This window comes from Trachypithecus francoisi, unplaced genomic scaffold, assembly GCF_009764315.1.
Source record: "Trachypithecus francoisi isolate TF-2019V2 unplaced genomic scaffold, Tfra_2.0 Lachesis_group10, whole genome shotgun sequence".
Taxonomy (NCBI): Eukaryota; Metazoa; Chordata; class Mammalia; order Primates; family Cercopithecidae; genus Trachypithecus; species Trachypithecus francoisi.
The window spans coordinates 75,725,468-75,793,675 of NW_022681455.1; the positions used below are offsets into that span (position 1 = coordinate 75,725,468).

General features: G+C 46.1%; 1 protein-coding gene across 2 annotated transcripts; it reads right to left on the reverse strand.

Moving 5' to 3' along the window:
• Positions 1–25,464: 25,464 nt before the first annotated feature.
• SCNN1G (sodium channel epithelial 1 subunit gamma) lies at positions 25,465–59,075 on the reverse strand. Of its 2 annotated transcripts, none has more exons than XM_033217757.1 (13): positions 58,966–59,075; positions 55,202–55,548; positions 52,127–52,427; positions 48,915–49,105; positions 47,177–47,280; positions 43,982–44,145; positions 32,687–32,785; positions 30,394–30,511; positions 29,778–29,856; positions 29,640–29,697; positions 29,371–29,432; positions 27,741–27,816; positions 25,465–27,285 (listed from the first exon to the last, which is right to left on the reverse strand). In XM_033217757.1, exons 1-13 carry the CDS (start codon positions 59,020–59,022, stop codon positions 26,905–26,907), a joined length of 2,037 nt encoding a protein of 678 aa, XP_033073648.1. In that variant the 5' UTR covers positions 59,023–59,075; the 3' UTR covers positions 25,465–26,904. The 2 variants fall into 2 exon arrangements, with proteins under 2 accessions (XP_033073648.1, XP_033073649.1); XM_033217758.1 differs by having other exon boundaries at positions 58,638–59,037.
• Positions 59,076–68,208: the final 9,133 nt, after the last annotated feature.

Sequence of the window (68,208 nt, forward strand, 5' to 3'; positions counted from 1 at the left end):
AGAGGATGTGGGGAAATAGGTAATCTAAAATAGTGAAGACACACACCCTTTGGTCTGGTAATTCTCCTTTCAGGAATCTATTGGACAGATATACCTACACATGCATAGAGAGCGGTTCGCACAAGGATATTCTCTACAGCATTATTTGTTGTGGCAAAGGGTTGGAAAGAATTTAAATGTCTGTCAATAGTGAACTTGCCAAATAAGTTACGATAAGGAAGAAGACCACTACTACTCCTGCTGCCCTCCTCCCCACACCTTGCCTAGTTCACAAGACAAAAGAGAAAAAGCAAAAAATTAAAAAGAAACAAAAGTAAGATAAATAGCCAGACAACCTTGGCACCACCACCCGGTCCTAGGAGTCAAAAAAAGTGATAATAATAACGTCAACCCCTAACCTAAACTACTTGTGTTATCTGTAAGTTCCAGACACTGTGTGAAAAAAGCATTGAAAAACTTTTTGTTCTGTTAGCTGATGCATGTAACCCCCAGTCACGTTTCCCACGCTTGCTTGATTTATCACGACCCTTTCACATGGACCCTTTAAAGTTGTAAGCCTTTTAAAAGGCCAAGTATTTCTTTTTCAGAGAGCTCGGCTCTTAAGATGCGAGTCTGCCAATGCTCCCGGTTGAATAAAGAACCTCTTCCTTCTTTAATCCGGTGTCTGAGGAGTTTTGTCTGTGGTTCGTCCTGCTACATTTATTGGTTCCCTGACCGGGAGGCGAGGTGATTAACGGAGGGCCGGACTGTCGAGGCAGCCCTTTAGGCAGCTTATGCCTGCCCTGTGGAGCATCCCCACGGAGGACTCTGGCTAGCTTGAGTGATGCAGATCATGAGAGCGCTCCTGGGTAGGCATTTGCCCCTGTGGAATGCCTCGTCAGAGCAGTGCACAGCAGGTCCCCATGGAGGATCAACACAGTGGCTGAACACTGGGAAGGAACTGGCACTTTCAGTCTGGACATCTGAAACTTGGTAAGACTGGTCTTTGGAACTTTCCCACTCCACTTGAGTGGAAGTGTGGCCTGATCACCCATGGCGTGCCTGTACCAGCATTTTGGTTTTTGTTTTTGACTTGACTTGAATTAATTGTTTGATACTTTGGTTTAGTTTTGTTTTTGACTTGAATTGCTTGATAAACAGGCTTGCCTTTATTGGCACTTTGGTTTTGGTTCTGATTTTGACTTGGCTTAAGTTGCTTGACGAACAGGTGTGCCTTTAACAATGCTTTGGTTTTAGTTTTGATTTTGATTTAGTGTAAATTAGATGAGTGAGTGATCTTTTACCCTTTCCTTCTTATAGTGTGAATGTTGTTTTGTCTCAAGAGAAAAATAGGTCAGACACAAAGTAAGCCCACTCTGTTAGGAACTGTCAAAAAGAAAAGTAAAAAAAGGAAAGTCATCAAATCATCAAAACTTGCTCTATTAAAATACATGTTACAGAACCTTGCTAAAGGTTTTGCAGATTATATTAAGTTAACCCTCAGAGGTTAAGATCTCTGTGTGAATTAGAACTGCCCTCTTTTGGTGTTGGATGGCCCACCGAAGGAATTATAGACAAGGAACAATTGGCCATGTATTTAAGGTGGTGACGGGGTCAGAGGACAGCCAGTGTACATAGATCAAGTTCCTTTATATTGAATCATGGTTAAATATAATATAGACAAAACCAGCATAAATTTAGCCATTTAACAGCTTATTGCAAGAAAAGCCAAAAGTAAAAGTAAGAGCAGCTTCGCCAGCAGACACAGAGTTAAAAAAGGGAGTCCCAGAAACAGCAAGAGAAGCCAGTTTCGCAGGAGCTGCCAGAGATAATAGAAATTCTTTCTCCGTATGTCCTAGCCTACCCCGCTTTACCGAGGCCAACAGCCCCCTCAGAAACTCGATTCAGGAGCTAACACGCCCCAGGTCTCACCTCGAAGGGGAGGATGGGAGCCTCGAGAGACCAAGGAAGGAAGTCGAGATAGTCAAGGGGGCCATCCCACATCTCGTCTTGCTCGAGCTGTGAAAATGCCTCCCAGGGAGATACGAGGACCTGTCTATTATAATGACCAGGCCCACATTGGGGGGTGGGGAACAGACTTTCATCTATCAGCCCTTTTCGATCATTGATTTATTAAACTGGAAACACCCTGAACCCGCCACCTTGCTCTCAGCAGCTAGAGCCCTGTCGAGCATGACTGTGTAGAGGTGTCGGACTCAAGTTTACTCTAGCAGACCTGACCTCTGGGACCAGCCTTGGGCATCAGTAGACTAGGAGCTATACATGGACGGGAGCAGTTTCATCAACCCACAAGGAGAGAGATGTGCAGAATACGCGGTGGTAACCCTGGACACTGTCATTAAGCTGAGCTGATTGCTTTAATTCGGGCCTTAGAACTCAGTGAAGGTAAGACTGTAAACATTTACACTGACTGTCGGTATGCCTGTTTAACCCTCCAAGTGCATGGAGAATTATACATAAAAAAGAGCCTGTTAAACTCTAAAAAATAAAGGGAAAAAAAGACCCAGAGAATGTAACTCAGCTTCGGCGTTTGCAGAGGTACTGAGAAGCACTTCTGCAGAGGCTAAGAGTTGGTAGAAAAAAACAAGTAATATAAAAAAATTTCAGAAATGCTTCAAGGAGCTGACAAAAGCCTAAGTCAGTTTTATAAGAGAGTCTATAAAGCATTCTGGCTTTACACCCCATTTAACCCTGAGGCTGCTGAAAATCAGTAGTGAATACTTCATTTGTAAAGTAAGCCCAGAGTAACATCAAGCAGAAGCTGCAGGCATGAATACCACCTAGTCTACAAAAGTGGCCACCAAGGTGTATGTTAACTATAACCAAGGAACAAAACTGGGAAAGAGCAAAAGAGAAAGAAAGACTAAGAGTAAGTGTAAAAAAAGAAAAATTAGCAATGTGAGAGGATGTGGACATGGATGTAAATGTGAAAGAAGTCAAGTTAGGCAAGGATTCAAGAGCCGGACAAGGCTAGAGAGAGATTAATGTGCGAGATGCAAAAAGAAAGGACACTAGAAGGATAAATGTTCAAAAGGCAATAAAGGAAATCGCCAAAGCCACAAGACAAAGAGGCCATCGGTCAAGGGCTGCCGCGCCTTGGAGGAACCAAATACTGATCTGATCAGACTGACAGGAGCTGAAGAATGTAAAGACTAGGCACCTTCTCATTAGGCTCCCAGGAGCCCATGGTCACATTAGAAGTTAAAAGCAGCAAGATTCTGCCGTATCTGGATTCCAATTTCTCACTGAAGGCTAAGCCACTAAATAGAGTTACAAAGTGGGGGTGGGGAGAAAAACCCCTCCTCTACGAAACTTAAACAGTAAAAAGAGCCATACCTTGTGAAAACTTGCTTATAGACTTTACAGAACTGCCCCATGCTGGAGACTATCGGTACATGCTAGTGCTTGTTTGCTCATTTAAGATAAAATCAGGTGTTTGCCTATGGTCCTCCTCCGAGTCAGGTGCACCCCCACCAAACAAACTAGGTATTTGCCTTATAAGATTTTGTTTGGTCGGCCATCCCCAAATCATAAGTTAAATTAAAGGTGACCTCCAGAAACTAAAGGAATTAACCTTAAAAAAGCAAATGGAGGCTTTAAAAATAGCCATACAAAGTGTTCATAATTAAATAAATGAAAATGCCTATAAGCCTGACACCCTTTTAAATCTAGTGACTCTATTTAAAGTAAAATCTAATTTTTCTAGGACCCCTATAGGATGGGCTCTATACTGTTAAAGTTGCAGGTGTTGTGTCTTGGATCCACCACAGTCAGCTAACACTGGCAGCTCAGGATAAGTGGACCAGCTAGCAGGACACAGATCATCCAACCCGGCTGATCCTGAGACGAGACCAAGCTGCTGCTGAGGACGACAGGCCTGCTCTGGTCACTCCGGAGGCTGACCAGTCTACTCACGGCTGAAGCTTGAGGAGACAACAGCCCTGTTCTAGTCACACACACCGGCAGCTGACTAGTCTACGCACGGCCGAAGCTTGAGGACTCGTCAAGCAAGTAAATGTAGTTAAAAATCTTAAGACTAATAGTTTTCCTGTAATACTATTTTCCTATCGTTCTGTCGCTGTTTTCAACCTTTTTCCCAGGTAAGGACCTCTTTTGACCTTGCTGGATATGAATATGCTATACATTGTTTTGTTGTTGTTACCTCCCATAACCATGCTAGAAGAAACACCTATATGAGGTGTCCTCACTGTACACATACTATTTAGGAAACCCAGACCTGTCCAGCCCAGCAACAATTCTGAGTCTTGCAGTCATTCTTTAAACATACAAACCAGAAGTTACCAGAACCTCTTCCTTTAGCAAAAACAGAAAAAACCTATTTGCTCAGTTGGCTGAAAACATTACTGGCAGCCTGGAAGTTTCTTCATGTTATGTTTATAAAAAGGCTAACATAAGAAACTAATGGCCTTGAGAAGCAAAAGAGTTAATGCCTCAAGATAACTTTACTAACTAACTTTTTCCCCAAACAGATGCCACAAGTTCAAGCATCTGACTCTTAAAAACTTCTGTTATTAAAAAATACTGTGTTACTCGCTAGGCAAAAGGTTTTAAGACCCAGTAAAAAACTAACCTGCTTAGGACATGACAAAGTTGATACATGTGCCTGTACAGGTTTAACACAGGTTTGATCCTAGGTCTTCATTCAGAAAATAGTTTGCAGCTATACAAATTTAAAACCCTCATTACAAATGCGTTACTGGTAATAGAAAGTTGCTTGCTGCTTCCCTGTGTATTACACTTGTTCCTTCAAATGATAAAAGGTTTTGTAGCTACCGTGGTTCATCAGAAAACTTCAGCACAAGTGTATTACACAAAACACTATTGCTCTGTCTCACAAAGAGACTCAGAAAGTAAAAATAAAAGTGAGAACTCTCACTAACTAGTGAAAATTCTCAAAGCAGGGGATAAGGAAGGAGACCACTACTACTCCTGCTGCCCTCCTCCCCACACCTTGCCTAGTTCACAAGACAAAAGAGAAAAAGCAAAAAGTTAGAAAGAAACATAAGTAAGATAAATAGCCAGACAACCTTGGCACCACCACCCGGCCCTAGGAGTCAAAAAAAGTAATAATAATAACGTCAACCCCTGACCTAAACTACTTGTGTTATCTGTAAATTCCAGACACTGTGTGAAAAAAGCATTGTAAAACTTTTTGTTCTGTTAGCTGATGCATGTAGCCCCCAGTCACGTTTCCCACGCTTGCTTGATTTATCACGACCCTTTCACCTGGACCCCTTAAAGTTGTAAGCCTTTAAAAAGGCCAAGCATCTTTTTCAGAGAGCTCGGCTCTTAAAATGCGAGTCTGCCCACGCTCCTGGCCGAATAAAGAACCTCTTCCTTCTTTAATCCGGTGTCTGAGGAGTTTTGTTTGAGGCTCGTCCTGCTACAATGGCACATCATTTCAGTGGTTGTCATATGGGGTTGTCAAAACAAATAAGGTCAATCAATAAGAACTGATATGGAACAATACCTAAGATTTTTGTTGTTGTTGTTGTTGTTGAGATAGAGTCTTACTCTGTCACCCAGGCTGGAGTACAGTGGTGCAATATCAGCTCATTGCAGCCTCAACCTCCCGGGTTCAAGCCATCCTCCCATTTCCACCTCCCTAGTAGCTATGATTACAGGTGTGTGGCACCATGCCTGGCTAATATTTTTGTATTTGTAGAGATGAGGTCTTGCTATGTTGCTCAGGCTGGTCTCAAACTCCTGAGCTCAAGTGATCCCTCCACCTCAGCCTCCCAAAGTGCTGAGATTATAGCCACTGCCAGGCCAATGCCTAAGACATTTGAAGTGAAAAAGTCAGTAACAGGATGGAACATGGTGTGCTACCATTTATGTAAAAATAGATAAGTGTCTTACCCATTTTTTGAAGCCAGACTGCCTTGGCTTAAATCCCAGCTCCACCACTTTCTAGCTATGCAACCTGGGAAAAGTTGCCTGTGCCTCAGTTTCCTCAGCTGTCACCCTCATAGGGTTATCAAGGAAAGGAAGGAGTTTACTTCTCCCTCTTGTATTTTTGAACCATGGGACTATGTTAACCTATTTTTTCTTTTCTTTTCTTTCTTTCTTTTTTTTTTTTTTTTTGAGACAAGGTCTCTGTCACCCAGGCTGGAGCGCAGTGGCATGAAGATAGCTCACTGCAGCCTCCATCTCCTGGTCTCAAGCAATCCTCCCACCTCCTGAGTAGCTGGGACTACAGGCACCTGTCGTCATGCCTAGCTGATTTTTAATTTCTTGTAGAGACGGGGTTTTGTTATGTCACCCAGGCTGGTCACAAACTCCTGGGCTCAAGCAAATCCTCCTGCCTTGGCCTCCCAAAGTGCTGGGATTACAGGCATGAGCCACAGCCCCCGGCCTACCTAACTTTTTTTAGTTGAGATGAGATTTTGCTACATTGCCCAGGCTGGTCACAAAATCCTGGCCTCAAGCAATCCTCCTACCTCGGCCTCCCAAACTGCTGGGATTATAGGTATAAGCCACTGCACCTGGCCTACCTCTTTTAATTAAAAATTATAATCAAAGAATATACACAAGTAGCAAATAAACATGTGGAAAAGACGCTCAACATCATCATTAGGGAAATGCACATTCAGGCCACAATGAGATACCACCTCATACTTATTCATGTGGCTAAAATGATAAAGGCTGACAATACCAAGTGCTGGTGAAGATGTGGGCAGCTGGAATTTTCATGTGCTGCTGGTGGAAATGTAAAATGGTACAGCCACTCTGGAAAACAAGATGGCAGTTTCTTATTAAGTGAAACATGCACACACTGCACCTTCACAGTGACCTGCAATTTCAGTCCTAGGAATTGACTCAAGTGGAATAAAAACCTAGGTACATGAATGAATGTTCTTGACAGCTTCCTTCAAAATAGCCCAAAACTTGAAACCACCCTAAAGTTCATCAACCTGGAAATGGATAACCAAACTGGTATATCCATACAATGGTATAAAAATAAATGAACTACTGATACTCGGAACAACACTGATGAATTACGCTAAATGAAAACATTAACATTATACTAAGTGAAAGAATCCAGAAACAAAAACCTTGGCTGGGCACGGTGGCTCACTCCTGTAATCTCAGCACTTTGGGAGGCTGAGGTGGGTGAATCACTTGAGGTCAGGTGTTCGAGAGCAGTCTGGCTAACATGGCAAAACCCTGTCTCTACTAAAAACACAAAAAATTAGCCAGGCGTGATGGCACGCACCTGTAATCCCAGCTACTTGGAAGGCTGAAGTAGGAGAATCGCTTGAACCCAGGAGGTGGAGGTTGCAGTGTCCTGCCACTGCACTCCAGCCTGGGCAACAGAGTGAGACCCTGTCTCAAAAAACAAAACAAACAAAATAAAACAAAACAAAAAACCTCACAACACCCAAATACTGTATGGTTCTGTTAGAGTAGGTAGGCAGACATGAGCAGGGCAGGAGGCTCCCCCTGATCCACAGACCAGGACTGTCAGGCGACCATCAGGTGACAGTCAGGCAGCTGTTAAGCTGTTCTTTAAAATAATAATTGGTCACAGTCAGTGCCAGGGAAAAAGTCTACTAATAGATAGAAAAACCTGAAACTAGTGAAGAGCAGCTTCCCAATAAGCTCTTGGGAGTTGAGTGAGTGGGCTCAAGCATGCTCATTAACAGGCAAAATGGCAGAGTTTAACTGATATATGGCCTTCCAGGAATATTCAGCTGGTAAGGGAAGAATGCCTCAAGTAGGCATGCGTACAACTCTAGTAAACACATTATGCATGCAGCCCCTCCCAAGCACTGGCAGGTCACTGTGCATGCAGACAGCCCACCCCAAGAGAAGAATTAAGGAACAGATACAAGACCCTGGAAGTATGCCAACATATAAAACCCTAAGTCAAAAGGTCCAACCATGCACTGGACCTCTCTCAAGTCACCTGCTTGACCCTCTTCCAAGTGTACCTTCCTTCCTTTTGTTCCTGCTCTAAAGCTTGGTCATAAACTTTCCCTCCTGCTCTAAAACTTGCCTTGGTCTCTCACTCTGCCTTATGTCCCTTGGATGAATTATTTCTTCTGAGGAGGCAAGAATTGAGGTTGTTGTAGACTCGTACAGATTAGCGACTACTACAGTTCCATTTATAGAAAATTCTAGAAAAGGCAAAATCCATAGTGATAAGAAGTAGATTAGTGGTTGCCAGGGAGTAGGAGTAGGGAGGGCTTGAGAGCAAAGAGGCGCAAGGGAACTTTAGGGGGACTGAAATATTCTGTATTATGGTAATGGTGGTGGTTCCATGACTGTATATTGTCAAAACTCAAATTGGATTAAAGAAATTGTGAATTTGGGCCACACACAGTGGTGCATGTCTGTAATCCTAGCACTCTGGGAGGCCTAGGCGGGTGGATCACCTGAGGTCAGGAGTTCGAGACCAGCCTGGCCAACATGGCAAAACCCTGACTCTACTATGAATACAAAAATTAGCCAGGTGTGGTACCACGCGCCTGTAATCCCAGCTACTTGGGAGGTTGAGGCAGGAGAATCGCTTGAATCTGGGAGGTGGAGGTTGCAGTGAGCTGAGATCACACCACTGCACACCAGCCTGGGTGACAGAGTTAGACTCCATCTCAAAACAAAACAAAACAGCAGGCTTCATCTAACAACTATACTTTTTTTTTTTTAGAAGGATGACCTGGCCTAAAAGGCTCCGGGGCAGAGGCATGGCCTGGTCTCTAATGTTTGGTGGCAGAGAAATTAAACAGGATGAGGCTGGGAAGGGCCCATTTGGTTGGATGCTTTTGTAGCCCTTTTGCTGGGGCATCTTGGTCGGGGAGGGACAAAGTGGATCCCAAACTGTAAGGAGTAAAAGAGTCAATGTGGGGTGAATAAGGGGAGGTAGCCATCTGAGATCAACTTCCAGGAAATTCGTCTGTTCATAGATAATGAAATAAACATGACCCAACCTCTCTGGTTACAAAAGAAATGCAGATAAAAAGGACAACATTGTGACTTATCTGCTTGGTACAGTCTGATGGCTGGGTGTAGGAAAGCGGTGTGTAATCTTTGTACAAAGCAATTTGAAATAAAAGGACTCTCTCTTCTCAAAGTGTAAGCTGTAGGCCGGGCGCAGTAGCTTACGCCTGTAATCCCGGTACTTTGGGAGGCCAAGGTGGGAGGATCACTTGAGGCCAGGAGTTCAAGACCAGCCTGGGCAACATGGTGAAACTCATCTCTACTAAAAATACAAAAATTAGTTGGGTGTGGTGTCACATGTCTGTAATCCCAGCTACTCGGGAGGCTGAGGCACGAGAATCACTTGAACCCGGGAGGCAGAGGTTGCAGTGAGCCGAGATCGCCCCACTGCATTCCAGCCTGTACAGCAGAGTGAGACCCTATCTCCAAAAAAAAAAAAAGTGTAAAAGTGTAAACTCTTTGACCTGGCTGCTTCAGTAGGAATTTATCCTAAGGAAATAGTTTGGCAAAGGCAGTGGTAAATCAAAGTGTCATTTATAATGTAAACCTATAGAAACAATCTATGTATCCAGTAATAGAGAATTGGCTGAGTGAAATAATGGTCTATTCATCCCAGAATTTGCTGTCAGCTTTAACCTGTTTTGATCCACACAATCATGTGGTGGAGGAAAGGATTGGGTGAGTGGGAAATGGGGATGGGAGGGAGATTTTTGCTAAATATTCTTTTCCACCTTTTGTATGTTGAACCATGTGAGTCTGTTACCTATCAAAAAGTTAAAATAAAAACGTTAATGTGATAAAAATGATGATCTTGAGCTATAATTGCCAACATGAAAGGCCATTTATGATACACAATTTAGTGGAAAAAGCAGATTGTAGGACCGGGTGAGCATATTTTTGTGAAAAAAGAAAAAAAATATATATATATATATTTACTTGGGTAAACACTACAAGAGAAAAGCAAAATGTCACCTATAGTTGTGTCTGTATCGTGGTTTTTGGTGATTGTGGGTTTTTTCTCTCTTTTTATATTTGTATTTTCTAATTTTTAAAAGAATGATGAATGAAGGTATTGTATAATTTAAAACACACACTTTTTGGACATTAGTGGGAAAACTGGTGAAACTGAATAAAGTCTGTAATTCAGTTCAAAGTTTTGTACCAGCATTCATTTCTTAGTTTTGACAAACATCCCATGACTCTTTAAGCCACAGTAACATTAGGAGAAACTGGGTAAAGGGTGTACAGAAACTGTCCATACTATTTTTGCAAGTCATCCATAGAGCTAAACTGATTTAAAGCAAAAAGCCTTTTTTGTTTGTTTGTTTTAAGGAAATTAGGTCTTGTTCTGTCTTCCAGGCTGGAGTGCAGTAACACAATCACCACTGATTGTAGCTTCAACTTCCCAGACCAAGTGATCCTCCCACCTCAGCCTCCCAAGTAGCTGGGACTACAGGTACACGTCACCACGCCCAGCTAATTTTCGTATTTTTTTGTAGAGACGGGGTCTTGCTACATTGCCAGGCTGGCCTCAAGCTCCTGGGCACAAGCCATCCTCCTGATTCGGTCTCCCAAAGTGTTGAGATTACAAGTGTGAGCCACTGAGCCTGGCCCAAAAAGCCTTTTAAGAAAAGTTTTTAGCTGGGCACAGTGGCTCACACCTGTGATCCCAGCACTTTGGGAGGCTGAGGCAGGCAGGTCACTTGAGGTCAGGAGTTCGAGACCAGCCTGGCCAACATAGTGAAACCCTGTCTCTACTAATAAAAATACAAAATTAACCGGGCGTGGTGGTGCACATTTGTAATCCCAGCTATTCAGGAGGCCAAGGCAGGAGACGGAGGTTACATTGAGCTGAGATCACACCATAGCACTCCAGCTTGGGTGACAAGAGCGAAACTCCATCTCCCCCCCCCCCAAAAAAAGAAGTTTTTAAAAAAATAAGTTTACTTAACTGGGTGTGGTGGCACACACTTGTAGTGCCAGCTACTCTGGAGGCTGAGGTGGGAGGATCGCTTCAGCCCGGGAGTTCAAGACTGCAGTGAGCCAAGGTCACACGACTGCATTCCAGCCTGGGCGACAGAACAAGATCCCATCTCTTAAAAAAATAAAAAAATAAAAAAATAAAGTTTAGGACAAAAAAATGTCTCACAGGCAGGCTGGGTTTGGTTGCCCATGCCTGTAATCTCAGCACTTTGGGAGGGTGAGGCGGGTGGATCACCTGAGTTCAGGAGATCTGAGACTAGCCTGGCCAACATGGTGAAACCCAGTCTCTACTAAAAATACAAAAATTAGCTGGGTGTGGTGGTGCACACCTGTAATTCCAGCTACTCGGAAGGCTGAGGTGGGAGAACCGCTTGAACCCAGGAGGTGGAGGTTGCAGTTAGCCGAGGTTGCGCCACTGCACTCCAACCTGGGCAACAAGAGTGAGACTCCCTCTAAAAAGAGAAAGAAAGAAAGAAAGAAAGAAAGAAAGAAGAAAGAAAGAAAGAAAGAAAGAAAGAAAGAAAGAAAGAAAGAAAGAAAGAAAGAAAGAATAGAGGGGAATTGTGGGAGAACAAGGAGGATGAACGGCGGAGGGGAACAGGCTAGGGTAGAGAAGGCACCTCCTTCTCCAACGTTGGAGGGAAAAGAACAAAGGGGATATAAGTGAAGCTTCATTTATGCCAACACACCTTAGTTGTCTCTGGAAGGTCAGGGCCAGCTCACCCGCTGAGGCTTATGGGGATGAGTAAAGGGTCGGGATTGTGAATGGCAGAGAAGGTCTGGAATCCAAAATGAGATATGCAAATCAAATTACATGAAAGAACACTGTTTTCCAATTATCCCAGGTGATAAGTCACTTCAAATTGTTAAAATTAAGAAGACCTTTCGGCCTCCAATCCCTACATATTGAGTCAGAAATTCCATGGAAGAGACCTGATACCTTCATATTTAACAAGCACCCCGGGTTCTTGAGGAATGTCTGAGGGACACTAAAGTAAAGGAGTGCTGAACCCTGACCGCTGAAAGTGTGCTCTGAGGACCAGTAGCTTCTTTTTTTATTTTGTTTTGATTTGCTTGAGATGGAGTTTCACCCTTGTCACCCAGGCTGGAGTACAATGTTGGGATCTCGACTCACTGCAACTTCTGTCTCCAGGGTTCAAGCAATTCTCCTGCCTCAACCTCCGAAGTAGCTGGGATTACAGGTGTCCACCATCACGACCAGCTATTTGTATTGCTAGTAGAGAGGGGGTTTCGCCATGTTGGCCAGGCTGGTCTCGAACTCCTGACCTCAGGTGATTCGCCTCCCTCGGCCTCCCGAAGTGCTGGGATTACAGGAGTGAGTCACCACAACCCAGCCGATGACCAGTAGCTTCTGCCTCACCTGGAAGCCAGTTAGAACTGTACACCTCATTCCAGAGTATGCATTTTAACTCTAACAGATCAGAGTCTGCATTTTAAATTGGATCCCTAATGGTTCATATGAAGATCAAAGTTTGAGAAGCATTATGCTAAGTAACTGCCGTGACCATAAATGTGTAACTGATCAATTGGTATAATTACACAATTTTCCCCAGCTGGGCTAATGAGCCCACCAGCCGAAAGACAGAAACTCTCATTTGCACTGTTCCAGGGTTGCAAGGGTGAAAAGGTAGGGAGGTGTTGAATGCGTGGCTAAAGTGTTTGACTACCAGGTCTCCTCCAGAAAGATGAGGGAGAGGATGGATGAGTTATGAGTTTAGCGAAGGTTGAGGGGGTCTGGAAATTCCAATTGGGTCAAGAAATAGGGTAGAGAACAAGAGTAGGAAAAGTGGAGGGGGCCGGGCGCGGTGGCTCACGCCTGTAATCCCAGCACTTTGGGAGGCCGAGGCGGGTGGATCACTTGAGGTCAGGAGTTCGAGACCAGCCTGACCAACATGGTGAACCCCGTCTCTACTAAAAATACAAAAAAATTAGTTGGGCGTGGTAGAGGGAGCCTGTAATCCCAGCTACTCGGGAGGCTGAGTCAGGAGAATCCCTTGAACCCCGGAGGTGGAGGTTGTGGTGAGCCGAGATCTACGCCACTGCACTCCAGTCTGGGTGACAGGGCGAACTGCCTCTCAAAAAGTAAAAAAAAAAAAAAAAAGTGGGGGGGGAGGGATGGGAAGTATTTCATACCAAAGGTATAGCTTTGGGAATGTGTGGCTACCAAAGACTGAAGAGGAAAGTTATTGGAGTTGAGGAACTCAAAGAATTGTGAGGTCTCCTGATTGAGTGGGTCATTCAGAGTTCAAGTACAATCTGCTCAAGCTGAAGACTTAGGCTTGTTTGCTGGGTCACTGTTCTTTCAGAAATCCACGTGGTGTGGGTGGCACTCACCTTGATCCAGGACGGACACGTGACTCAGACGTGGCCAATGAGGGTGTCATCCTCTGACCACTGTGATTGGTTCAGAGCTGGGCATGTGACCCAAACAGGACCAATCAGAATCCCTTGCTGGGTTTGATCTATGAATGCAGGCTGAAGGAGGATCTCGTTTTCTTTGATATGAATGAGCTAGAAAAACAGTAGAGGCTTAGCGGGGTGAGTGGTTGTCAGGGGTGAGTGGTTGTCAGAGACCATCTTCGCACCCTATGGAGAGACGTGATCTCAGAAGAAAGTCAAGGAGATCAGGGGAATGGAGGAGGGCGATGGATGGGGCCCTAATGACTGAACATTGGGTCTATCTGCTCTTAAAGCTAGATGCATCTAGACAGTTCATTTAAGTGAGTCACAATAACCCCCTCCCCCACTGTTTACCAAAGCCAGTGTGAGCTGGGGTGTCTGCCACACCTGAAAAAGCAGAAATAAGACTGGGTGCCATGGCTCAGGTCCATAATCCCAGAGCTTTGGGAGGCCAAGGCGGGAGGATCACTTGAGGTCAGGAGTTCAAGACCAGCCTGGCAACACAGTGAGAACCCATTTCTACAAAAAATTAAAAAAAAATTTTTTTTTTCTTTTAATGAGCCGGGCATGGCGGTCCATGCCTGTAGCCCCAGCTACTCAGAAGGCTGAGGCAGGAGAATAACTTGAGCCCAAGGAGTTGGGGCTGCAGTGAGCTATGATGGTGCCACTGCACTCCAGCCTGTGTCACAGAGCAAGACTCCATCTCTTCAATTAAAAAAAAAAAAAATTTTTTTTTGCATAAATGCAAGGAGCAAACAGGGCAGCAGAGGCTGAAGTCTTCAGGGGATGTAAACGGTCCTGGATGATGGTGGGTGGTGTTGGCAAGGGTGAGAGAGGTGGTATGTTGGTGCCAGGGTCTTCAAAGGAGGAAGGCTGTAAATAGTGCAGTGGAAGGGAAGTGGCAGAGACAGCCTGGGAAAATGTCAAGGTCACCTTGAGGAAGCCTGTGGACAAGGAAGCAGCCAGTAGCCTCCACCCAAAGCCTGACAGTGAGGCAGGACCATCAGGACCAGAGACCTGTACATGAACTGAGCCTGGCCCTTGTTCGGGTTTAACCCTGATCCTGACCACAGATTGACCCCTGATCCTGACTGCGCTGGGCTCTCCTCTGGCCGTTGGCTCACCCTCTACTCAGGCCCCATGCCAAGCTCTGATCCTGTCCTTTTTCTCTCCCTCCTTTCATACTCAGTGTAAAGCCCCTGGTGTATGCTAGCTGGCCCATGGCCATCATAGTCTCTCCTTATTTCATGAGGGGCATCCATTACTCGCCAAGGCCAAGAATATTATTCTCAGATCTCAAGCCATGGCCCAGAAAGCCGTATCCAGTTTTCCACCTAAAGAAGCAGCTAGTGACCTCCTAAATCCTCCTCTCTTTTTCAATGTCTCTGCCCCAAGGGAGGATGTGATGAGGACACCCCCTTGACTCCCAAGATATTCTGTAAGGCCATCAATTTCCATAAACTGTCCATTGAGGGTGGGCTGGCATTTGCCTGCCCCACTCCCCAGATCTGCATGAATGTGGGGGCTCCATAGATGTCCAGTTTGATCATTTTTCAGGTGCCCAGCCTTAAGCCAGAAAGTTTAAGTCAATAATAGCAGATCCCAGACAACTCCCTTGAGGATCTTCAGGAGTTGCAAAGCCTGAGTTGCATTTATTATTATTATTTTAAAGTTCAAGATATAGCAGATTTAAAAACCAGAAGATCCCAGAGGACAATTCCCTGTGGTCCTAAAAGTTCTTTACAGCATCTGCCTCTAGGGCAGCAAAGGAAAAAAATTGTAGTTAGCAGTGCTTATCCAACCTTAGCCCATTCAGTTGCCTGTAGGTGGCCTTACTAATGTCTGATGCATGGTAAATACCTAATGTTATAAGAACAACAACACAAACCCAACACTAGAAAATTCTGCTGTGGATCTTTCATGAGCCAGGCCCTCTGCCAAGCGCTCAGAATCAACCTTATCTCATTTTACTCTCAAAATAAGCTTAGGTAGTAAAAACTGTCATTACCCACCCCTGCCTCCACCTGCATTTACAGATGAGAAAACTGGGGCAGACACTGGTTAAGAAACTAGCCCAGAGTCATACAGCTAGTAAGTGTTGGGACTTGGATTTGAACCAGGTAGTCTGACTTCAGGGCTTAAAAAAGAATTATGGATCGCTTCTTGGCCTTTTGGCTAAGATCAAGTGTAAAAAATAATTATAGGATAGGTGTGTAGTAGAATGGATGGATGGATATGTGAATGGATGGATGGATGAATGGATGGATGAACTGATATGTGAAAGGATGGATGGATGAATGAATGGATATGTGAATGGATGGATGGATGGATGGATGGATACGGGAATGGATGAGTGAGTGGATGAATGAATGGATGGATGAGTGGATGGATGGACAGATGTGTGAATGGATGAGTGAGTAGATGAATGGATGGATGGATGGATATGTGAATGGATGGATGGATGAATGATGCACTGATATGTGAATGGATGGATGGATGAGTGGATGGATGAACAGATATGTGAATGGATGAGTGAGTGGATGGATGGATGGATGAATGGATGGGCGGATATGTGAATGGAAGAGTGAGTGGATGAATGGATGAATGGATGGATATGTGAATGGATGGATAATGGATGAACAAGTTAATGTCAGATGATTCAGAGGCTGGAGGTATTCAGGAGGCAGAAGTGTGTTCTGAGGCTGGCAGGGATCTGGGGACTGACTGGCTGCAGAAGGTTGGCAGGCAACCACAGATAGCCAGCCTCACTATCTTGCCAAAACTCCCTTTGCTTTTCTTCTTTTTCTCATGTTTGTACTGGAATCTATTTCATGTTGCTGGGTTGGAAAATCCTCTGAGCTGGCTTGAGTTCCCTCATGTAAGAAAAGAGAGCCCAGATGGTATCTCCTGGAAGCCTGTCATTGTGGAGTAATGGCTGGTCTTTATTTTCTTCTTTGTGCTTTTCTGGAAATGCTCAATTTTCTATAGTGCGGAATGGGATATCTATTGCTGCACTAAACCTTGGTGGCTCTTGGGCAATCATTCCTTACCCTCCACTTTTAATATGACTTTTAGGGGGAGGGCTGCTCTCCCAATTCAGAAGTACACACAAAATCCAGGTCTGGCAAACTACAATGTTTTCATTCATTTGGCCACAGTGATTGGTTCAAGAAAAGCCCCATGACCTAAGGATGTCCAATGCAAGCCCATTCAATAATTTGGGGGTTTGAAATAGTTATAAGACAGAAGTTCTCTTTCTTTGGATGAGGAGAGTGCTAAGAGATAGTACACATGTCTAGGGTTTCTAGCATCCATCTTAACACTGTATGATGAGTATGTCTGAGAATAGAGCTAACATAAGGGAAGACAAATGAGAGAGAGAACTTAGAGTTCAGATTTCATCTTCTGAATTCCTGGATCCAGCCGTACCTGAAGCAGAGACCCATGAACTTTTCAATTATGTGAGCCTTTATGTATTTACTTTTTCTTAATCAAATGTAATTTAGGCTTTTACCACTGACAGACAAGATTCCAAACACAATACTTACTACTTTTCTATAACTACAAATAAAAATGTATTTTTAATAATGTTATTACCAGTCATGGAGGCTCATGCCTGTAATTCCAGCACTTTGGGAGGCTGAGGCAGGTGAAGCCCAGGAGTTCAAGACCAGCCTAGACAACATGGTAAGACTCCATCTTTGCAAAAAATACAAATATTAGCCAGGTGTGGCTACTGACTATATACTTGGGAGGCTGAGGTGGGAGGATTGAGCCTGGGAGGTTGGGGCTGCAGTAAACTATGATGGTGACATTTCACTCCAGCCTGGGTGACAGAGTGAGACCCTGTCTCAAATAATAATAATAATAATAATAATATTGTTATTAAAAAAGAACAAAAGACAACTGTCAGATCCCTGAGTTCATGCAATCATTTAACAAAGAGAGCTGTTGAACAACAGTTTGTCAGACAAACACCTGCCCATCTGGCCAGAGGTATGAGCAGACGAGGCTGGGAAGATTCCACTGGGAATGTTCCTGGAGGAGGGTGAAGGAGCGTTTTAACAATCAGTTCTGTTTCACCTCCTCCTGCTGCTCCTTCCAGCTTCCAGCTGGGCACAATGGGGCCCCTTCAGTCTGTAGCCTGCAATTAGAGCACATGTCTCAGGAATCCTGCTGATCCAGACCCCTTCTCCACCCTGGGCCGGTCCTACCTTGGGAGAGAAGGAACTAGAACAGTTTATCCGTTTCCTAGGAGGTAGTGGTGGCTGCATGAGCCAGAGGTGGGTCTGGAGGGGACATTCCCAGGGCAGCCACCCTGGGGAATGTGTGGCCAGTCATTTCTTGGGGATGCCTCTGTGGAGGGGACAGAGCCAGAAAGATATTTGCACCCTGGGGACATTGCCTTGAATGCTAGGTTGCTTTTAGGATGTGTTATGAACATCCATGCAACACCTGTGTTAACACCCACTCATCATTTTCTTTCTTTTCTAAGATATTTTTTTCTAAGACAAAGTTTTGCTTTGTTGCCCAAGCTGGAGTGCTGTGGCATGACCATACTCACTGTAGCCACAAACTTCTGGGCTCGAGTCATCCCCCTAGCCTCCCCAGTATCTACTACTACAGGCCACCATGTCTAGCTGTTTTTATTTGTAGAGATGAGGTCTTGCTATGTTGTCCAGGTTGGCCTCAAACTCTTGGGCTCAAGTGATCCTCTTGTCTGAGTCTCCCAAAGTGCTGGGACTACAATCATGAGCCACTGAGTCTGGTCTGAGATTTTCAAAAAATGTTGCAAAATCATGCACTATAGAAGAATGCATAAAAGACATATGTGGTTTTAAAAAATAGAAAAGCTGGCCAGGCACAATGACTTACGCCTGTAATCCCAGCACTTTGGGAGGCCAAGATAGGCAGATCACTTGATCCCAGGAGTTCAAGACTAGCCAGGTAACATGATGAAAACCTATCTCTACCAAAAATTAGCAGGGCATGGCGACGCATGCCTGTCATCCCAGCTACTTGGGAGGCTGAGATGGGAGAATCACCTGAGCCTGGGAAGTCAAGGCTGCAGGGAGCCGTGATCATGTCACTGCACTCACTCTATCCTGGGTGTTGGAGTGAGACCCCGTCAAAAAAAAAAAAAAAAAAAAGGCAAAGCAAACACTTGGGTTTCTACTGCCACTTAAAGTGAGAAATAGCTCCTTGCTACCCAGTTTTCCAAATGCCCTGTTTACCTCTAGTCACTTCTACTTTCTCCTCCACTAGTCCAGCCCCAGGCCAGAAGTTTCTGCTCTTCTGACTTCTATGCTCAGTGCATCTTGCTTTTCTTTATAATTTCACTTATTGTTTTTCATTAGGTCAACTCGCTCTCTTTTCATTTAAATAAATTTAGTTTTTGGATTTTTTATTTTTTATCACATAACTCTTTTTTTTTTTAGACGGAGTTTCACTCTTGCTACCCAGGCTGGAGGGCAGTGGCATGAACTCGTCTCATTGCAACCTCCGCCTCCTGAGTTCAAGCCTTTCTCCTGCCTCAGTCTCCTGAGTAGGTGAAATTACAGGCATCTACCACCATGCCCGGCTAACTTTTTGCATTTTTAGTAGAGACGGGGTTTCACCTTGTTGACCAGGCTGGTCTCAAACTCCTGACCTCAGGTGATCCACCTTCCTGGGCCTCCCAAAGTGCTGGGATTACAGAGGTGAACCACCGCACCCAGCCACATAACTCTTTTAAAGTGCACAGTTCAGCAGCATTTATTATGTCCTCCATGCCATGTAACCACCACCTCTATCTAGTTCCAAGGCTTTTTCGTTATCCACAAAGGAGACTCTGTATCCATTAAGCAATCACTCTCCTTTTCTCCTCCCTGCAATCTGCTTTCTATCTGTGAATTTATCCATTCTGAGTATTTCGTATAAATGGAATGGGACCATATATGACCTTTTCAGGGTTCATTGATACGTCAGTAGTTCATTCTTTTTTAATTTTTTGTTTTATTTTTATGGATTTAGGGATACAAGTGCAGTTGTGTTACATGGATATATTGCATTAGTAGTGAAGTGTGTGCTTTTAGTGTAGCCATCACCTGAACAGTGTGCATTGTCTCCAATAGGTAGTGTTTCATTCCTCATCCCCTTCCCACCTTCCTACCTTTTGGAGTTCATTTCTTTTAATGGGTGAATAATATTCCACTGGGAATAAATTTATTTTATTTATTTATTTATTTATTTTTGAGACAGAGTCTTGCTCTGTTGCCCAGGCTGGAGTGCAGTGGTGCGATCTTGGCTCACTGCAACCTCCGCCTCCTGGGTTCAAGTGATTCTCCTATCTCAGTCTCCCAAGTAGCTGGGATTACGGGTGCACACCACCACGCCTGGTTAATTTTTGTATTTTTTACAAATTTGTAGGTTAATTTTGTATTTTTAGTAGAGACGGAGTTTCACCGTGTTGGCCAGGCTAGTCTCGAACTCCTGACCTCAAGTGATCCACCTACCTCGACCTCCGAAAGTGCTGGGATTACAGGTGTGAGCCACCACAACTGGCCCAGAATAAACTTATTTTAAAAGGAAATGTTTCTATTACCACTGGCTTCTCCTTCTTCCTAGAACATTCTTCCTCCAGATGTATCTGCATGAATGATTCTCTCCAGTTGCTCAAATCATATCCTCTCAAGTTCTCCCCTGACCAAATAGTATTGTTCCCAGCTCCCTCTGCCTGTCCTTGCCCTCTCAGTGCCCTTGACTGTGTTTTCTTTTTTCCATAACACTGATTGCCTACATATGTATTTTAGGCATTCTATCGTGCATGATTTTGTACAATTTTTTGAAAATCTCAGTTAAACAATTGACTTTTTTCTTCCATTGATCATTTTCGTGGTTTCTCATCCCCCAGTAGCCAAGTGAGTTCCATAAGGGTGGGGAGTTTTTTCTGCCTGACTGACAGATGCATCCCTAACTCCTACCATGTGCTGAGCACGTAGTAAACACTTTTGAAGGTGCCAAAGAGACTCCCTCCCCCAAATACCCACATCCTAATGCCTGAGACCTGTGGGCATTACCTTCTATGGCACAGAAAGAGACTTCACAGATGTGATTAAGGATCTTTCTTTCTTTTTTTTTTTTTTCTGAGACAAGATCTCACTCTGTTGCCCAGGCCAGAGTGCACTGGCTTGATCTCAGCTCACTGCAACTTCGGCCTCCCAGGCTCAAGCGATCCTCCTGCCTCAGCCTCCCAAGTCGCTGGGACTACAGACATACACCACCAGACTCAGCTAAGTTTTGCATCTTTTGTAGAGGCGGGGTTTCATCATATTGCTCAGGCTGGTCTCGAACTTCTAAGCTCAAGTGATCCACCTACCTTGGCCTACCAAAGTGCTGGGATTATAGGTGTGAGCCACTGTGCCTAGCCAAGTTAAGGATCTTTAAATGTGGAAAATATCCTGAATCATCTGGGTGGACCCTAAATGTAATCACAAGTGTTTTTGTTAAAAGGAGGCAGAAGGAGATTTGGCAACAACAGAAGTCAATGTGATGACTGAAATAAGAGGCTTCTCTGCAGGCTTTGAAGATGGAGGTAGGGGCCACGAACCAAGGGATGCAGTCGTAAAAGTTGGAAAAGGCAAAAACAAAAAAAACAAAACAAACAAATGAAAAACAGATTTTCCCCTAGAGCCTCTGGAGGGAGCACAGCCCTGCTGATAGCTTGATTTTAGCTCCATAAGATTCATTTCAGAGTTCTGGCCTCCAGAACTATAAGATAATAAATTTCTGTGGTTTTAAGCTACTAAGTTTGTGGTAGTTTGTTACAGCATCCACAGGAAATGAATACAGTGCTCAATAAACATTTGTTGCATAAATAAGTGATTGTTAAACTAGTGACTAAAGGAGATGCATTCTTTTATAGTGCTTGATCTTGCACTTTATTTTGCAAATCTCAGTCAATCAACTGACTTTTTTCTTCTATTGATTAAATTAAGCATTGGTTACATTAAGCAGAAGACCACTGAGAAAACAAATGCAGTGAAGAAATGATGCTGTTAAGTTCAAATTAGATAGCAAGCGAGCTAGAGAGCTATAGGCTCTGAGGCAGCTCTCCTTTGTCAGAAAAGAGAGACGAACAGTGTTAGAAAGTGTTAAAGACCCATGAGCATCAAACTGAGATTTTGTTTCTTGTTTTTTGGGGGATTTATTTTTGCGATGGGGTCTTGCTCTGTTGCCCAGGCTGGAGTGCAGTGGTTCAATCGCAGCTCACTGTGATCTTGACCTCCTGGGCTCAAGCCATCCTCCCACCTCAGCCTCCTGAGTAACTGGGACTACAGGCGCACACCACCACACTCAGTTAATTTTTGTATATTTTTTTGTAGACACAGGGTCTCCCTGTGTTGTGGCTGGTCTCAAACTCCTAGGCTCAAGCAATCCTCCTGCCTCGGCCTCCCAAAGTGCTGGGATTACAGGCATGAGCCACCACACCTGGCTGGAACTTTGTTTTTGCACATTGGAAAATGGACTACCTTTCGTATTCTGTTAGTCAATGATATTTGATGCTCCAACTTGCTGGGGCAAGGGAAGACCATATAGAGAGAGTGACATTTGCATCTGGTCTTGAAGGATGCATGAATGAGTGGAGGGTGAGTGGAGGAAGACAGAGGGAACCATTCAGAGTTGCAGATAAGTCTGTGTGCTGCCTAAAATTATCGCCATAGGGTGAGTCCTGCAACTTGAGAAACATGGCCAAGGTGTGATGGGGCAGATGGGGCACTGCCAAGAAGTATCTAAGCAGGAGGTGTTGTGGTCCAGTCTGCACTACAGAGACATTCTCCTGGCATAGCCTGGAGTAGGGAAGGAGGAAGGAGAGCTGAGAGAAGGGAGATTCATGAAGAGGAGGGAGCTTCCTGTCACTTCACCTTTTGTCCTTATTAAGGATCCTTCTTAAACGTCAGAGTCTTGGAGTCTCCATCTTTGACTCTTTCCTCTGCTTTATTTTTTTCAAGATGAGGATCTTGCTCTGTTGCCCAGGCTGGAGTACAGTGACAGACTCATGGGTCACTGCAGCCCCTAACTCCTGGGCTCAAGTAATCTTCCTGCCTTGGCCTCCCAAAGTGCTGGGATTACAGATGTGTGCCACCGCACCGAACCCTTTGCTCCTCTTCTGATCTGCTTCCCTCCATGGTGATCTAAACCACACCCCTGGCTTTGTCCTGCCTGTTTGACGCGCATGTCTCCATCTAGCCCAGACTTCTCTTCTGAGTTTTTAACCCCAGAAGAGATTGGCATGTTTATCTAATATTTTCTCTTGTGCAGGTTCGCAGGACATGGGCTGAGTCTGCAGTGCCTCTGTTCATCAGGGAGGTGGTGCATGGGTGGCAGGACACTAGGGTCTGGGATTCAGTGACCCTCAGAGGAGCAGTGAGGGTGGTGGCTCCATTTGAGAAGACCAGGGGTACATTAAGAACAGGCATTCCTGTGACTTACAAATGGAGTCGTTGTCCCTTGGAATCAGTAACTCCTGGCCATGGCAGTTGCTTATGAAAGGGGTCTTGGAATGAGGTTGTTCTACTCTGTCCTCACCTTTGTCCTGGGAAAAGAAGGTCCCTCAGCTGAGCAGGCTGGATCTGAAGCTAAAGAGGGCTGGAGAAAACTTCAAGGCTAACACACTTAGCCTCTGGGGAAAAACTTCTATCTGAAAGGCAGTTTGCACAGTGCTTAAGCGCATTGACTCTGCCTGCTAGCCTGGGCACATCAGTTACTAGTAGTGTGGCCTTGAGAACTCTTTGTGACTTCTTTTCTTTTCCTTTCCTTTTCTTTTCTTCTCTTCTCTTTTCCTTTCTTTTCTTTTCTTTGTTTATTTATTTTATTTTATTTATTTTTTAGATAGAATCTCTCTCTGTTCCTGAGGCTGGAGTAAGGTGGCACAGTCTCAGCTCTTTGCAGCCTCAACCTCCTGAGCTCAAGAGATCCTCCTGCCTCAGCGTCCTGAGTAGCTGCTGGGACTACAGGCGTGTACTACCATCATGCCCAGATATTTTTTGTATTTTTTGTAGAGATGGGGTTTTGCCATGTTGCCCAGGCTGGTCTCAAATTCCTGAGCTCAAGCAATCTGCCCACCCTGGCCTCCCAAAGTGCTGGGATTATAGGTGTAAGCCACCACATTCGGCCTCCATTTCTTTATTTATGAGTTCCTGAGCTGTTAGAATTACACAAGCTGATGTGTGTGAAGTGCTTAGCAGAATCCCTGGCAAACTGTAAGAGCTCAATGCATGTTAGCCATTGTTAGTATTGTTACTGTTTTTATAAGTGCCACAAACTTTTCCTAAATGCCAACACTGTACTCTGTCCTGTCCCCATCTAGGGACAAAGAGATAAGACGCAATTCCTACCCCTGCAGAGCTCATAGTCTAATGATAGAGACAGGTGTGGGGAAAAAATTATATACAGGGCCAGGCGCCATGGCTCATCCTGTAATCCCAGTACTTTGGGAGGGTGAGGTGGGAGGATAGCTTGAGGCCAGGAGTTTGAGACTAGCCTGGGCAACATAATAGGAACCCATCTCTACAAAAAAATTTAAAAAAATTAGCCAGGCATAATGGTGTACTTCTGTAGTTACAGCTACCTGGGAAGCTGAGGCATGAGGATTGCTTTAGCCCAGGAGGTTGAGGCTGCGGTGAGCTATGATTGTTTGAAGTCCAGGAGCTCAAGACCAGCCTGGACAACATAGTGAGATCTTGTCTCTATAAAAAACTTAAATATGAGCCATGGGTAGTGACATGCACCTGTAATCCCAGCTACTCAGGAGGCTGAGGCAGGAGGATCACTCGAGCCCAGAAGGTCAAGGCTGCAGTGAGCTATGATCATGCCACTGTGCTCCAGCCTGGGAGACAGAGGCAAGACCTTGCCTGTTTCATATATATATATGTAAAAGCTGTATAATGGTGGAAGCTCCAACTTCTTGGGACAAGGGAAGAGGGTCAGGGAAAACTTTACAGAGGCGCTGACATTTGCAGTTGGCCTGGAAGGGTGAAGTGGAGAAGGAGGGAAGGCAATGCTGGACACTGCAAGAGCCAAACAAGAATGGAGACAGCTGGAGCTTGCTGGGTGTGCACGCCCGTGTGCTTGGGGAGAGTCGAGCAGCTGTTGGCTTTGGATTCTCGTGGCCTTGCCTTTGGCAAGCCTCACTAGAAGTGTTCCTGCATTAGGCAGAGGCTGGCCAATTCCACGAATCTGAGGGCACCTCCTGCCCCCGCCATGGAGGAGGACGAGGAAGCTCCTGTCTGCATTGTGCCCACGTAGGCATCCGCTGCAAGTTCCCTGTCAGCACCGGCTACAGCCACCAGAGCCCAGCGTGGACGAGAGCCAGGCTCACGGCCTCTGTAACCCAATCCCCACCTGCATGGGCCTGGCTCCTGAGCCCACTTCATGGGGGAGCTCCCTCCAGTCTGGGGTCACCATGACCTCCTCCTTGCTGGCTGGCATGCCTGCTGGCAATGCCCTGCCCCGTGAGGTCTAGTGGAAACGCCACGTAGGACAGAGGCTTACTCTAGTCACAGGCCTGGAGTTGAGTTGAACCAGGGGTGCCCAGGTCCAGACAGGGTCCCTACAGCCCTCTTTTACCAAGACTCTTGCCCTTACTAGCAGCCATTCTCATGAAGGGAATTAGTCCTGAATTGTGGACCTTCGCCACCCCATAGATGAAGGACTTCCTTCGGCCCTAGAGCCAGGGTATTTAGCCTCTCCCTCTTCCCACCCAAAAGGACTTCAGCCTCATCCTTCAAAGGTACAGACCAGATTGGCTGCAAAATAATGGAGCGATAAAAGGCACCAGCTCTGGAGTCAGACTGTCTGGGGTCAAATCCCAGCTCAGCAACCTCCTAGCTGTGTCACCTTGGGCAAGTAACTTAATCTTTTATGCATCAGTTTCTTCATCCACGAAATGGGATAATCATATCCATCGAGTATGCTCATCCAAGGGTCAGCACAGTTTTCTGTAAAGGGCCAAAGGGAAAATATTTTAGGGTTTGCTGGCTTTGCAGGTTTGGGTTGTAGCTACTCAGCTCTGCCACTGTAGTGCAATGAATGGCCGTAAACAAAACTTGAACAAATGGATGTGGCTGTGTACCAACAAAACTTTATTTATAGACACTCAAAGTCGAATCTCATATCATTTTCATGAGTTACAGAATCTTCTTCTTTTGCTATTTAAAAGCAAAAATAAAAATTCTTGGCTGGGCACGGTGGCTTGTGCCTGTAATCCCTGTACTTTGAGAGGCTGAGGTGGGAAGATCATTTGAGGCCAGGAGTTCAAGAACAGCCTGGGCAACATAGTGAGATCCTATTTCTACAAAAAATAAAAAATAAAATAAAATAAAATAAAAATTTTAGTTCATGGTCAAAAACAGGATTTCGTTTGCAGAACACCATTTGCAGTCCCCTATGCTAACCTATCTAGGTGCTTAAAACAGTACCTAACACCTTTTCTTGGGTTGGCTTTAAACACCAACCAAGGATTTAATATCTGTTAGCCATTTTCAGGTGGGAAGATGTGAATGTGATATGAAGTGGGTCATCTGTCACAGTTGGCTTGTTGGTGAGGGACAGGCCATTGGTGATGCGGGGGTCAGCTCTGTCTTGGAATAGCTGCCCAGAGCATGGCCCACCATGCTCCCCGTCTTCCCACCCAAAGTGACATGGGCCTCACCCTTTAAAAGGTACAGACACAAATTGGATGCAAAATCGTGGAGTCAGATTGTCTGGGTTCAAATCCTAGCTCTGCCACCTCCTCACTGTGTCACCTTGGGCCAGTAACTTAATCTTTCTGTGCCTCAGTTTCTTCATCCACAAAATGGGATAATCAGATCCATCTCCTGGGCCCACCCCTGCCCCAAAGTGAGGACACTCTGACATAGTCCCAGACCTCCACCACGGCACTCTGATCTCCACCAACACTTCAAGGGCCCTGGGCCAGTTCTCTGCTGCCTGAGGGCATGGAGGACACCTTTCCCCAGTGTCAGTGACGAAGAACAGTTTATTCACAAACGGCTCCGGTTTCAGGGCTGGCACTTTCTCCTATCTTTGGCATCCGGCAGTAGCTATCTAGCCTTGATACTCAATGTCACATCCCTGGGCCCCGACCCAGGCTGGCAGTGTGGGTGAAACCCTTGGCTTTGGGGCTTTGGAAGAGTCCTTCCCTCTCAAGACCTGCAAAGAGCTGCATCAGCCCTCACTCGCCTTCGCTTGGGCCAGCACCACTGCCTCGGCCCCCAGTCTCTACTGACGCGCTAATAGTTCAGGTCCCGGGATATATCTCAGACTGGACAGTTGTGAGTGCTGCTGCGTAGTACCCGATGGGTCTTCCGGCACATGTCCAGGCCCCATCTTGCAGTTTTAAGCAGGCTTTTTGGTTGGAGTCTCTGAAAAGCCCAGAATGGGGCAGAGGGTCCCCTGTGCGCACGTCTGGGGGCACCCGGTCCATGTCCTTAGACCATGGCTGGTGGTCCTTAGACCATGGCTGGTGGTCCTGACTAGATCTGTCTTCTCATCCCTGACTCAGAGCTCATCTAGCATCTGGGTATCTGTAAGCTGGTTGGAAAAGGCCCTCTCCAAGCTCAAGGTATTGTATTTGGGGGGCGGTGTGCCGGGCACTTGGGTTCCTAGGGCTGGAGGCAGGTGTAAAGCAGAGTTGAAAGTGGGTAGGTCATTGTCTATATCCAGGGCTGGGTTGTCCTGGCCCTGTGGGCTGCGGGGAGCTTCTGGACAGGGGGGAGCCTGCTTCCGAGCCCACCACTCCTTGGCTTTCTGCCACTGGCGGCGGGCAATGATAGAGAAGAAGTCGATGAAGAAGACCTCAATGATCTCAATGACGCAGACAACAGAGCAGCTCATCCACAGGCCCAGTTGGCCACCAAAGTTGGACAGAAGTATCTCAATCTGCAAGAGAGGCCAAGCCACACAAGTCCCATCAAGAGAGACCTCCCCACAAGTTGGTCTCACATAGGAACCCTGATTCCCAAGGGAGCCACGGGTCAGCCCTGACCCTGCACAGACTGGGAGGAAGAAGCAGGCAGGCTTCCTGTCTCCTCTTACTCTGTGCGTTCTGACCTGAGACCTGGCTAGCCTACAGCAGCCCTTCTAGAGCAGGCTGGAACCCCTTTCCCTGACTCTGCTCCCCAAGGCCAGGCAGATGCTCACATCTGCCCCCAAAGTGAGGACACTCTGACATAGTCCCAGACCTCCACCACGGCACTCCGATCTCCACCAACAACACTCCAAGGGCCCTGGGCCAGTTCTCTGCTGCCTAAGGGCATGCAGGACACCTTTCCCCAGTGTCAATGACAAGGGACATAGGCCCGGGACAGGTCCTGGAAGGAAGCCACTCTACTTACACTGTTGGCTGGGCTCTCCATGATGGATCTCTGGTTCAGGTCTTTGTAGAATATCAAGAGTTTTGCCAAGTCTGTCCTGCAAAATTCCAACAGGTGGGTCAAGAGCCTTGGCATCCTACCAGATCACCAGTCCTCAGCATTTCTGTCTCCCTCCTACCCAAGCTGGCAGCACAGCCAAGGCACTGAGCTCCTTGGAGGTATCAGAACCTAGCCCATAAGGGGTCCGTCTACACCCCAGAGCATATCTCCAGCCTGGAACTGGTCCTTATGTCATTCATTTACTCAATAACTGCTCCCCAGCTTCCAGATTAAGTCCGTCGACCCAGCCATACTGCCATTGTACCCTGTTCTTCATTAAACGTCGACATTTGTAATTGTTTGATAGCAATCTCAAGTATGTACAGGTAATGTACATGAGCAGGGTAGTTGAGGTAATATAATAGGCACAATGGCAATGAGCATTTATGGGGCACTTCCTGTGTTGCCAAGCACTGTGGTAAGAACTTTATGTGAATTAACTCACTGAATTCTCCCAACAGCCCTATGAGGCAGGTATGTATAGTTTCATCATCCTCATTTCACAGATGTGGAAACGGAGATGCAGATTGGTTAAGGAACTTGTCCAAGACTACGCTGTCGATAATCGGCTGAGCCAGTACTCCAACTCATTTAGATCTGGCTTCAAAGTCCATGCTCTTAACCATCGCACTAAACTGCCTCTCGATAGGATGATGGCAAACTGGACCATGACTCATTCCAAAGGAGCAGGTATTACTCAGCTCTTCGGTGCTACAAAACAGTGGAGGGTCATTCTTGCCAGAACTTTTGAACTTTCAGGAAAAGCTGGAAATAATGGGTTGCGTTCATGAGGCTAGATTTGTGCCAAGGATCAGTCACCAGTTTGCAACACTTGGTTTAATGGTTTGCAATTGCTTGGCCAAAGTCTATTTTATCATTAGAGTGTAAGTACCTTGGGGGGCAGAGACCATGTCTGCTTGATTGTCCTGGTTTCCCCAGCACCTCACACAGCACCTGGCACCTAGGGGGTGCTCTATGAATGTTGGAAGCCAGATTGGCCAGATTGGCTCTCACGGTGGGCAGGCCCAGCAGTGGGCATGAGGGAGATAGTGATGGCTTAGAGAAATGTGAGTTCACACGGCATGATTCACAGATGTGAGTTCACTCTCTCCCAGCTTTGAGGAAATGAATGAGTGAGTGAATGAAAAGAAGAGGGGGGCAGGCTCAGTGGCTCATGCCTGTAATCCCAGCACTTTGGAAGGCTGAGGGAGATGGATCACTTGAGCTCAGGAGTTCAAGACCAGCCTGGCCAATATGGTGAAATCCCATCTCTGCTAAAAATATAAAATTAGCCAGGTGTGATGCCACGCACCTATAATCCCAAGTACTTGGGAGGCTGAGGCAGGAGGATTGGTGAAACCCAGGAAGCAGAAGTTACAGTGAGCTGAGATCACACCACTACACTCCAGCCTGGGTGACAGAGTAAGACTCTGTCTCAAGAAAAAAAAAAAAAAAAGAGAGATTTGGCCATACCCATACTCATATGGAAGCAAGTGAGAAGGCTGGGGGCTGTGGCAGGCAGAGGCAGAGGAACATGGTAGAGGCAACTTACTTGTTGAGCTTTTTGTTTATTTGCCGGCCTTGGTCCCAAGTGAGAACAGGCAGCAACCACTTCTACAATGGAGAGAGAAAGAGTGGGTCTGAGGATGCCCAAGAGGTCAGGGCCAGCCTCCCTCCTCAGGTTCCCCAACTTGTTCCCCAGCCTCTGCAAGGTAGCTCTCTTCCCCTTGGACCATGTCCCAGGCCAGAGGACACAGCAAAAATGTCAGTGGGGCTCCAGGCGGGGGGCTCGAGTGGGGAAGGGTGGGCAGAAGAACTTACCTCCGAAACCACAGATGGCCATTGTGCCAGGCTCGTAGTTAGTGTCCACTCCTTAAAGCTAAGGGAGGAGGGGACAGTATGAGTGTAGGCGGCCCAACCCAACCCAGCCGTCCATCTCACCCCTTGGGGTCCACATACCTGCAGGCTTCCTTGCACACAGACTGGCAGCCCAGCTTTTCCTGGACAAAGGCTCGATGCAGTTGGTAGTAACAATACACTGAGGGACAAGGGAGAGGGCAGCATGAGCTTTGAAAAAGCCACAGGACCCTTCCCGGGCATCCCCAGGTCACCAAGGACAGCCCTGCAGTCTCATTTTAATGATTTCTCCTCCCACTTTCTACCAACACTGGCTCTCTGGAAACACATACTGCCTTGTGATGTTGGGAAACAGAAAGCAGTGGTGGTTAAGGGTGTGAGTTGAAGGTCAGACTGCCCTTGGTTTGGATCCAGCTCTGTTCCTTTCTGGCTGTGTGACCTTGGCCAAGCCGTCTAGCCTTTCTGGGTCTTGGTTACCTATTCTGTGAAAAGGTAATATCGACCCATTCCTACCTTCTGGAATTGACTAAGGTGGTCAGTTGCAAAGTATAATTCAAGCCAGGCTTGACAACAGAAGTAAAACTCTAGTTAAATGGCTCTCAACCAATACCTCCCTCATGCAAAAGGCAAGAGGGTTGGAGTCCCATGAGTGCCTATTGCCAGGGCTAGGCTGACCCTGGTCCTGGAGCATGCAAGGCTGGGGCTGGGTCTCACTCACTCCAGTTGGGGTGTTGCTGGTAGTTGCAGTAGTTGGCTTCGGGAGGTAGAGGCTGGCCGTACTGGGCACACCCACATTTCTCCACCATCTTTGTCTGGAAGCATGAATGAAGGCAGATCTGAAAGAGGAGACCCAGGGATGCCATTCATGTCTTTGCATACGGATGTCAGGGAGTTCCCTGTACATCCTTCAGCCCAGGGGGTCAGCCTCCCTCAGCCTTGGTCAACCACATGAACCTGCCCCTTAGGTCAACTGGGCTGGGCATGGTCCCGGAACTGCAAAGGGCTCAAGCTGGAAGAGATATTAAGAAATTATTTATTATTTTTATTTGTTTACTTATTTTGAGACAGTATTGCTCTGTTGCCCAGGCTGGAGTGCAGTGGCACAATCTCAGCTCACTACAACCTCTGCCTCTCCGGCTCAAGCGATCTTCCCACCTCAGCCTCCCAAGTAGCTGTGATTACAGATGTGCACCACCATGCCCAGCTAAGTTTTTGTATTTTTGGTAGAGACGGGGTTTCACCATGTTGGCCAGGCTGGTCTCAAACTCCTGACCTCAAGTGATTCTCCCACCTTGACCTTCCAAAGTGCTGGGATTATAGGCATGAGCCGCCGCATGTGGCCAATGTATTAAGAATTTAGACTAACTGAGATATGGAGATTGGGCTGAGCTGGGGCTGGAGCGGTCATTTTCCATCATGTGGGTGCCAACACAAAGTTAAATGGGAAAATTGGAGGAGTCCTCCAGAAACAGAGAGAAATGAACACAGTCCCAGTTTTCCTATTCTCAAGCCCAAGCCCTCCACGTTGGGTCTTCGTGGATCGTAAGCTACCACAATATCCATGGAGCTTATAGCATAAAAGCTAATAGCAGAGTTCCTGAAGGCAGGCTACTCAGGTCAAATCCCAGCTTTGCTATTTATCTGCTGTTTGGCATCAGGCAAGTTACTTAACCTCTCCGATGCTTTGCTTTCTTTATAATAATATCAACTTCATGAAGTTGTCAGCATGAAATGAATTGATACATGTAAGGTGTGTGTGTGCATGGTAGCTCTCACTAAATACCATCCAGAAGTATCTTTCTGATGAGCTCACTTTTTTTATTTTTAGAGACAGGGTTTTGCTCTCTTACTCAGGCTGAAGTACAGTAGTGTGATCGTGGCTTACTGTAGCCTTGAACCCTTAGGCTCAAGGGATCCTCCCTTCTCAGCCTCCCTTATAGCTGAGATTACAGGTGTGCACCAGCATGCCCAGCTAATTAAAAACTTTTTTTTTTCAGAGGCAAGGTCTTGCTATGTTGCCCAGGTTGGTCTCAAACTCCTGGGCTCAAGTGATCTTCCTACCTTTGCCTCCCAAAGTGCTGGGATTACAGGCATGAGCCATGGTGCCTGGCCCAAAAGTCCTCTTTTACTCGCTGTCTACATCACCTCTCAACTCTGCTCTTATCTAAGTTGGCAGACTCAGTGCTGAAGGTTTCTGGTCCTTTTGTTCTGCTGGGCTGATTTTCATGGACTCTCTGGGGTATGCTGGTAGGAGGTGAACTATAAATTCCCAGAATGTGAGAGGAGGCAGAACAGATCGTCTCACTTAAGTGTTAAAAAGTCAAATGTATACAGGAGACAGTGATGTAAGTGACATACGGAGGGGTAGTGAAAACTATGGGAGCCAGAGAACACCTGCTGCATTTATTGGGGTGGCTACACCCACTGTTTATCCTGCAGGAAATAGGGGCTCAATGCTACCGTATCATTTCATTTTTTCGAGAGTCTGGAAATCTGGATTTTCTTGTGAAATTCTCTGACTTTTAAACACCATCCAGGCTCTTGAAAACTGGGTATGCCACCTGGAAGGCGACTGGGAGCTGCAAATTAGCAGCCCCTGATCCAATCCCACCTCCCCTTGTGGTTGCTGAGGGGAACCCAGCTGGTCCAAGGCCATCATGAAGTGAGGGGCACCAGCAGGCCTGGAAGCCATGCTCTTGACCCTTCGGCCAGTGTCTCTCTCAGACAGCTTCTCTCCTGTTCCTCCCTTGCCAAGGCCTATTTAGGAGGTGTGTCTGTCTCAGCTGTACATTGAGTTCCACAGAAACCTCGGTGAATCAATTAAGCTCTGGTTACAGATGAACTGCAGAGGACTGGAAGCAGCTGGCATAATTTGTTCTTGAGGTCTCTGGATGAACCCCAGGGATCCTCACCAGAGTTCCTGGTGCAAGCCACACCCCAGCCTAGATATAACTTTGTCTCCTGGGTCTGGGCCATAAACCCAGGGCTGAGTGCCCCTGGCAATCTGTTACCTGGAGCGAGTAGGCAGCGTTGTAGATGTTCCTGATTGGCACGTCACTCCCGTCCTCCGTGCACTGACTGTAGGGCTCACTCAGCTTGAAGGACTCTGTCTGCAATCACAGCAGCACACATTCAGCCTTGTCATCCCCCAGGACCCAGATGGAGGGTTTTGCAGGCGGCACCAGACAGGGGACTTTGCAAGCAACCCTTGGGAGTTGAGAAGCTATTTGATCATTCATTTAACGAAAAGTTAGTGAGCACCTATTAGGTGCCTGGTACTGTGGTAGACACTGAAATCAGCAATGATCAAGACAGATAAGTTCCTGCTGTCCTGGAACATACCTTTCAGTGGGGCAAATAGATGGTCAGCAAGCAATCAAATAAACAAGATGATTTTGGATAAATCTGGATGGTGTTTAATGAAATGGGGTAGGGAAACTGGAGGGGTTAAGAGAAGATGGGCAGTTTTTCCCACAGAGTGATTGGGGAAGGTGTTTCTGAAAAGGGGACTTGTTGGCTCAACATGGAACTGCAAGAAAGAGCTGGTCTCGTCAAGAAGTGAACAGGAAGCCAGGCATGGTGACACACACCTGTAGTCACAGCTACTGGGGAGGCTGAGGTGGAAGGATCACTTGAGCCCAGGAGGTCAAGGCTGCAGTGGGCCATCATCGTACCACTGCACTCCAGCCTGGGCAACAGAGTAAGACTCTATCTTTAAAAAAGAAGATGAAGAAGTGGACAGAGGATGACTGGGTAGAGCAAACAGGAAAGGCTTGGGGCAAGAGGGGCTGGTGTGGCTGAAAATGGCAAAATAGAGAAATTGCTGGAGATGAAGTCAGACAGGGAGATGAGGTCAAATCATGCCCAGCTGAGAAATTTGGAATTGATTGTCTGAATGAAATGGATTTGCAGTTGGCGAATCCACTGGGAGGTGGGAGGAGGGATTAGAAAGATAAGCAGGGGCCAGGCACAGTTGCTCATGCATGTAATCCCAGCACTTTGGGAGACTGAGGAGGGAGGATTGCTTCAGTCTGGGGTTCGAGGCTGCAATGAGCTACGATTCTGCAATCCAGCCTGGGTGACAGAGCAAGACCCCATTTTGAAAACAGAGAGAGGAGGGAAGGGGGAAGGGAGGGAAGGAAGGAAGGAAAGAAGGAAGGAAGGAAGGAAGGAAGAGGAAAAGAAAGGAGAGAAAGAGAGAGAGAAAGAAAGAAAGAGAAAGAAAGAGAAAGAAAGAAAGAGAAAGAAAGAAAAAGAAAGAAAGAAAAGAAAGAAAGAAAGAAAGAAAAAGAAAGAAAGAAAAGAAAGAAAGAAAGAAAGAAAGAAAGAAAGAAAGAAAGAAAGAAAGAAAGAAAGGAAGGGAGGGAAAGAGAGAGAGAAAGGAAGGGCAGCAGGGACTATGAGTTGCTTGGGATTCCCGCTCAGGTGAAGGACCCATTGCCTTGTTTTCTGGTCCCAGAAGTTGACTTGAAAGATGTTGACTTTCTTAGAAAAAAGCCAAGGAAAGTTCAATAGAGTAGAATGTTACCCTGATCATAGAGGAGGTAAACAGCATTGTCACTCAAAGTTCAAAATCCTTATTCAATAATTTTTTATTTTTATTTTTTTTAGAGATGAGGGTCTCACTCTGTCACCCAGGGTGGAGTGCAGTGGTACAATCAAGGCTCACTGCAGCCTCTACCTCCCAGGCTCAAGGGACCCTCCTGCTTCAGCCTCCCCGAGTAGCTGGGACCACAGGCTCCTGCCACTGCACCTGGCTTCAATGATGTTTTATTGTGGATTACTAAATTTTGCTCTAGCTTAGTATTTGTCACTGCAAATAAATAATCCAGCGAAGCCAAACAAGCATAAATGGGGGTGGGGGGGGGAGGATAACATCTTCTAACTCAATGGAAGATAAATCGTGACCAGTTTATCACAACTGTGTGTTTGTATGCTGTGTGCATCCACGTGCCCATGTACAATCGTTTTTATTTTTTTGGTTGGGGAGATGGGGGTAAAGAGAAAATGAATGGCAGATTTGTGGGAGGAAAGAAAATTATTTTCACTTTGAAGAAAGAATGAAAAGCGGCGGGGGCGGGGGGAAGGAACAAAGCGGTTTGAGGCAGGTGGAAACTGTAGCTTGAGGCAGGTGGAAACTGTAGCCATTTCAATTGGCTATAATCCCTTTCTGTTTGTATTGCATTTCATCTGCTGACCCATTAGTCTCCCTCAATTCACTGCAAGTACCTCCAGGGCAATTGACGATTCTCATTTAAAACTGTTTAAACAACAGAAGCAAACAAAGGGGAAAGTGGCTGTCTGGCCTCCCCTCTTTCCCAGGGTGCTTGCGCTAACAGATCAGATCCTGCATCTCAGACAGACAGACATGGATTCACACATTCACTTTGCCCTGCAACCTGCCCTTCTCACTAACAAGGGTGAGTGTCTATGTCAGTACAGAATAAATAGACCTAATAGCTGCGTGGAAAATGCATGCAGGGCCTCTAGTACACGCCAGGGCTGGGCTGGGCACAGAGGTGCAAACATGTCAAGCAGTGGCCTTCCTTGAGGTCACAATTCCTTGCCATCCTCTAAGCTTCTTCAAGCAGCAGGATCCCTGGGCAGACGTGTTCCTTTGGGTGCCCCCCCGGGTCCTGCTGAACTGTTTCCGGAGTCTAGAGGGTCAGCTACAGGCTCTACCTGCCTGGGGTAGGAAAGCACAATACCCTGGCATCCAGATGAGGGGTCTGTCCACTTAGGCAAGCCGTGTGCAGCCAGCAGGGGTGGCTGGGGCTCCCTCTGCCTTGAAAACCAGCCCATGGGCTGCTTCCAGGAAACCTATTATGAGAAACCATTTGGATTTCAACGCTTTCTGGGTACTCAATGGCCCTTCATTCTGCAACGATGCTTATCAAACTCACAGCTCTTGGAAGGTTCCGGTTGTTTTCTGAAGCAACCAGAAGTAGAGCAAATGGAGTGAAATTCCTGTTCTGAGTGGGGTAGAGGTCTTGAGATTCTCAAAACCTCGAATGCGGTGACTTTGGCAGAGTGCTCTTCCCTCCGCCCCAGCTTTCAGTTTTCCAGAACTGCTGGCTTGTGGAGGCTACGAAGACATTTTGACTTCTAAGCTGACCCCTGGGGACACACAAAAAAAGAGTGTGTATATGTGTGCATATGTGTGAGTTTGTATGTGTGTGCATACACTTATGCATGTAAAAGTGTGTATGTGTGTGCACACATAGGTATGTGTGCATGTATGTGTATGTATAGAGGTATATGTGTGGGACATAGAGTCCATTTATATCAAACCAGGTTCTATCTGCTTCTTTCTGAAGATCTTGGGGGAAGGAGACAATTGCATAGGAGTCCTTAGCTCACCACCCTCTTTCTCTCTCTCAGACAGGGTCTCGATCTGTCACCCAGGCTGGAGTGCAATGGTCCTATCATGGCTCATGGCAGCCTTGACCTCCTGGGCTCAGGTAATCCTCCCACCTCAGCCTCCCAAAGTGCTAGGATTACAGGTATGGGCCACTGCACCCAGCAAGCTCATTCTTTAAGGTATAAACAGTGCTAAGGGGAAATGTCCAGATGGCAACAGAGCCTAAGGGGCAGGGAGGTGACAAGAGGAGGGCCTTTATCAAAGCCCCCACAGCTTCTGGGGTTAGAGAGTCAGCTCCCACCTTCTTGCAACCTTGAGAACTTCCAACCAGTATAATCATGTCTCATCTGTGAGATGGTCAGTCCAGCCAAGCTATTCTCAGACAAGGTGGCTATTGTTCTCACATTTCAGTGGTAACTCCTGTCCCAGCCAGTAATCCCAAGTCACCTTCTCAGAAAGATTGCCTGCCTTGCCACAGCTTAGCGGTTTGCAAATTCTGTTCTGTCTGCACCCTGTTTTAGGGCCCATCACAGAAGGGTGGGTGGTAACCAGGCTGGTCTGTCTCCCAGGCTCAACTACATTCATCCCGCATTTCTATTTCCATTGTGTACATTTCTGGGTAAGACTTTGTTTGAGCGAGAGATTCTCCCAGCAGTAAAAAGGACTTCCCTCAGCCACTGAGGGTATGGTGGAGGTGTCTACCAGCCCCAGTCAACAGGCCAAAGTGGCAGCTGGACTCGAGGGGTGGGTGGGGAGCCTTTATTTCCCTTGGTTTCCATGCTCTGCCCCTGTTTCTCAGAATGGACTGCTGCTTCTGCCAGGCAGGGGACAGCAGGGATGGCCAGGCTGGGGATGAAACAGGTGGATGGTTTTCTTCTTGAACTGTGCAGACCTGGGAGGGACTCTTTTTTTTTTTTTCTTGGAGATGGAGCCTCACTCTGTCGCTCAGGCTGGAGTGCAGTGGCATGATCTCGGCTCACTGCAACCTCCACCTCCCGGGTTTAAGCCATTCTCATGCCTTCGCCTCTCAAGTAGCTGGGATTATAGGCGTGTGCCACCACGCCCGGCTAATTTCTTTGTATTTTTGGTAGAGATGGGGTTTCACCATGTTGGCCAGGCTGGTCTTGAACTCCTGACCTTAGGTGATCTGCCCTCCTTGGCCTCCCAAAGATTACAGGCATAAGCTGCTGTGCTTGGACTCATTATTGAGGAGGTTTTGTTTGCTTTGAGTCTCTAGGCTGTCTCAGGGCCCCTCCCATGACCCTGTCCTGATGGTCTCCTCTGACCATGGGCATAAGGGGGTTGAATTCTGGGCCCTTCTAGAAGGCTTTTTCTCTAGGAACTGTGTTATAGTCAATGGTCACCCTAAACAACCGGTAGCACCAGGCGGGCTAGCTAAGGGGTCAGGAATGTGGGCTCGGGTCCGAATAAGTCTGAAATCAGATTCCCACTGTGCTACCTAGTGGCTATTTGATTTTGATTAAACAATAACAACAATAGACCGGGTGTAGTGGCTCACGTTTGTAATCCCAGCACTTTGGGAGGCTGAGGAGGGTGGGTCACTTGAGGTCAGGAGTTCGAGACCTGTCTAACATGTCAGCCTGTCTAACATGGTGAAACCCCATTTCCACTAAAAATACAATAATCAGCTAGGTGTGGTGGTTCATGCTTGTAATCCCAGCTACCTGGGAGGCTGAGGTGGGGGGATTGCTTGAACCCACAAGGTCAGAGCGGCAGTAAACTCCCACTTTGGCCTCCCAAAGCACTAGGATTATAGGTGTGAGCCACTGCACCCAGTGAAAAAAATTCTGATGGCTTAAAATATTACAAGAAATAATAAAATAACTGGAAGCAAACTCAATTTAGTATCTGGTCTCAAAGAGGAAGAACTCTCATTAACATAATGACTAAAGAAGAAAACAAAGACTTTGACTATGTAAACATTCACTATTTTGCATGTGAAAAAGTATCCTAAAGAAAACCACAAACTGGGAAAGATACTTGCAACACATATGGCAAATAATCACTATCCTTTATGTATGTACAATTATTAATAGTATCTTTTATATATAATGTACTAATAGTGTATAATATAAATATATATTATATATGTGTGTACATATAATGTGTGTGTATATATATAATTCATAAAGGAGAGAGGTGTTAAAAAAGACCATAGAAACCTTCCCTAACCCCTCTTTTTCCTTTTTCACTCAAAGTTATTTTTCCTTCTTGGAAAAAATACCTCTTTTCTTAAACAATATATAGTAACAGTCTCTCTCTCTCTCTCTCTCTCTATCTATATATATATACACACACACACACATACTTTTTGTGTGTGTGTGTGTGTGATGGAGTATCACTCTGTCACCCAGCCTGCAGTGCAGTGGCACGGCCACAGCTTACTGCAATCTCTGCCTCTTGGGTTCAAGTGATCCTCCCATATCAGCCTCCCAAGTAGCTGGGACTACAGGTGTGTGCCACCACAGCTGGCTAATTTTTATATTTTTTGTAGAGATGGGGTGTCACCATATTGCCCAGGCCGGTCTCAAATCTCGTAGGCACAAGTGATCCACCCGTCTCAACCTCCCAAAGTGCTGGATTACAGGTGTAAGCCACTGTGCCCAGCCAAGCCAATATACTTTAAGCACTTACTATATGCCAAGCACATTTCAAGCATTTCACATGTACCAACTCATTAAATTCTCACCAGCCACGAAGTAACATCATTATTATCATCCCTATTTTACAGATGAGATCACTGAGTCAGAGATTACACAACTAACATGCAAAACTGGGGTTTGAATCTCAGCCATTAGAGCTCTTAATCCCTGTTTGGCATAGATTGAACTTGTGAAATGAAGTCTGGGTATGTGCTTTAGAATCAAAAGGTACAACAGGATTTGTAATGACATGGAGTCTCCCCAGTCTCCAGGGCCTGGTCCCCAACTCCACCGGGTGAGTAGTCCACCCATGTCCACTTCCTCATTTTCCATTCACCATTCAACCTATTGTACTTTGGTTTCTGTTCCACTCCTTCCACTGAAAACGTCTCTTGCACAGAACACTGGTGACCTCTTGGCTGCCAAAACCAGAGAATGCTTTTGCCCTCTACCTTGCCTGACCTCTCGACTGTACTTGCTACTTTTGGTCACACCTTCTGTAAAATTCTCTTTCTTGATTTATCTGATGCCAACTCTTTCTGGCTTCTGATCCTACTTCTCTGCCTCTCTTTCTCCTTTAACTTTCCACTCAGCCCTTAAACATTTGCACGTTTAGGGTTCTGTCTCAGGTCTTGGGTGATGGTATTTATTTCCATGTCTACAATTATCCCCTGAGATTTTCTCCTGAGCTCTAGGTCCATAGCATCTAATGAATGCTTTCTTTTCACCTTGACTTCTCAAAGGCATAACAAATTGGGTCTGTCCCAAATTGAAGTGGTCTTCTCCCCCAAACATACTCTGCCTTTGGACTCTCTAATTCGGAGCCTAGCATTCCTCCATCTCTCTCCCCAAGCCACTACCTAAATATCAATCTAACTTCCCCCTGGCCCTTCTTGCTAACATTGGCTGTCAAGCCCTGTTGCTTCTGTGCTATAATATCCCTGAAATCTATTCCCTCTGCTCATCCCCACAGCCATTGCCTCAGCTGAGGTCCACATCATTTCTTTCTAGAATTACTACAAATGTACTGTCTCCAGTATACTGATAATACTTCCATTAAAATGATTTCTTTGAAAAGTTTCACTACACAGCTTAAATAAACTCATTTTGTGACTCCTTTGTAATTGTTATGTTCTTTGGACTGGCTCTTCTTGACTATTTGCTTGCACTTGTCCTTCTAAATCCATTATTTATAAAGCCTTCTCCAATAGCTTCTGTCTGGGCATCCATCTATCCACCCTCCTACCCACCCACTCACCTATCTATCCATCCAGCCAGCCAGCCAACCAACCATCTACCTACCCATCTACCCACTCACCTATCCATCCATCCATCCATCCATCCATCCATCCATCCATCCAACCATCCATCCACCCACTCACTTATCCATCTACCCATCCACCCATCCATCTGTCATCTATCAATATTTACTGAGGATCTGTTATGTTCAAAGAAGCAAGCTTCGGAACCAGGCAGAAAAGGTCTGTTTCCACAGAGATGGAAACTGTATTGCAAAGTTGTGCTTACTTTTGTCTTTGGTCAGGCATGGTGGCTCACGCCTATAATCCCAGCACTTTGGGAAGCCCAGATGGGAGGACTGTTTGAGGCCAGGGGTTTGAGACCAGCCTCAGCAACATAGTGAGACCCCCATCTCTACAAAAATTTAAAAATTAGCCAGACACGGTGGCATGTGCCTGTGGTCCCAGCTACTTGGAAGGCTGAGGCAGGAGAATCACATGGCCCCAGGTGGTCGAGGTTGCTGTGATCTGTGAGCTGTGATCACACCACTACACTCCAGCCTAGATGACAGAGCAATACCTTGTCTTTAAAAAAAGCAAACAAACTTTGGTCTTCCCCTCTTCAAGTTAAGAACTTTGAAGGTAGGAGCTCTGTTGGGTTCACCTTTTAATATTCAGTACTTTGGACACGCAATCTCTCAGTGAATAAAGGAAGTTTTGTTTACCAACTGCCGGCCAGCCTGACTGAGCCTACCAGCTACACACACCTATTAATCAATCAATACATAAATAAAATCAGAAAGGAAGGAAGTCTAGTTTGGTTGGACTTCTTTTTAGTGACTCTCTGCTGACCTCTTCATAATCCCTGTTTTTTTTTCTGTTGTTGTTCTAAATGCTCATAAATCAGACCTAAAGCTGACTGACCCTGCTCTGTGGCTTTGATTTTCTACATCTCAAATTAAGCATAGCAGAAAACTCACTCATGTCTGTGTTTACCCACCACTGGTAAAGAGAACATTTGCTTAACAATGTGGTGGATATTTCCAAGCTCAGAGCAAAAAAACAAGAGAGCAGAATTCCTTAGTTCTTGTACTTTTGTAAGCTCTAGTAACTCACACCAGTTTGAAAAGAGGGAAGAGGGCAAAAGGATAAGGGAAGGATGCGCTGCAAATCCTGGATCCTACTTCGGGGTGCAGATAAAACTGTGTGGGACATGTCTGACCAAAATGCTCACTACTGTGCTCTGAAGTTTTGCCATCTGCCAGTGAACAAAAGAATGAGTTGCCCAGCCACTTAAGTGGCTGTCTCTTAAAAAAGTCTTTTCAAGTCACAGTTTAAGCAGATTGGGGGTTCGAGATAGTTTTTCTTTTTTCATTCATACAGCTCAAGCTAATACACATTACTTCCCTCCCATGCTGGAACAAAGCCCCTAAGTAACATGCCTCCTGAGAGCATCTGGGGGCCCAGAAAGACCATTTTGATGGTTTCCCTTGTCCAGGATTGTCCTTTCTATGGGGCACCACGAGGCAGTGAAGCCACAGACTTCGTCTGTCATACTTCCATTCTAGTTCATCATCTTGCTGTCTCAGCTTAAATAGCATCTTCTCAGGAAAGCCTTCCTTGAACCTCATCTTCCCCACTGAAAATGAACCCCAGGTCAGTCATGTCATAATATACACTCATATGGTCTTGCATTTCTTCTTCATAGCACTTACGGCAATTATAATGAATCATTTGTGCCGTTTCTGGTTTATTACTCAATCCTCTCTGCTGGACTCTAGACTCTCTCAGGACACGGATGGTGTCCTCCATGCTGAGGTACCCCATGTCTAGCACATAAAAGGTGCTCAGAAAATATCAGTTGAATGGATAAATGACAGATGGATATCCAAGCCCTAAATGCCCACCATCTCTTTGTCTAACCCAATGCAAAGCTATAGCTAGATCTTTGTGTCATTCTAGCTTCACTTTCACTTGGGAAGACACAATTAGCTTTTCCTCTAATTCTGTATTGCTCAAGTTTCTAAAGCTAAGACCCTCAGGAGTTCAAGGCTCCAATGAGCTATGATTGTGTCACTGCACTCCAGCCTGGGTGACAGAGCAAGACCCTGACTCTAAAAATTTTTTAAATTTAAACATTAAAAAAAAGGTCGAGCCAAGGCTCCCAAGTGTGCTGCCTCTTAGAATAACCACTGCAACTTGGTAAAAATATAGATCCTTAGGCTCATCTTCTACAGATTCTGATTCAGTGACTTTGAGTCTGATAATCAACCAGGTTTGGAAGCCACTGCTCTGGAGGATACATTTGTGAGGGATAAAGGCTAGGAAGTTTAATTGGGGATATTAAGGTTGGATTTAAATAAAGGCGTGAACAGATGTATAGTCCACAAGGAGATTTTGTTTCTTTCTCCCCACCCCCAAACAGGTAAAGAAAAGTGTCATTATGGGCCAGGCACAGGGGCTCACACCTTGTAATTCTAGCACTTTGGGAGGCCGAGTTGGGTGGATCACGAGGTCAGGAAATCAAGACCATCCTGGCTAACACGGTGAAACCCCGTCTCTACTAAAAAATACAAAAATTAGCCAGCAGTGGTGGCGGGTGCCTGGAGTCCCAGCTACTCGGGAGGCTGAGGCAGGATAGTGGTGTGAACCAGGAAGGTGGAGGTTGCAGTGAGCCGAGATCGCGCCACTACATTCCAGTCTTGGTGACAGAGTCTCACTCAGATTGGAGTGCAGTGGCACAATCATCGCTCACTGAAGCCTCGACCTCCCTGGGGTCAGGTGATTCTCCTACTTCAGCCTCCCGAGTAGCTGGAACTACAGGCATGTGCCACCATGCCTGGTGAGTTTTTGTATTTTGTTTTTGGTAGAGATGGGGTTTTTGCTATGTTGCCCAGGCTGGTCTTAAACTTCTGGGCTCAAGTAATCCACCCGCCTTGGCCTCCCAAAGTGTTGGGATTACAGGCATGAGCCACTGTGCCTGGTCTAAATAAGTTCTTAACAGTCATTCTATGAAAGAGAGAAAGGGAGAGGCAGACAGATCCTGGAATAAAAAGACCCCAGGCCTGCAAACAAAACTGCAAACAAGAAAACTCCATAAGCAGTGGAGTGACCAGCGCCATCAGAGTCCACTCTTTACCTTGCCATTCAGCTCCCATTGGGCAAGGCTGACTCAGGGGTTGGAGTCTGCAGCTTACTTGTGTTTCTTTTGATAGGTTTGTGTGTTCTCAGTACCCAGAGAGGTCCACAAAGGTCAAATTTGGAGGGAGAAGGGGTTCTTGGTAAATGAGGTAAAATTGATGGAAGCATGATGGGCTAAATAGACCTTGGAGAGCTGAGTGACTTTCTACTAGGCTTTAATACAGTTACTGACATGCTTCATAGGCCTTTAAGCAACCCAGAAAGATAGTTAGTAATCTTATCTATTTGTATTACTGACAAATATATAGTTAGTGTCCTAATGCCTTGCTTCCAGCATAGGTTCCACAAATGCTGGTGTCTTGCTTTTTAAATTCTTTCCACAAATGGCATCCTGTCCTATCAATCCATGCAAATACAATCTTTTTTTATTTTTTTTTATTTTTATTGGAGTATTGCTCTGTTGCTTAGGCTGGAGTGCAGTGGCATGATTCATGATTTTGGCTCATTGCAACCTCCTTCTCCTGGGTTTAAGCTATTCTCTTGCCTCAGCCTCCCAAGTAACTGGGATTACAGGCATGTGCTACCACACCCAGCTAATTTTTTGTGTTTTTAGTAGAGACAGGTTTCACCAAGTTGGCCAGGCTGGTCTCAAACTCTTGACCTCACCTTGGTCTCCCGAAGTGCTGGGATTACAGGTGTGAGCCACTGCAGTCAGTCAGAAGATACAAACACAACCTTTAATGTAACTCCTGAAATGAATGGAGTAACTATGGGAAAATCTGGGACCATGTTCCCTTTTGAAACAAACACCATTTTCCACAGGCTGCACCTCATTGGTTATCCTTGGAAAAAAAAAAAACATCTGTTCTCTCCAAGTCTATGGAAATGAGAATATTCTCTTACCAGGTGCATTCCTATAGAGGTGACCATTGCCGTCTCAATCTCTGTTCCCACATCTTCGACGAAGGGATACTCGTCCTGCCGATGGATGATCACCTTAGCTCCAGTGGAGGAAACGAGGAATGGGTTGTATTCCTCTTCATTTATGTACAAAATGACTTGCAGACCTGGGAGGATAAGGCAACCTGCCGTGATCCAAGGCTAGGAAAACATTTCCTGGGGGGTAACCCACCTCTCCCACTGCTTCAGGAGCTTCAAATCCAAGACCAGGTATTTCCAACAAGTGACAGGTGGACAAGGGCTAGACTGGAAGCTCCATGAGATTGGAATGCGTGCCTGACTTGCTCTCTGCTGTGCCCCCAGAGCTTAGCCCAAAACAGGGGCTCAAACAGTATCACTGTCACAGTTCTTGCTAAGCGTAGGTTTTTGCCAAGTGTAAGGAAATTGCCACTCTGCTCGAGACATGCATCTCCATGTGGTCCTTTGAGATGGGGAGCTCAGAACATTCAAAAGAACATGCATTGCTCTGGCTGCTTAACCCCTCAGGGCGGGCACTCAGAGGAGAGATGAATCACTAATGGTGTTTCTGATCACTGGCGCAACTTCTTCTCCCACTCCTGCTCTTGTCCCCTGCAGTCTATGCTGACCCAGCACCAGAGTAAACACAGTACCAGTGCACATGGGAACTGAGAGTGAAAAGTTGCAGGGCCCTGGCTCTTCTACAGATGGGCTGTGACCTCCAGCAATTCACTTCCCCTCTCTGGGCTTATTTACAAATTGTTTGCAATTGTTTACAAATCATTTGCAATTGTTTACCAATTGCTCTTGACTTGTTTACAAATTGAATGTCAGTATAACTCAAAATTCTCTTCTTTCCATCCATAGAGACCCTGCTCATTCATGTACCGGCTGAGGTCCTTTGAAAATTAGACCTCAGACCAGATCACTCCTTGAAACCTGAAACTCTTCAGTGGCATCTCACTGGATATATGGGAATGCCACAGAATAAACCTGGCTGCATCTGTCAAGGTGGTGATGATACAGCCCCTGCCTACTTCTCCCTCCTCATCTCCTCCCACTCTCTCCCTACCTCAATAAGCTCCAAGCACACTGGTCTTACTTCTGTTTCTAGAACACATCTGATTCATGTCGTTCCCAGGGCCTTTGCCCTTGCTAGTCCCTGGAATGTTCTTGTGTAGATCTTAACATGAATCTTTTCCTCCCTAAATAGCCCCCTCTTAGAGATCTTATCCAAACTAACCACCCCCCCATCGCAATCCCAGCCACTCTGTCTTCCCACTCTGCCTCTTTCTTCCCTGAATAGCAGTCTTTAGGATTTGTAACTAGATCATGTCTGTGTAGTTGTGTACTCATTTTTTATCTGTCTCTCTCCATGAAAATTTAAGTTCCCTAACAGCAGAGAAGACATCTGTCTTTTCACTGCTGTGTCCCCAGTATGTAGAAGAAGGCCTGGCAAACAGGAGATACTCCATGCTTGGTAAGTGGATGAGTGAATCAACGGGGTCTATATGGATGGAAAGAAGATACTTTTGAGAGTTATTCTGACATTCAATTTGTAAACAAGGGCAATTTGTAAACAATTGCAAAGAATTGGTAAATAATTGCAAATGATTTGTAAACAACTTGTAAACAATTGCAAACAATGTGTAAACAACTTATAAACAATTGCAAACAATTTGTAAGCAACTTGTAAACAATTGCAAACAATTTGTAAACAACTTGTAAAACAATTACAAACAAAGCCCAGAGAAGGGAAGTGAATTGCTTGAGGTCACACAGCCCCTCCATAGCAGAGCCAGGACTCTGCAACTTTTCACTCTGTTTCCAGATTACTTCTTCCCCATGAAGTATGTGCACTGAATTATGATTCCTTGCAGACTTAGTAAGAGCACAGACTACACAGTGACAAAGGCCAGGATTCCAAGTGTGGATTTCCTTTATGACAGGCCCTTGCTTGTCCTGGTGGGAGTATATCTGCATATCACATCATGTTCTATTTGCATGGGACCTTTCAAGCATTCTTTCTGGGCATAAGCCAGGCCAATCTGTTCAGTTCCTACCTTCTCTACAAATGTAATCATAGTGGAATAGTAGTAATAGTAGTGCTGGAAGTTGCAATGGTATTATTTTGGGGGTAGTAGCAGCAGTAGCAATGGTGGTAGACTGGTAACAATGCTAGTAACAGTAATAATAGTAGTAATAACAATAGCAACTAGCACTTATTGTGTGCTTAGTATGTGTTATGGCTGAATTGTTTACTGCCTCAAATTCATATGTTGAAGCCCTAACCCCCAAAGGTATATTATTTGGAGATAGGGCCTAAATTAAGGTGAAAGGAAGTCATAAGCAGAGAACTCTAATCTGATAGGACTGATGTCCTGATCAGAAGAGAGAGAGACATCACAGGCCTCTCTCTGTTGACACACCACAGAGGAAAGACCATGTGAGGACATGGAAGGAAGACAGTCAGACTTCTGAACCCAAAGAGAGAAGCCAAGCCTCACCAGAACCGAGTCTGCCTGTGCCTTGATTTTGGACATTCTAGTCTCCAAAACTGTGATATATAAATGTCTGTTGTCGAAGGCACCCAGTCTCTTGTATTTTGTTATACAAGCAGACTAAGAGAGTGCAGACCAGGTCTTATTCTAAGTCTGTATCTTAAGTCCTCTCAGTAATCTCATATGGGAGATATTGTTATTAGTCCCACTTTATAGATGAAGCACCGTAACTTGCCCAAGGTCACACAGTGAGTGGCTGAGCTGGGTTTCGGCTCCGTCCAGAATCTGTCACCTGAACTAAGATAAATGTGCATCTACCTCCCTAATCTGTTCAGCGTATTTGGGCTCAACTCCGTTTGGAAACCACCTGTCCTGCATTATTCACCCTAGCTATGAGTCTAAACCAGAGTAGTTCCCTAGCAGAGGGAGCCCCAGCGATGTCCCTGTCACTCTCTCAAAGGTGGAGGAGAAGTCAAAAAGGAAAACAGACACTGACATGGAAGGAAGGAACCAGCATGAACACTGATGGAAACGCTGATAGAAAAAAAGGGTATCCTTAGTTTCTGGCCAAGTGGGAGAGATCCTGCATTTCCAGAGGGCTCCCACATCCCCACTGTCCTGCTGCCCCTATGTCCACTGTTGGAGGACCTCAAGATCTCCTTGGCACACGTTTCCTTACCATATTCGCTGCCCCCCATGGAGGTGCTGAGAATGGTCTCATTTTCTCTGTTGTTGAAAGTGTAGCAATTCCCATGCATTGGATGGTGGAAAAGCGTGAAATTCCTATGGAGAAAGAAAATGGGTCAGAATGGGATCTTCCCCATGCGTCTTAGCTGAAGTTGGGCAGGGCAGTGCTAATGGAGTCAACTCTCTTTGGGGAGAACGCGTGAGAGACGTGATTCATTTTCCACATCTTGCTCCTGATCAAATGACAAACAAGGCCCCTCATTCTGGTTGACACACATGGACATAGAACTAGACTCTCTGCCTTCTGTTTTCTCTCGGAATCCTCTCACCTTCATCTCTATCCTGACTTGACATTCCTTGTGCCATGTCTGTCCCCAAATTCCTCCACTTTTGAATTTCTCAGTCAACACTTGACATTTTCCATTCAAATTTCCATTCCTAGAAAATAATCCCCAGGGAAAGAATCACATCATCTGTGCCCTTATGTGACTTTGGAACCCAATTCTTAGGGAGACATGATTCCATTTATTTACTTTTCACAAGAACCGATCTGTCTGCTAACATATATATAGGCGAAAGAGGCTTAGTATTTTATTTTATTTTATTTTTATTTTTATTTTTGAGACAGGGTCTTGCTCTGTTGCTCAGGCTGAAGTGCAATGGCACAATTATGGCTCACTGCAGCCTCAACCTCCCAGACTCAAGTGATCTTCCCACCTCAGCCTCCTAAGTAGCTGGGACTACAGGTGTGTGCAATTATGCCCAGATAAGTTTTTGATTTTTTTTTTTTTCTAGAAAGGAGGTTTTGCCACATTGCCCAGGCTGGTCTCAAACTCTTGAGCTCAAGTAATCATCCTCCTCAGCCTCCCAAAGTGCTGGGATTACAAGCGTGAGCCACTGTGCCCAGCCCAGGAACACTTTAGAATGTCTCACCCACTGCCCAGTCACCATGAGGGATCTGAGTGTTATCCTAAAGGTGAACGGTTTGAAATCTCACATATTTGAACATGGGCCTTTCTCCCCCCATCCCTCCCTCCTTCTCTTCCTTCCTTCCTTCGAATGATGGTTCTTAATCATTAGTATGCATTTTGGTAATATACAAGGTTAGGTTATATGCACACTATATGACAAAAACAGCAATCACTTTTGTGCCAATCTAATACCTTGTGGGTTGGTGTGTTTGTTTGTTTGTTTGTTTGTTTTTTGAGACAGAGTCTTGCTCTGTAGCCCAGGCTGGAGTGCAGTAGTGCAATCTCGGCTTACTGCAACCTCTGCCTCCCGGGTTCAAGTGATTCTCCTGCCTCAGTTTCCTGAATAGCTGGGACTACAGGCGTGCACCACCATGCCTGGCTAAGTTTTGTATTTTTAGTAGAGATGGGGTCTCACTATGTTGTTCAGGCTGGTCTTGAATTCTTGACCTCAAGCGATCCACCTACTCCAGCCTCCCAAAGTGCTGGGATTTAGAGGCATGAACCACCATGACCGGCCAACTACCTTGTTTTTAATGAGTAGTTTAATGACTTTAAGGATATTTTGATTTTATGTCATGCACACCTCACTCACTGACTCTAGAACACAGCTCCCATGTAAGCAATTTCCAAAGGCAGCGTCAGTGAGAAGAGCACCTTTTGCTCCCAAGACCTATCATCAAGGCTGTAGGTTCCTGCAAGGGCCCTGGTACTCAGAGCTGCCAGTCCTCAGAGGCTGAGAGAGCAGCGTTCTTTCCTGACCTGGCATCACAGGACACTCCATCAAAGAAGCAGGTCACCAGAAGCTCCTCAGCAGAATAGCTCATGTTGATTTTCTTCTCCAGAGGCACCTGTGCCATGATATTCATGTAGTGCAGCTTATACCACTCCTGAATGGCATTGATCCCCGAGCTGAAGGTGTAGGTGGCACAGTCGGAGGTGTCGTTCGAGCACTGTGAATAAGAGGAGACACGAGGCTGAAGCCATCGGTCCTATCGCTGCTCTTCAGAAGGACCGTAAGAATGAGGGACTGAGACTTCCGGGCCAGATACTCAGGGGAACAGGTTGGATATCTGGGGCAAGGATGAGTTTCCTCTCACTTCTAGGGGCTGGGAGTGATCATCCTCAAGCCTCAAAGACCAAAAAGGGGCTGAGTGAGAAAGGACACAGAGTCCTACTCCTGCAACTCTGCACTACTTGCCCACCAAGCCAGAAGGAAAACCAGCATCTTCAGGGTCCCCAGGTACCCTGGGGTTCACCTGATTGATGCTACTACATTCCTAACAACCTTTCCCATTTCCTATCATATCAACAGTCAAGCTATCTGGATTCCAGCCCAGACCCTGCAGGAGGAGGAGAGACTACTCTGCAGGATCTTAGGCAAGATATTCTGTACCCATTATCTCACCCACAAAATATTGACTGAAACACCATCCTTCCCAACCACGTGTGGTAGCTGGGAGGACCCATGTTTGAAATATACAATAATGAGAACAGCATAGGGAAGCCATTGTACATTCCAAATGTTCTCATCACACAAAGCTTGGAAACTTTTCTAAATGGACAGATGTCAACTGATTTTGGCTGGTTGCAGTGGCTCATGCCTGTAATCCTAATGTTTTGGAAGGTTGTAGTGGGAAGACTGATTGAGGCCAGGAATTTGAGACCAGCGTGGGAAACATGGCTAGACCCCCATCTCCACAAAAAATAGAAAAATCATCTAGGTGTGGTGGTGCATTCCGGTAGTCCAAGCTACTTGGGAGGCTGAGGTGGGAAAATTGTTTGAGCCCAGGAGTTCTAGGCTGCAGTGAACTATGATTGCACTGCTCCCACCTGGATGACAGAGTGAGATCTTGTTTCTAAAACAAACGAACAAACATATATATAAAGAGTTGATTTTGGTATCAAGAAAAACCTTGCAGATATCCTATGAAAGGACCCAAGAAGACTTTGAAATCTCAATGATTTAGAAGGTCCATTTTTCAGGATTTGGGACTATAGCTACAAGGTCACACAATTGGCAACCAAGCCTATAAGGTATGGACATAGCCCCCGTCCTCCAGAGGTGACTGGGGCATGGAGAGGGAGGATGGTGATAGAGTTTGCCCAGGAAGGTACTAGAATTCATTTTCAGTGAATGGCATTTCTCAAGAGCCCCTCAGGCCAGGTGCAGTGGCTCACGCCTGTAATCTCAGCACTTTGGGAGGCCGAAGGTGGGGGGACCACCTGAGGTCAAGAGTTCGAGACCAGCCTGACCAACATGGTGAAACCCAGTCTCTACTAAAAATACAAAAAATTAGCCAAGCATGGTGGTGCATGCCTGTAATCCCAGCTACTCGGGAGGCTGAGGCAGGAGAATCAATTGAACCTGGGAGGTAGAGGTTGCAGTGAGCTGAGATTGCACCACTGCACTCCAGCCTGGATGACAGAGTGAGACTCTGTCTCAAAAAAAAAAAAAAAAAAAAAAAAAAAAAAAAAAAAATCCCCTCAAATGGGACCAAAAGGAAAAAGAAGTCAGATGAGGCACCTCATGAAGGCAAGTACTGCAGGAACACTGATGTTTCTGCCGTTTATTGTCTATCTTTTTCTTTCCGGTACCTGCATGTCAATTTTGCTTTGGAAGAATTTCCTTCCCCCCTCTGGATACAGCCTGGTGTGATTGTCCATGAAGATACTCCACCATCCATTAGCTAAAGGGTGATTAGGTGACCCAAGCTTGATCAACCAGATAGTCCCAAGATGGAATTTGACTCTTAAGCATTAACAACACCAACAAAAACTGAACATATTTGACGCTTCTTTACTCCAGCAGCAATATCTGAAATGACTTTTCATTATGCCTTGCTACCTAGATCCCTGCATCTGTCCTAATTTCTGCCCTTTGAGAGGCCTCTATGAGTTACTGGTTGCCTTCTAACACATTTCCCCCTCCCTCTGCACCCCCCCAACTGAAAATTACCTGAGTCAGTTTCAGTTGTTTGCAGCTGAATCACCCCAGCTAGGTGTCTTTCCTTTCTTTCCTTTCTTTTCTTTCTTTCTCTCTTTCTCTCTTTCTTTCTTTCTTTTAAAAATAATTTTACTAGGCCAGGCACGGTGGCTCAAGCCTGTAATCCCAGCACTTTGGGAGGCTGAGACGGGCGGATCATGAGGTCAGGAGATGGAGACTATCCTGGCTAACATGGTGAAACCCTGTCTCTACTAAAAATACAAAAAACTAGCCGGGCGAGGTGGCGGGCGCCTGTAGTCCCAGCTACTCCGGAGGCTGAGGCAGGAGAATGGCGTGAACCCGGGAGGCGGAGCTTGCAGTGAGCTGAGATCCGGCCACTGCACTCCAGCCTGGGCGACAGAGCGAGACTCCGTCTCAAAAAAAAAAAAAAAAAAAGAAAAAAAATAATTTTACTTTAAGTTCTGGGATACATGTGCAGAACATGCAGATTTGTTTCATAGGTATACATGTGCCATGGTGGTTTGCTGCACCTATCAACCCATCACCTAGGTTTTAAGCCCCGCATGCATTAGGTATTTGTCCTAATTCTCTCCCTCTTCTTGCCCCCCACCTCTACCCCCCGCTTTTTTTTAACAGAGTCTCATTCTGTCACCTAGGCTGGAGTACAGTGACACCATCTGGGCTCACTGCAACCTCCACCTCCTAGGTTCAAGCAATTCTCTTTCCTCAGCTTCCCAAGTAGCTGAGACTACAGGCATGTGCCACCATGCCCGGCTAATTTTTGTATTTTAGTGGAGACGGGTTTCACTATGTTGGTCAGGCTGGTCCCGAACTCCTGACCTCAGGTGATCTGCCCGCCTTGGCCTCCCAAAGCGCTCGGATTACAGGCATGAGTCACTGTGCCTGACCCCAGCTGGGTGTATTTCTTCCAGTGGGACCACAGGGGCTAGTGGCCAAGGAGAAGAGTCCTGGACCCAGCCCATCCCATGCCCCTAAGCAGTGAAAGAATGAGAAGGTGAAATCTTACCAGTTGGAATCCCACCACCTGCTTGGACTCGATGTGCATGACATTTGAAGCCTTGTGAATGATTCTCCCATCAACTTTTCGCTTCCTCCCTGTGAAGAAGTCCCTGGCCTTGCCCTTCTCATACTGATCAAAGATCAGCAGCGGGATCCGGTGGGAGAATCTGGGCTGCATTCCCTCCAAGACGGAGCTCCAGGACTCCGCGTCTCGGCGCTTCCGGGACTCTGGAAAGCCGTACAGGGACTTCAGGGCCTCTCTGGTCTCCTGTTCCAAGTCAGCTAGAAGGTGGCGCACAGCGCTGTACCTGCCAAGGTGGGGAGGAAAAGTCAGGGAGAGGGGAGGCAGCACTGGCAGAGCCCTGGTGCTCCTCCGGGTTGTTTTCCATCAACACGTGTCAGCCTCATGCCCACCTTTCCCAACACCTTGGCAGAGGAGACCATGCCTTTCATGACTTGACGCATCCAGAGTGACCCTGGCTCCGGCAAATGAGGAAAGGCTCATGTGTGACCTGTGTGTGACTTCCTGCGGCTTCACCTCTGCCTCCACTATCTGCTTGCTCTCAGGGTGTGTTGATGAGTTTGTCCCGACCAGCATTTCTGGAGTGGTGACAGTCAGGTGCCTCCCATAAACCAGCCACGGTGAGGACAAGTAAATAACTGCCAGCCGGGAGTCTACCTAGTGGGCAGGCTCCTTCTCCACCCAGCTCACTCTGCCTCTGCCCTCTGATTGTCCTCAAATCTGTGCTGGGGGGAAGGAGGGTATAACTGTTACCTCGACGACCCCCAGGAACACAAAATAGTTATAAAGGAGTTGCCTTCATGAAGCACAATATACCATCTTTTAATTTTCACAAATCAAATGGTTCCAGCCTCCTCTTAACTCTCTGCTCTCTCCTTTCTCTCCCTTGCTCTAGGTATAGGCAGCAGAGCGTAGCAATTGAGAGCAGAAACCCTAGAGCCAAACTGCCTGGGTTTAGGTTCCCCATCCTGGTACCGGCTACCTTACCTTGGACAAATGTCTTAGCCTTTCTGTGTTTTAGCCTTCTCCTTTGTAAAGTGGGGTTGTTGGGAAGGTTCAATGAGTTTATTATATATAATAAACACACACAGATATACATATAGATAATTAAATGGCCTATATTGTTGTTATTATTTTAGAGACAGGGTCACTCTGCTGCCCAGGCTGAAGTGCAGTGGTGCAATCATGGCTCACTGTAGCCTAGAACTCCTGGGCTCAAGAAATCCTCCCACCCTGGCCTCCCAACTTGCTAGGACTATGAATGTGTGCCACCACACCTGGCTAATTTAAAATAAAATGTTTTTAAAGACAGGGTCTTGCTCTGTTGCCCAGGCTGGTCTCGAATTCCTGGCCTCAAGCAACCCTCATGCCTTAGCTTCTGAAAATGCTGAGATTTCAGGCATAAGCCACTGTGCTTCTATTGTTAATAATATTAGTGTTATTATATTGATTAAGACTTTATTCCTCCACTACAATATAAGCTCCACTAAGGCAAATACTGTGTTTGGGTTGTTCAGTTCTCTATCCCAGAACCTAGTACAGTGCATGACAGTTTATAGATGCTGAGTAAATTATTATGGAACAAATAATGAATGGAAAGAAGGAAGGAGGACCAGAGAGAGAGAGAAGGAGGGAGAGAGAAAGAAAGAAGAGGAAGATATGGAGGGTGGAGAAAGAGTCTTAGACTTGATCTTGATTTTGAGCTTTGCAGCACCTGGGCGATGACTCTGGACAAGTTAGTTTCCTTTGATAATCTTCCTCCCCTGCTCTTCTTCCCTTCTCCCCACCCCTGCTCTGACAAACTCTGCCTGATTCTGACCTGCCTCACGGACCAGTTTTCCATAATCCTGAGAAGGACTCTGATGACCTATTTAGAACAGGTCCTGCCGAGGATGATAGGGCAGTCCCAAGGGCTGATCACACCCAGAGCCTGATGATCTCAATTAATGGGGCTGGGTTTATTCAGATGAGGGTTTGGGGCAGCTGAGGTGCTCACGGAAGTCACCTGGGTGTCACTTCTGAGTCAGCCTTGAGCTCACTCATGCTGCAGGGGGCGTGAGCATGTGAGCTTGGAGAACCAGGGGCGCAGATGCGGACGGGGGTTGGCTAATTTGGGCTTAATATGGGGAGTGTGCAGAGGGGGTTAGTTTGTTCCAGGCCTCTTCTAAGTGAAAAAAGCCTGCAGCTTCCTCTTTCTGCTCTCCCCGGGCTAGCCCATCCTCGGAAGTCATTGATGGGGTGGGTGTGGTGGCTCACTCCTGTAATCTCAGCACTTTGAGAGACCAAAGTGGCAGCACCACTTGAACTCAGGAGTTTGAGACCAGCCTGAGTAACACAGCGAGACCCCATTCCTTAAAAAACAAAAAAACATAAAGTAGCTGGATGTGGTGGCATGTGCCTATAGTCCCAGCTGCTCAGGAGACTGCAGTGGGAGAATTGCCTGAGCCCAGGAAGTCGGGGCTGCAGTGAGCTATGATTGCACCACTGCACTCCAGCTTGGGTGACATGAGACCCTGTCTCTTAAAAAAAAAAAAAAAAAAGGCCAGGTGCAGTGGCTCACGCCTGTAATTCCAACACTTTGGGAGGCCAAGGCAGGTGGATCACCTGTGGTCAGGAGTTCAAGACCAGTCTGGCCAAACATGGTGAAATCCCGTCTCTACTAAAAATACAAAAAATTAGCCTGGCATGGTGGTGCACCCCTGTAGTCCCAGCTACTTAAGGATTGTTTGAACCTGGGAGGCGGAGGTTGCAGTGAGTCGAGATGGTGCCATTGCATCCCATCCTGGGCAACAAGAGTGAAACTCCATCTCAAAAAAAACAAAAACAAAAAAAACAAAGAAAGAAAAAAAAAGTCCTGGTGGTCTGAAAACTTGGCACATACAGATTTAGAACCGGGGAGAGGGCTGTTTACCAGTGTTAGCAACAAACTCAAATTTCTAGAAAGCACGTTTGTAGGTTGGAATCGACCTCCAGGCTGCCAGTGTGTCACTTTCTGGAGAGGCTTCGGCCTCCCTAGGGGGCCTGACTCCCTACTCGCGTTTCCCTGCTCTTGCCTCTTACTTGTAGGGGTTGATATTGCAGATGGTGACCGCAGGAAAATCCAGCTTCCGGAAGTGAACTTTGATGGAAACGGAGACAGTATAGAAGGAGAAGACGAGGAGGGCGCACTGCCAGAGGATGAGGGCGACTGCAGTCAGTGTGAACCCGATCCAGAGGAGGCGGCGCAGGCGGCCGCGGGACACCACGATGCGGCGGCAGCCATGGGTGTTGGTGTTGAGGCAGTACCACCGCATCAGCTCTTTAATGGTCGGCGCCTGAGGGCCCGTCACGGGCAGATTCTTCTTGATCTTGGCTTTGATTTTCTCTCCAGGAGCCATGGCGAGGATGGGACTTCGAGGACGGGCGTGCTGGAGGGGCAGAGAAGAGAAGCAGGTGAGCTGTCAGGCCCCAGTGTGTCCCTGGAGGCCACAGCCTGAGAAACACCAGTCCACGTGCCCTTAGAGGCCCCTTTCCTCTGTTCCTCTGTGGTTTAGACACTTTGCATTCCGAAGCCTTGGCCCCTTCTCCACGACGTTTGGTTTTGGCCACCACAGCTGCCAGAGAAGCTGCCTACTTCTCTTACGGCCCCCAGGCCTAGCCGCGCGGGGGCTGGGTGAGGTGCAACCTGCGAAGCGCTGGCTGGACAGGCTGCAGGACCTTTCCCTGGGTTCCTGGGGCAGGAGCTCTGGAAGCAGCCCCATCAACTCTCTTATCAGGCAGGGGTACCCGTGCCTTATCACCTGCAGTAGCCCGCCTTCCTCGAGGGCAGCATTCCTATCTCATTATGCCCCCTGGTGCCTAGCACAGTGTCTGGCACAGAGCAGTGCTGGGCAGATTGTAACTGACAGATGAAATCTGCCAAGAAAATTTCCGGGCAGCCACCTTAGATCATGTTCCTGGCTGTATTTTCCCCAACCTTTTCTCTGAGGCTTTATTATAAGTGAAACGATTTCTCTTTCCTTTCTTCTCTTTACAGTCAAGCTCTTAATGTTTCCAGATCACCTGATGTAACAACAACCTACAACTGTTGGCCATTTAGTGTTTGCCAGGCATTGTGTCACATTTCCTTCATTCTAATATACCATTAATTTAGAGAATGCCCTTGATTTAATAACAGCTTTGGAGGAGAGTACTAGTACTGGAAAGCAAAGTATCACATTCATCAATGTACACGATGCATCTCAACTATACAAACTTTACAATGAGAAATAATTTTAGAAGTGAACTAATATGCTACATAAAAAACTCATTTCATGTTTATAATATATAGTCTCATTAGTCTCATAAGTAAATTAGTCTCTATAAATATACATATAGCCTATATATATTTCATTTTGTGTTTCAACAGTTTCATGAAGTAGGCATGCTGTTATTATTTCCATGTTACAGAGGAGGAAAATGGGCTCAGAGAGGTTGAATATCTTGGGCAAGATGATGCAGCTGGTTAGTGGAAGAGCTGGATGGAACCTTGCAGCCTTTACCACTATGGCATTTGCCTTTGAGGGGCCTGGTAGTAAGCTGGGTGCAGAGAGTTAATTAACAGTACTGAGAACTAAAGGTAGAGGAAAGAGAAGGAACCCTGAGCTATTTAATTTACAAACTCTGAACAGTGCACATGACCACTTCCCAAGACTTGTGAGCACTAGTATTGGGGATGGGGGGTATATGAAAAATGTGTCCCCCTATGCCTTCTACAGTGACAAAGGCAAATTAGGACATATCCTAGGGTATACAGGGAGGTCCCCAGGATCAGAAAGGGCCTGTGTCTGTGACTTTGATGTGCCCCATCAAGATTTTTAGGCAGGATTTGGATCCTGCAGAGTTATGTTTTTTTCCTACCCTGAACCCATGAAATATGGGCTAAAATTGGAAGCTGGGGCAAAGCTAGGAGGCTTCCAAGCTTATGATACTAGTGGGTTTGAGGTCTCTGATGCAAAGGAAATGGAGTGCTGGGCATGGAGGTGAGATGCCCAGAGCAGCCAAACTGCTCTAAACTCTCCATAAATTGATATGATTTTACCAGGATAAAGAACATCATCAAAATGATGCTAGTAGCTTCTGGGCAACAGGAATATAATTTGTTTTGTTTTTATCACTTAAAATATTGTCTATCCTTACCTCCTCCCTCACTACAATCCAAAATAAATAAATAAATAAATAAATAAATAAATAAAATAAAGAAGGAAAGAAAGAAAAAAAATTAGCAAGAGTTTGTTTTTAAAATCTAGGTCCAGGTTCAATTGCTTGTCTAATAAAACTGCAGCCCTTCTCTGTGAATGTTCAACAGAAGCTGTGATTTCAGCTCTCAGGGGTCTCTCTGCCCCATCAGCCCCTTCCCCAGAAACGACCTTGACCCTGATGGATCAGTCGACAATGTCAGAGGAGCCCCAAGTGAAGGAAGGGAACCAATCTTGCACTTTGCAAAACAGATAAAATATTCATATAAATAATATTTCAAGTTCAAAGCAAAACAAGACTGTAGATACCATTAGATTATGCAGCCGGATCCAATGTGATACCTTGGTGGAAGAATTATTGGCTGATATCCAGCACTTACTCTTCTAAGTACTTTGTAGGTGTCACCTCATTTAATTTTCACAAGAATCTTCTGAGGTAGGTGTCACAACCACCCCCATTATACAAATGAAACAGATGCTGACAGGTTAAGTAGCTTGCCCAAGGTCACACTAGAAAGTGGCTGAGCTGGGATTTGCACCTAGGAGTCCCTTTAACAACTAGCTAGGCTGCTCCTCAATCATTAATAATAATAACAGCAGGGGGAAAGCAGCAATAATAGCAGCTATCACTTATTGATCCCTTTCTCTACTCCCAGGCATCCCACTCAGTCCTTTTCACACACTACCTGATTTAATCCTCACTACAGTTATATGAGGTGCTATTACTTGGCCCATTTCACAGAAAAGGAAACTGAGGCACAGAGGTTAGGTAATTTGCCCAAGACCACACAGGTAGAAAGGATTTGAAGGATTCCTTAGAATTCCACGGTCCTGGCTCACCGCAGCGACTCCGTGCACCCCCTCCTCACCTACTACCGACTTTGCCTGTCCCCCATCCCACAGTGCAGGACCCCAAAGCTTGGGGAAGGATGAGAGATTTGCCCCAAGTCTAGCGTTGGGTTCGCTGGACCGGAGAGTTCCCGACCAGTGCCCGTCCCGGCGGGCGACTCCTGTGCAGAAATCACTTGAACTCAGCCCTCAGCCTCAGGGCTCGGACCTGAGCTCCTGCAGAGCGACCCCGCAGCCCCTGCCCTCCCGGCGCGGAGCAAGCGGGCGCTGTCCTGTGAAGGAAGCCACGTCTGCCCCGGGGAGCCCCGGCTGAAGACGCTGGAGCCCAACCAGCCCACTTCAAGTGTTTGCTTCTTTCTGCACCAAGTCACCCCGGAGAAAGCATTCCAGAGGGTAGAAGGAACAGTAGCGGACAGGTCCACGCGACTCACCCTGGCAGGGAAGGGGGCTGAGCAGGCGCTGGGCAGAGAAAAGAGGCGAGGTGCGGCCCAGGACCCCCAGACCCCCGGACTCCGGACACGGTTCCTGAGTGGCTCTCGACTGGCTCAGTGATCCGGGTCACGGCGTGGGTAGACCCCGGAGAGCTGGACGCTACCGCCCGGGCACGATGTCCCAGCATCCGGGGCACCGGGAAGCCGCCACCGGCTGATGTTGGCTCAGTCACCTACCGCGCTGACGGCGTGCGACGCCCTGGCGCCCGGCGGCCGCTGCGGTGTCCAGAACACCCGAGCTGGTCCGACTCAACCCGGCTGAACTCACCTCTCGGTTCCAAAGGGTCCAAGGCTCGTGAATGAGCGATCCGGGTGCGCTGCTCATCTGCTCGCTCTCGGGCTAGCATCCCCTGGCAGCGCCACCACAGGCTCTTGTGGGCCGGCCGGGCCCCGCCCCCTGGGGCCCCGCTTCCCCAGGCCCCGCCCCTACCTGCCCAGGTGCTTTCCCCAGGCCGCCAGGCACCTGCGGCCGCCCGAAGCGGGCCACGACTTCGCAGCGCCCCCTGGCGCCACGAGGCCGCCCTGCGCCCCAGCCCGGCCTGCGCTGCGCCTTCCTGGGCCACCGCGCGGTGCCTGCTGCCGCCCCGAGGCCGCCCTGCCACCCTGCATGCCCGCTGGGTCTCTGCGGCACTTACCAAGGCGCCTCGCAGCGCCTCCCGCCCCCTATTACTGTCCCGCGCCTTCCTTCCACTCTCGCGGATGGCAGGCGCCTGCCCTAGCACCAGCAGGAATCCCACGCAGCCGCGCTCCTCGGACTTCCTTCAGACCCGCAGCGTGAGGCCGCTTCAGGGCCCACCTTCGTCTAGCTGTAGGCAGCAGGGGCTGTTCAGCCAAGTCACTCATCCTTTGCCCTTTTCAGCTGCTTCTTTCTCTTTCTTTCGTTCTTTCCTCCTTCCTTCCTTTTTCTTTCTTTTCCTCTTTCCTTTTTTTTTTTTTTGAGACGGAATCTCACTCTGTCACCCAATCTGGAGTGCAATGACACGATCTCAGCTCACTACAGCCTCCGACTTCCGGGTTCAAGCAATTCTGCCTCAGCCTCCCAAGTAACTGGGGTTACAGGCATGTGCCACCAAGCCCGGATTAATTTTTGTGTTTTTAGTAGAGACGCAGTTTCACCATGTTGGCTAGGCTGGTCTCAAACTACTGACCTCAGGTGATCCACGCGTCTTGGCCTCCCAAAGTGCTGGGATTACAGGCGTGAGCCACCACGCCTGGCCTGTCTTTCCTTCTTTCCTTTTCTTTCTTTCTTTCTTTCTTTCTTTCTTTCTTTCTTCTTCTTTCTTCTTTCTTCCTTTCCTTCTTTCCTTTTCTTTCTTTCTTTCTTTCTTTCTTTCTTTCTTTTCCTTCCTTCCTTCCTTCCTTCTTCCTTCCTTTCTTCTTTCTTTCTCTTTCTTTCTTGCTTGCCTTCCTTCCTCCCTCCCTCTTTATTTCTTCTTTGTCTTTCTTTCTTCCTTTCTTCTTTCCTTCCTTCCTCCCTCCCTCCCTCTCCTTTCTTTCTCTTCCTTCCTTCCTTTCTCTTTCTTTCTTGCTTGCCTTCCTTCCTCCCTTCCTCTTTTTCTTCTTTCTTTCTTTCCCTTCCTCCCTCCCTCCCTCCCTCTTCTTTCTTTCTTTTCTTTCTTTCTTTTTTTGACAGGGTCTCCCTCTGTCACCTTGGCTGGAGTGCAGTGGTACAATCATAACTCACTGTAGCCTCCAACTGGTGGGCTCAAGAGAGCCTCCTGCTTCAGCCTCCCAAATAACTGGAATTACAGAGGTAAGCCACCTTGCCTGGCTTCAGCTGCCTTTTTATAGGGACTCTGATGTCTACAAGAAACGAGATTAGAAAACTGCAATTGGGAGGGACCAGTTTCTCTTTGTGCGGGGGAGAAACTGAGACCCAGAGACAGGAAAGGATCTGTTCTCACCTAGAGCTTCTCAGATTTGAATGCACTTACAATCACCTATGGATGTTGTTAAAATGCAGATTCTGACTCGATCAGGGTGGAGTGGGTCTTAAGAGTCCGAATTTCCAAATTCCTAGGAGATGCCTTGGTTGCTGGTCCAAGGGCTGCTTGCCCAGGTGGGTGGAAACAGGTCCAGCATTATTGGAGAGAAATTTAAAGAAAATCCTCTAAAAAATCTCAGCTGCTTCTTCTAACAATATATGCTCATTGTAAAGAATTAAAACAATAATCTGTGCCCCCACCCCTTCCCAAATAAGCATCGTTAACAGTTTGGTGATTATTTGGTGTGTGTATGTGTGTGTGTCCACATACACATATTAGTTTTATATATATGTATATACACACACACACATATATATGCACACATACATATACAATGGGATTTTGAAACACACACTGTTCAAATTCTATATTTGTTTTGAATGACAATACACAGTTATTTCTCACTGTAAAATAAAACCAGCTTTTTCTTCTTTTTGTCTTTTAAATTTATTTATTTATTTATTTATTTATTTAGAGACAGGGTCTTGCTCTGTCAGCCAGGCAGGAACGTAGTGGCATGATCACAACTCACTGCAGCCTCAACTTCCTGTGGCTCCAAGGATTCTCCCACCTCAGCCTCCCAAGAAGCTGGGACCACAGGTGCATGCCACCACACCCAGCCAATTTTTGTGGGGTTTTTTTTGGTAGAAAAGGGGTTTTACCATGTTTCCAAGGCTAGTCTTGAACTCCTGAGTTCAAGGGATCCACCCATCTCAGCCTCCCAGAGTGCTGGAATTATAGGCGTGGAATTAGGCTAGATTGGCTTTTTAAAAAATCAAGTTAAAATTTATATACAGTGAAATGTGCAATTATTTTGTTTGTTTGTTTTTGAGGCAAGGTCTTGCTCTGTCACCCAGGCTGGAATGCAGTAGTGTGATCATAGCTTACTGTGGCCTCCAACTCCTGGGCTCAAGAAATCCTCCTGCCTCAGATCTCAGATTACAAAATAGTAGCCAGGACTAGAAGTTTGTGCCACCACACCTGGCTAATTTCTTATTTTTGTGGAGATGGGGTTTCACTATGTTGCCCAGGCTGGTCTTGAACTCCTGGCCTCAAGAAATTTGCCTGCCTTGGCCTTTCAAAGTGTTGGGATTGCAGGTGTGAGCCACCGCACCTGGCCCAATATGAACAAATCAAGGAGTTTTGGTAAATGTGTACACTCTTATGACCATCACCATCTGATTCTTCAGAACAGAGTGCTATTGCCTCTAAACCACTCCGTCATCATAAAACCATAGGCAACGTCCTCTCCCTCTTGAAGCATCAGTGTTCAGATTTATAAAACATACTTAGAATCTACATCTCCCCACCTCCCGGGCCACCACCATGCTCCAATTGATCATTGTCTCTCACCCGAATCATTGCCATAGGCTCCTCACTAGTCTTGCTAATTCTGCCCTCCACAGCCTATTGTCAATAAGCCAGCCAAAGAGATTCTTATTGAATTAAGGTTAGACATGCCATTTCTCCATTTAAACCCATTCAATGTCTTCTTGCTTCATTTATAATGAAAGCCAAAGTCCTTATGATCATCTACAAGGCCCTCCGTCATCTGACCCTGTTGTCCCTCTGCCCTCATCTCTTCCTACTCATACTCTGGCATATTCTGCTTCACCTTCACTGGCCTCCGTACCATCCTTGGATGTGACTATGACTGGACCTAGCCTTGGCAAAGTCATTTGGTTTCAGGCAACAGAAACAGACTCAAATTAGCTCAAGCAGAATTAATAAATTATTAAATGGATGCAAGCAGAGCTCTTTTACAGAATCCAAAGAAACACAGAGAGTCTCAGGAGAATGGGAACCAGGAAAGGTCTGGATCTCTCAGGAGGAGGATTTTGTGGTCTTTCTTTATTTATATTTTTACTTAAGACAGCATCTGGCTTTGTCACCCAGGTTGGAGTGCAGTGGTGCAATCTTGGTTCACTGAAACCTCCACCTCCCGGGCCCAAGTGATCATCCCACCTCAGCCTCCAGAGTAACTGGAAACATAGGCATGCACTGCCACACCCAGATACATGTTGTGGTTTTGTAGAGATGAAGGTCTTTCTGTATTGCCCAGGCCGGTCTCAAACTCCTGGGCTCAAGCAATCTGCCCGCATTGGCCTCCCAAAGTGCTGGGATTACAGGTGTAAGTCACTGTGCCTGACAGATGATTTTGTGGGCTTTCTTGAGTTTTCAAAGCCTGTCTTATTCTCAATGGGTTGTGAAGATGAATTTGATTGGCCACTGGCCTATGCCAATGAACTAGATTCTTTGGGTCTGGTGTATTCATTCCTGGTCCAATCAGCTAACACCGTGAGGGCAGGAATGGGTAAAACAATTATGACTGAAGAGGTTCACCACTACCAGTAAATGGGAAATTCTCAGATCATGTGGCTGTGAGGAAGAAACCTTAAAACAAGTGAACCAACATTTCCCTTTGTTTTCAAAAAAGACTTCTGGTCCACTTAGGAAAAAGCAATATTAGATGAGACTTACATTGTCCCCTAAATACTAAGATTTTAGACTTAGTATTTAAGTCTAAATGGTGTAGAAGCTTAGTATTTAAGAGCAATGATGTAGAAGCCATTTGCTTGTTTTTCTGCCGATATCCATTTCTTTTTATTTTACAGACATCCCTGAATTTCCTTTGGAGAACCATTCAATCCTACCCACACCCCGCCCAACCCCATTCATGTGATTCAACTTAGGTTGACCCCCATCTCTGGCTCTAGCAAATCAGCTTATCTTGTCCACTCAGGTTACAGTCTTTTTTTTTTTTTTTTTTTTTTAACGGAGTCTTACTCTGTCGTCTAGGCTGGAATGCAGTGGTGCTATCTCGGCTTACTGCAACCTCTGCCCTCTGGGTTCAAGTGATTCTCCTGCCTCAGCCTCCCAAGTAGCTGGGACTACATGTGCACACCACCATGCCTGGGTAATTTTTTTTTTCTTTTTTTTAGTAGAGACGGGGTTTCAACATGCTGGCCAGGCTGGTCTCAAACTCCTAACTTCAGGCAATCCGCCCACTTTGGCTTCCCTCCCAAAGTGCTGGAATTACAGGCGTGAGCCACCGTGCCTGGCCTTCAGGTTACAGTCTTTTGCTCAGGTGTGGGCACAGACCGAAATTCAATCCAGTGAGAGTCACACCCACCCAAGACTTTGTCTGGAATATTGTAAAGAAGAATGTCTCTTTTTACGGGGACTTCTAGTAGAAAAGACTGTGTGATCCAAGGGCTTTGGAGAATATCACATGGGGCCTTAGAGTGAAACCAACACAAAGAAAAGCAGAGTCCAGAGATGGAGAGGATTCCAGCAAGTCTCTGGACCCATCACTACCTAAAGTTGGGTCTACCTCCTGGAATTCTTAGTCATATGAGCCAATAAACTTGCTATTGTGTTTAGGATATTTTGAGTTCAGTTTATCTCACTCAAAACCAAAAAAGTTCCAACTAATATAGAGAATAAAAATCCTATCTTCCCTCTTGGATGTGGTGATGTCTTCTTCTGTTTCTTAAAGTGAGTGTATTTCATATCTAGTCCCAGATGAATACCTACAAATCTGAGGAACATTTTTCTATGCCAAATAACAACAGGGAGGACCCCGAGCTACTTAAAGGGATAATAGGTAATTAGAACTCTGACAGGGAAATAGACTGCCCTTGATCCTAGATCTCTCTCTCTCTCTCTCTTTTTTTAGATGACATCTTGCTCTGTCACCCAGGCTGGAGTGCAGTGGCGTGATTTCAGCTCACTACAACCTCTGCCTCCCAGATTCAAGTAATTATTGTGCTTCAGCCTCCTGAGTAGCTGGGATTATAGGTGTGCTCCAACACGCCTGGCTATTTTTTTTTGTATTTTTAGTAGAGATGGGGTTTTATCATGTTGACCAGGCTGGTCTCGAACTCCTGACCTCAAATGATCCACCTACCTCAGCCTCCCAAAGTGCAGGATTACAGGTGTACATCACCACACCCGGCCAGCTATCTCAATAAGACCCAAAGTTTACCAAATTATCTTCATAGGACCTAAGGCTGATATGAGTCAGGTGTGGGGTGAATGGGACTCACATTTCCAGGATCACATTTATATTATGTAGTAGGATGGGAGGATTCTAAGAAGCAATCAACAAAGTCTTCCTTGTTGAAGACAAGGAAAGTCTCTCTTGCTGGGCTGATGAAGGGTAGTGGCATGCTAGAAGACCATTCTTATTTATTAATTGGACCTTAATTCAATGACCTGGATGCTATTTCTGTGTATAGTCTTAGCTTAAGCCAATAGCATCAATTGTTGAAATAGAGAAATATAAAGTTGGTTACGTTAATTTTCTAGGACCCTTTTTCCCCAAAGGGTACACATATGTTTCTGGCAAAAGTTAGCATCATTTTTCTAGTGCAAGACACTTTTTTTTTTTTTTTGTAGAGATGGGATTTCGCCATGTTGCCCAGACTGGTCTCAAACTCCTGAGCGCAAGTGATCCACCTGCCTTGGCCTTTCAGAGTGAAGAAACATTCTTTTATTAATTAGACTCTTTTATGGGTCAAGAGAACACACAGATTACCTATGGTGATGGGGGTTCATTGAATGCACAGCTTCCCAACTGTGTCAGAGGGGCTTTTATTGCCCTATACCCCACCTATTTCACCCGTGTCAGTTCCACATTTTATCATGCATCACTTGAAACATTCTGCATCCAGTACTTATTTCTAATTCAGGTAAAACTGTGTATATTGCAAATATCAGAATTAAACAACCATGAACTAACTTAGGCTAAAGAATGAAACAAATTGACTCATGTATAAGGGAGTCTGGCTTCAGGCTCAGCTTACACTTGAATTCAAAAGATGTCACCAGGTCCTGGTTTTTCTACCTTTGAGTCTTGATTCTAATTTATTAGTGTTCACACCATTCTCTGTCCAGTGTTGTTGCAAGATGGCTGCTCTAGCTCTAGCCCCTACATATACACAATGCTGAGTCCAGATGGACTGATAGCTTAAGCACATATTGTGGGACAATCTTGATTGGGCTTTATTGCCTTGTTTGAGGCATGTTTCAACTCCTTTTTTTACTTATTAGAGACAGGGTCTCATTCTGTTGCCCAGGCTGGAGGGCAGTGGTGTAATCATAGTTCACTGCAGCCTTGAATTTCTAGGCTTAAGCCTCCTGAGTAGCTGGAATTAAAGGTGTAAGCCACCATGCCTGGCTGTTTCAACTTCTAGTTGAACACCATGATTAGAAGAATGGGATGCATTGATTGGCTCAGGCTTGGATTATATGCTCCATCTCTGGGTAGATTCAGCTTCACGCAAAACACAAGGGCTGAGAATGGGGAAGAAGTGGTTCTTTCCAAGCAAAATCAGAATAAATTCTGGATTGCAAAAACATCTCATATTGCATAGTTTCTCTACTGTTGCCTTCTTTGGCACTTGCAAATGATCATTGTCTCAGTGAAACACTCTCTTCTCTTGGCTTCTCCAATGCATTGCTTTCTCTGAAATTCTATTTATACTCCTTTGGAATGTTTGGGGTTTTTTTGTTTTTGTTTTTGTTTTTGTTTTGAGACAGAGTCTCACTCTGTCACCCAAGGTGGAGTGCAGTGGTGTGATCTTGGCTCACTGCAACCTCCACTTCCCAGGTTCAAGTGATTCTCCTGCTTCAACCTCCTGAGTAGCTGGGATTACAAGCATGTGCCGCCACGCCTGGCTAATTTTTGTTTGTTTGTTTGTTTTTAGTAGAGACGGGGTTTTACCATGTTGGTCAGGCTGGTCTCAAACTCCTGGCCTCGTGATCCACCCGCTTTGGCCTCCCAAAGTGCTGCTCCCAAAGAGCTGCGTAAGCCACCGCACCCAGCCTTGGAACGTTTTTGCAATACCTCTGTCGAGTTTCTGGTCCTTAGAGGATCAGTGCTGGGGTCCAGGGTCTCAGGAGGCTAGTCACAAGAGATAGCAGGAGATCTTAAATCTTCCATAGAGTCAGAGGAGATATAAAGACATATAAAGCAGCTTAGAAAACTTGATTAAGCCGCTACTAAGGCTTAGGCATCTGTGGCACAGGGTTGGCTAAATGTGGGACCCAGAGGAGATAAGTAATCTTGCTCCCGGCCGGGCGCGGTGGCTCAAGCCTGTAATCCCAGCACTTTGGGAGGCCGAGACGGGCGGATCACGAGGTCAGGAGATCGAGACCATCCTGGCTAACACGGTGAAACCCCGTCTCTACTAAAAAAATACAAAAAATTAGCCGGGCGAGATGGCGGGCGCCTGTAGTCCCAGCTACTCGGGAGACTGAGGCGAGAGAATGGCGTAAACCCGGGAGGCGGAGCTTGCAGTGAGCTGAGATCCGGCCACTGCACTCCAGCCTGGGCGACAGAGCGAGACTCCGTCTCAAAAAAAAAAAAAAGTAATCTTGCTCCCAAGTTTGACTGTTTCCAGGATTCCTACAAATCTAGAATGATGTCCCTCAGTTCTTGTGGATGTTATCTTGCTCCACCAAGATGGGATCAATGCTGTCTCTTCATGCATTCTTACTGACTTAGTCTTTTGGAGCAACCTACTGTCTTTGACCTTTGGGGAGTAGGAACCAGGGTTCTCAGATTCAGTTGTGTGGATTTCAATGATTTTTTTGATGCTGCTTCTCTTGAGAGAAGCTGGCTTTAGATATCAGCACTGCGGACAGCAGCCATAGTTTCTCCTTTTACGCAGGAAGTCTCCAGTAGAAGGCTCATCTCCCATGACATGCAATTCACAATTTTAGAATGAATAGATGAAGGAGTAAAACGGACATTCTCCAACCAGCCTATTCAGTCTGTGTGGATGAGAGATATCATGGTCAGATTACCTTTAGAACTGGACATGTACAATCAATTCTTGCTATTTGGGGTAGATATGTTCTATAAAGCTGCCACAAACACTGAACTAGTGAATACTGAACCATTGCTTCTAGACGAAATATAGAGTTCGGTTCCTGAGAGCCTCTGGTCACAACATTTTCATCAACTGATCGATACATAACTTTGTTTTATGTGTGTTCCTGTTTAAAGTCACCTTATTTAATATATAGTTGATTCAATAACACTGAAATAATGGCCAACAGCACTATATAACTCATGCCTGAATAAAGCCTATCTAACACATAAATTTTTTCAGTAAGGCACATACAGCCTTCCTGTGCTTATGAATATTAAATAGCACTTCAGCACTAGGGAGCAAACTCAACAACAAAACAAAAATGTGAAAATTGTGGCACTAAATAGACTGCAAAAAAGGACATGTGTTTACAGTATAAGAGCTGAAACAAGAGGGTAGAGTGTTGCCTTATTTGACCTCAACTGAGAACAAGCACAGTGGGTGATTAAAATTTTCTGCTGCTTGGCACATGTCCCTAAAGGCATTGTAAGTATTGATTTTAGGGTTACAAATAAATTCTAGTAAGTAGGCAAATTTGCAAATATGAAATCCATGAATAATGAGAATTGATTGTTTTTGTTGTTGTTGTTTTTTAGTTTTCTTTAAACCTGTGGGTTGGTTCTTCATCTTTTGGATTTTTCTCCA

What these genes read in the sequence shown, in the direction of transcription:
- SCNN1G (XM_033217757.1), bottom strand. Translation starts at nt 59,022, where the DNA reads ATGAGCAGCGCACCCGGATCGCTCATTCACGAGCCTTGGACCCTTTGG. An exon ending in CCTCTATAGGAATGCACCTG is followed by an intron (nt 32,786 to 43,981) that starts GTAAGAGAATAT and finishes CTGTGATTGCAG; the next exon opens with ACAGAGTCCTTCAAGCTGAG. An exon ending in ACGCTGCCTACTCGCTCCAG is followed by an intron (nt 30,512 to 32,686) that starts GTAACAGATTGC and finishes CTCCTCTTTCAG; the next exon opens with ATCTGCCTTCATTCATGCTT.